At 38.2% G+C, this 58,756-nt stretch overlaps 3 protein-coding genes and 1 long non-coding RNA gene across 9 annotated transcripts; 1 reads left to right on the forward strand and 3 right to left on the reverse strand.

The window, feature by feature from the left end:
- Positions 1-2,097: 2,097 nt before the first annotated feature.
- Positions 2,098-10,279, reverse strand: LOC113098073 (43 kDa receptor-associated protein of the synapse-like). The gene is made up of 8 exons (XM_026263056.1): positions 9,105-10,279; positions 7,915-8,253; positions 6,291-6,449; positions 5,331-5,429; positions 4,767-4,889; positions 4,362-4,415; positions 3,995-4,194; positions 2,098-3,917 (listed from the first exon to the last, which is right to left on the reverse strand). The coding sequence occupies exons 1-8, from the start codon at positions 9,327-9,329 to the stop codon at positions 3,845-3,847; spliced, it is 1,272 nt and encodes a 423-aa protein (XP_026118841.1). The 5' UTR covers positions 9,330-10,279; the 3' UTR covers positions 2,098-3,844.
- A 268-nt stretch (positions 10,280-10,547) lies between these two features.
- Positions 10,548-14,945, reverse strand: LOC113098072 (kelch repeat and BTB domain-containing protein 4-like). Of its 2 annotated transcripts, XM_026263055.1 has the most exons (5): positions 14,867-14,945; positions 13,878-14,540; positions 13,641-13,782; positions 13,430-13,536; positions 10,548-12,622 (listed from the first exon to the last, which is right to left on the reverse strand). In XM_026263055.1, the coding sequence occupies exons 2-5, from the start codon at positions 14,337-14,339 to the stop codon at positions 11,762-11,764; spliced, it is 1,572 nt and encodes a 523-aa protein (XP_026118840.1). In that variant the 5' UTR covers positions 14,340-14,540; positions 14,867-14,945; the 3' UTR covers positions 10,548-11,761. The 2 variants fall into 2 exon arrangements, with proteins under 2 accessions (XP_026118840.1, XP_026118839.1); XM_026263054.1 differs by having other exon boundaries at positions 13,878-14,928.
- Positions 14,946-16,663: 1,718 nt separating this feature from the next.
- Positions 16,664-17,813, reverse strand: LOC113098071 (uncharacterized). The gene is made up of 3 exons (XR_003288952.1): positions 17,651-17,813; positions 17,366-17,554; positions 16,664-17,032 (listed from the first exon to the last, which is right to left on the reverse strand). It is a non-coding gene; the product is annotated as an uncharacterized LOC113098071 (long non-coding RNA).
- Positions 17,814-17,937: 124 nt separating this feature from the next.
- LOC113098069 (kinesin-like protein KIF23) lies at positions 17,938-27,609 on the forward strand. 5 transcript variants are annotated; one of them, XM_026263048.1, is made up of 24 exons: positions 17,938-18,041; positions 18,477-18,543; positions 18,620-18,748; positions 19,597-19,702; positions 19,808-19,944; positions 20,029-20,141; positions 20,227-20,394; positions 20,699-20,743; positions 20,996-21,108; positions 21,214-21,335; positions 21,988-22,090; positions 22,182-22,261; positions 22,346-22,465; positions 22,556-22,715; positions 22,869-23,030; positions 23,119-23,285; positions 24,691-24,864; positions 24,965-25,147; positions 25,396-25,695; positions 26,197-26,430; positions 26,512-26,600; positions 26,699-26,774; positions 26,920-26,990; positions 27,086-27,609. In XM_026263048.1, the coding sequence occupies exons 1-24, from the start codon at positions 18,028-18,030 to the stop codon at positions 27,099-27,101; spliced, it is 2,949 nt and encodes a 982-aa protein (XP_026118833.1). In that variant the 5' UTR covers positions 17,938-18,027; the 3' UTR covers positions 27,102-27,609. The 5 variants fall into 5 exon arrangements, with proteins under 5 accessions (XP_026118833.1, XP_026118834.1, XP_026118836.1 ...); XM_026263049.1 differs by having other exon boundaries at positions 25,396-25,668; XM_026263051.1 differs by lacking the exon at positions 25,396-25,695.
- Positions 27,610-58,756: the final 31,147 nt, after the last annotated feature.

The following is a 58,756-nucleotide window of genomic DNA, read 5'->3' on the forward strand; positions in this document are numbered from 1 at the left end:
AAAGTGGACATCACAGGATATTCAGCCATGATTCCACTTCGAAGCAAACGTTTATGTTCCATTCAAAGTGCATTGATGTGTGCGAGACGTGAATTTAAATTATATTTATTTACAGAGGTATATGATATCATACTTGTCCGTGTGTGAAGATGTTGTGCAGCGAAAATCTGTGAATGAATGTTCTGAAGTGAAGTAAATTGGATGCAACAACTGGCTAGTTTGTAATGGGTTTTATTGTTTTTGTCATGTCATGTCAGTGTTCTGACTGGGACACGCATCACAGTATGGCAAGGGACATAACATTTCCGTCAAACACTTGAGGTATTCGGCCAATCACAAAGCACTGGATAGTTGGCCAATCAGAGCACACCTCGCTTTTCAGTCCGATGAGGTTTGTAAAAAGCAAGGAGTTTCAGGAAGGCGGGGCATAGAGGAGAAACAATCATTTATAATTAAATGAATATCTTGTTTAATGGTATACTGAAGAATAGTATACTAATGTGAGTGTAGTTGAGGCGATAAAAACTTGTTTTTTTTTGCACTAAGATTACAATCTGTTATGCCTTTAGCAAGCATTTAGCTAATCAGCCACCCTTTACACAAACATTAGATAAAAGTCCAATGACCACAAATATAGTAAATGATTAGTCATAGTTTATAAACATTTACAAATTATGAATAGTTTCAACTTTAGATTGGCTTCTGCAAAAACAAATGATTAAGAAATGATAAGTAAAGAAGTGTGATTAGGGAAAATTCAGGTCTTTTAGGACAATTTTTACCATTGAGATGACTGCTCATGAAGGTATTAATGATTAGTATACATTTATAACATTTGCAAATAGTTTTCACTTTAGATTAGCTACTGCAAAAACATAATAAATTATACATTTACTTTGCAATTAATAGATTTGTTAAGATCCTGAGCTTGCAAAAAAAAAAAAAAAAAAAAAAAAAAACACCTACCAAAAAGCACCCCCCAAAAAAGTAGAAAATCCAAAAAAAATAAAAAAAATTAGAAAATCAGATAGGATTTTAAATGTCAATCAGAAATATTTTCAGTACTCATCAACAAATATGAAGGAAATAATTTAATTTGAAAAAAAAAAGTAAGGCAATATATGACCCATTTTAAGAGCTGCACAAGTAAAATGAACACAGTATGAGTGGGGCTGGACAATATTTGTGGTGACATAGTACTGAGCCATAAAATTACATGATTTACAGTTCAGATACAGGTTTTCACAAAAACGAAAATGTTATACTACAGCATTTTTATGAGAAGGGATAAATCAAGCATATAAATTGGTAATTTAAAATGTCTTAGTTCATTAGATTTTTAGAAGGCACATTAACTTCTCATTTACATGTGTAAAACAGGCAGACGAAGCATGTGTTCATGCTTGGGGTCATGCATTCTGTAATGAGTAGTCCACTGAACAGCAAGTTGAAGAACCCAAGTGCAGTTTTATTTAACAGAGTGAAATCCAAAATCCAAACATAATCCACACAGACTTTACTTGAACAGACTAAACTCACCAACAAGAGGTTAGATACATTAAATATACAACAAGAGACAATGGCAACATGAGGGCTATTTGTATCAAACACTATGGGTCACGTGACAAGAATCAACCAATGATCAAACAGTAACAAGGAACAAGACACAAGACTATAACAACCAATCAGAACATGACACATACAAAGGGGAAAAATACATGAGGGCAAGGGAAGCATGAAACCTATACAGCATTAATCAAATTATAAAAATAAAAGACGTTAAAGACAGAACATGAAACAAAACCCAAAACAGACCTTTCAATGGGAAATTATACTTGGGTGTTTCGTTCATGAAGAGTTTTTAATTAAAAAGACGCTTAATCAGAAAACAAGCTGCAAAAAACCAAAACATTTTTATTACATTTTTATTAAATATAATAGAAAAAGTCTATTGAACATATATATATATATATATATATATATATATATATATATATATATATATATATATATATATATATATATATATATATATATATATATATATATATATATATATATATATATATATATATATATATATATATATGACTTCTCTCAATTCAACAATGTGTTCAGTCTCATTTTCAGAAGATTCCACGGCGTAAACATGCAAGTATTGTGAGTGACAAATGTGGAGAGGTAGTTATGAAGTGTTGACAACCAGGATGTGAAACCGCTTTACACAGCATGCAGTTAGTAAACAAGGAGATTAGCTACAATAGGGTACTATAAAAAATAAAAGTATGGTAAAAGAGAAATAAATAAGCAGCATTTTTGCATATTGCTCCCATATATTAATAAATTCAACAAGAAATCTCCATCATGTTTTTTTATTATTTATTTCATAGAATATGCCTGATCACATCCAACATTAAACATTGTGAATGTTTCTGTTGCAAATGCCTATGCTTGGGGCGAGAGTTATAGCAAAATGTCTTTGGATGTGTTTTATTTTTCTTTTATTATTTAGATATGAAATAATTAAAGTGGCAAAAAAGAAGGGCCACTTCTAAAAGTAGGAGTCAGAAGAAACATGCACAAGACCTTAGATTCTATCTGAAGTCCTTACAAAGTAAAATAGTGAGAAATCAATGTAGCCTTTATGAAAGGTTAGAGAATTGTTAGCTATAGCCATTAACAAAATAATATGAGTATTTATCAGATGATCAAAGAATCTATCATCATATATGTTGGTGATATGTTAAAATTAATCATACATATGGCAAATTGCCTACATTTATTTCGGATTGAAAAATTAAATGAAAGTGCCCACAAAGAAATAAAGATCAAAACCAACTTTGGGCCATTCTGATTAAACATATTCACATAGTTTAGTGCTATACAGGTTGGGAAAAATGTATAAACAGTTCATTGCATATGCACTTTTGTAATAAAGGAGATTATTTATAAGGTTTTAAAGCTGATTTCAGCAAACTTCTACCTGCACATACTATAAATGTATTGAATAAAGCTTTTCACATTTTGTTGATTTAAGGTAAAATAAATTAATTCAGCTGTTATCAGAAACATATCAATGCTGTGTGTACTGTATAAGATCCTTATTAAAATTCATAAATAACTGTTATAAATAATTAACAAAATTCATAATTGGTCAAGTTAATAAGTTGAACACATGCCCCTGTTACTTCAGAATATTACAATTCACCAACAGGAGGCCGTTAGAGACATTTGAGTTTACTACAATCTCAAAACAAACCTCAAACAAACTCAAACAGAACAGCATCTCTCAGCATAACTTACAGCGCTGACAGAGAACACCTTTACCTTTTAAAATGACATTGATGGTAGCATTTAGTAATTATTTACACAATCTAGTAGAAAATGACTGGAGCTTGAAACTTGCATGAAAATAACTTAGAAAGTTATTGTTACAAATATACATTTTGTTTTGTTCAGCTGTGATAATAGAGTAATAATGTCCATTAGGAAAACATGTGATATGTAAAGCTCTCACCTCTCTGATGAATGTCCTCACTGACAGGACAGCAATGCTGCATGGTCCAAAATGCTGTTTTTAATGTTTCTGTCTTACACCAATGCAGGATTATAAGATCAGTTCAGAGAAATATCTGTAGTCTTTCATGACGTCTCTGTGTAGAACTGTTCCCATATCCTTTCATTTCCACATTATTCCCTGTTACCATAAAGACAGGAGGGAAATAACGGAAACTCTCAGTTTGTCCAGTTAGAAAGCTTCCTGAAAGAAGGCCCTTGAACATTTGCTTCCAGATGGGTCACTGCGATGGGATTCTGCCGTTTTCTCCAAGGCAGGAGTGTAATCTCATACAAAACCCAGCTTAACTGAGGAACGATGACATTTTGGACAGCCCTTTGTGCCGTTCGTCTGCAGACACCTGCATGTGAGAAAAGAAGAGTAAGTGACATGATGGAGCTGATGGCCACAGAGAGTAATAAACAAAAAAATACATACTTGAGGTGGAAAATGTGAGAGCAGGGCAATGCCTGCAGCTGCTGGTTCTTCTCTCCAATAGACTCCCCACACATGCCACAGTAGAGCTCTAGCTCTTCCACGCACTGCAGGAACTTCACCACCTGCTCTCTCAACTCCTCCTGCTGCTCCTTACAGCGGTAGATGCCTTCACACAGACTGTGCACCTTCAGGATACACAGCTGGAAGAGAAGTGCACAGAGATAGTCAAATACAACGCTAACGCTAAAATTATTAGAGAGCGTGTCTTTATCTTCCGGGTTTAACGTTATGTCATCAAAGCGCCACTGCTTCAGAAACAGTGTTGAAAACGAAATGTTCCTCTCTTATTCTAAAATAAATGAATCACCTTGTTTCCAATCGCCTCGGCCAGATCATGTGCTCTTTGCAATGAGTCCAAAGCCTGTGACAGTATTTAAAAAAAAAATAATCATAAACTGATGACATTTAATATATATAAAGCATTGATCACAAATGTTCATCTATACAATAAAGGAAATAAAAGTTTCAAAAGTGTCTCATGCAATAGAAGAATAATTGTAGGTTCCCAAAAGAACCTTTCTGTGAATAGTTCTTAAAAGAGCCTTTTTTTTCTTAGCGTGTAGAATATTTTAATAATCTGAAGAACCTTTTCCATTTTAAGGAAACTGTTTAATGAAAAGGTTCTATGGGTGTTAAAGCTTCGTGGAACTATAGCTGCCAATATAGAATCTTTACATTAAGGGAAACTACACAATCAAATCAGTTTCCTGACCTTATCATTTTCCTTCTGCAGAATCCAGCACTTCCCCACACCAACGTAGATGGATGCTTGTCCAAGGCGGTTGCAAGTCTCTGACATTATGCACATGGAGGACTCATAGCGAGGGAATGCTTTCTTTATTGAAGGTAACCACACAAAGAAAAGCTTTATTGCTATAAACAACACTCATGGCACTTTTGGTTGACTATTTTGCAATAGAACTCTCAAGAGTAATTGAACTGAAGCTTCTGCAATTAATTCTGAATAGTGTCAGTTACATAGTGCATATTTAGTTTCTGCATCATTGAAAATTCTAGCTATTTATAAGCAACTTGTTTCGAATTTGAAACCTTCAATAATGTTGTATAATAATGTAAATATTATCATTGAAAATATACTAGACACATTCAATGCTAAAAGAAAAAAAAATATGATTATGATTTTTGTCATAACTGTAAAGCACTATTCTGCAATAAAGTGGGACAGTGAATTTTTTTTTTTTTTTTTTTTGTATAACAGTTATGTGCTAAATGCACTAGTTATAGCAATACACTGAAAAAAAGCAGTAGAACTTACATCAACATCTTTCTGACAGCGATGAATATCAGCAAAGTTAAGCAGACACAATGCCTGAAGGGGCCGATCTCCATGCTGCAATGCAATCTTCATTGATTCCTGAAAGACATAAGATCATTTCCAATATTTTAAGGAATCGTGTGAGTGTGTGTTGTCCTCCACAGTTTCACAACTACTTTCAAACAAGGACTACGTATACGATCAGTCAAAAGTATGGAATAACTACGATTTTTTTAAAGTCTGTTATTCTCACATGTATTTATTTGATCAAACATACAGTAAGAACGGCACTATTGTGAAACATTGCAATTTAAACAACTCTTTTGTATTTTAATATATTTTAAAATGCAATTTATTCCTATGATGGCAAATGTGAATTTTCAGCACTCCAATGATTATCGTCCTTCAGAAATCATTTTAATATTCAGTTATCAATTATTTTTTCAATTCAAAAAGTTAGGACGTCTGTAGGATGTCTGTAAATCAATCTTGCAGACAGGACATTGTGAAGCTCACAGTCCAAAGCAATGACTGAGTGTGATATTTCTCTCCTCGTCATTAGGGAGAGGCTAAGGGAAAGCTCTGCTCTTCATTAACACTCCTCTCAGACAGCACCTCAGCAGGATGGACTGGCGTATTTTTATCAGCCATAGTAAAGGGGGCTGGTTGAGGGGGCTGGCACAGCTAGTCCTACAAATAACTGCACCTGTCAGTTGTGCCGTGGCTCGAGCAGCAGACAGCCAGAGGCCAGGGTTACACCAAAGGGACTGATAAATATGATCAACATGCAACATCCTGGGGGATTTAAATGATGGTGCCTTAAATTCCTCCAGGTGACCATTGACACAAGCTGTTTCCAAATTAAGATTGGCTTTTTTGTTTTTGGCGGACAGTACAACATATATGCACCTTCATTAGTCATTTAAAAATGGTTGACGTATCATAATTAGATGTTTGTACCTCACAGCATTCCATTGCATCTGCTAAGCGCATCAGCTTCCTGTAGGCCACTGACATATGATACTGGCTCATGGCACGGTACTTGAGACTCCATCCCTTACCATAGTCGTTCACCAGTTCAGCTGCTTTGCAAGGAAAGAAGAGAGCTTTCTCATAATCCTGCAAAAGCACAAAATACGCAGATATGGACACTTATTAGAAGCATAAAACAAGCTGAACATAGGAAATCTAATGTATCATGTATGGTATTTATAGAACGTTGATACAAAACAGCTACCAAATATTAGTGAAAATTTCCAGAAATTACTCAACAATTCTAGAAGAAGTCTGACTGATATATATGATATTTAAGGTCAATGCATAAATGCTTAATTTAAAATACATAATAATAATATGAAATACATATGAATATAAGAGTATGTAAATCAGAGTGCTCAGAGTAACCAACCACTCAAAGTTGTCATTTCCCTTGTGGCAGGGAGATATATCTCTGCTACTGCTAAAAGAGGCTTTCTTATTATTGCTCCTAGTAGTTCTGACATTCTCTGCATGCCTCTCCATCACATACTTATTACAGAAGGCATTACTGGGAATCCAGCGAATTTGCTCTCTTCAAATCTCTGGTGTCAAGGTGAGTACAAATGCCTACATCTAAACATTGGATATATTGTACGTAACATGTAGGCAGTTTGTTAGTCATGTAAAAACTGCTTTACTCTGTCACTAATAGACTTTAAATGACTGGAGGCCAAAGGGGCATTAAACAAATACTTAATATACAGTACAGTCTTTGAAAGACAATGGGGATACTTTGGGTTTGCTTTAGTAAATATATACAGTTCAAAAGTTTGGGGTCAGTAAAATGTTTTTTCAAAGAAATTAATCATTCTATTCAGCAAGGAATCATTTTTGATCAAATTGATCCAAAGTCACAGTAAAGACTTGTAAATGATTTCTATTTCAAATAAATGCTGTTCTTTTGAAATTTCCATTCGTTAATATCTTTTTAAAAAGAATCACGGTTTCCACAAGAATATTAACCAGCACAGCTGTTTTCAACATTGATAACCCAATCAGAATATTAGAGGGATTTCTTAAGGATCATGTGAAACTGAAGACTGGAGAAATGGCTGCTGAAAATGCAACTTTGCAACACAGGGATAAAAGTCTCTTTAGAAAGAAACTTCTTTCTAAAACATAAATAAATCTCACCAACCTCAGACTTTTGAACAGTAGTACCAGTAGATCTCAAGCCTGATCTAAAGGCTAAAGGCTAGTCCCTAGTGCAAATGATTTCCATTCAAAACTATTTAATTATATCAATTTAGTTCTAATTTTGAGTTAAGAATAAAGAAAAAGTAGCCAACGGGTATCCTGTTGTAACATCCTAGAACGCACCTATTGAAGTTGGTTTAGAGAACGTGTGTACAAAGCTTTAATCTACACAGAGTTGTGACAGATTTAAAAGAAGCTTAAGTATAAGATTTTTTATGTTATTTCTTAGGTCTGATGACTTCACTATTATTGTAAAATGTGTAATAGTAATTAATAGGTTTGTCACAAGCGAAACAAGAGTGGTGGCAAGGTTTTTTCTCTAAACTTAAGTTGGTTTTAGTTTTGATACCTTAAGCTGGATGTAGAAGTTGCCCAAACTACAGCAGACCCGGCACTCCAGCATCTTGTCATCGTTGTTGTGAGCATATCGCAGGGCCTTCTCATAGCTCACTAAAGCCTTTTGGAAAACGCTCAGGCCCAGGTAGGCATTGCCCATGCTCAAACACACTTGCCCGTTGAGCTGTAGGCTAACAGTGGTGCCCTGCATGTTTAAGCAGGTCTCACAATATGAGACCGTCTTCTGGAATTCACAAAGCTTCTCATTGCTGCGCGCCAGATTCAAGTAGCCCTCCGTCAGGTAGTCCGGGTCCTCCATCTCTCTGGCTGTGTTTATCTGAGCTAGGGAGTACTAATGGATGATTGCATGTACATGGGGACATAAAACAACAAGAATGATTTCATTGATAAAACTATTTCACAGATATCAAAAACTACACATAGTAAGCATTTAAAATAAAAAAAAAGTTCTGGTGTTCACCATCCTGTTGCAACCTGATATAATGCTAGACAAGACAACATTTTTTAATTAAAATGGTCTTCATACCACAACAGATATCAAGCCAGCTTTATTATTATTATGCGAGAGCTACAGTTGTTTAAACACAGCATAGTGCAAATGAAGTCTTTGCTGAACTCGGGAAAGCAGGTCCCTCTGCAAAGAGGTTTATGTCAACAAGATGCTCGGTGCTGAGGATCATATTGCATGCGTCTCTCCTTACCCTCCATTTAACTATGGAAGTTACATATTATATGCATGTTCCACATTATTCGAATTGGTATACATTTCAGTACATCAGAAATCTTCGTCACGGAGGTTACAGACAAATTAGTGCAAATCATATGAATATTATATAGCAGATATCAATCTTTAAAAGAATAGTTCATTTACTCAACCTCATTTTGTGTCAAACCTGTTTCTTCTGTGGAACATAAAAAAGTCAGCCGGGTCCAATGTTGTTTTCAACCCAACTGACTTTCATTATACAGACACAACAGTTTTTTAGTTTTCAAAATTGTCCTCGTTTTTGTTTTCCGCAGAAGAAATCAAGTCATACGAGTTTGGAACAACATAAAAACAACCCTTTAGGTTCACTCCACTCCATTTCTGTTAATTGAATACATATAAATCAACTTTTTTACAAAAAGTGAAACAATATTAATGTAAGGAAGCAGGAGGATGACTGCTTAATTGGCTCTTACCTGTAGCATCTCCTTGTATTTTCCCATTTCCGAATGTGCTGTGATCAGACAACCTAAAACTCGAAATTTCCCCCCAGGATCAGTTGTCTTCCTTAAAACTTTCATCCAGACATATAAAGCCTTTTCTGTGTCATTTGCCTGATAAAGCTTCAGTCCCTTCTCAATCTGCTGTTTGGTTTGGTCCTGACCCATTTCTGCTACAAAATCCCTCATAAAAATAACCATCTGCTTGGCTCTTCGGCCCTCTGGGGAAGCACAAGCGTACCGTTTTTTGTCTTTCACCGTCAACTCACCAAAACAAAAGACGTGTTAGCAAAAATCCACCCACTTCCGTCAAGATCCACAACTCTCAGCTTAGAGGGCAAAGAAATGTTAAAGAAACTGGATCCACTGCTTTCAACGTCTTCAGAGTCCAGATTTCCATTGCTCATCACTTTGAAAACATAAGAATCACAAAACCATTATCTCTTGATATTAAAGACCCAACCTCAGTCGCTCCAGAAAGCCTAGAAAGAAGGCTGAAGTAAAAAATAAAAAGAGACACTAAAGAAATAAGTCTCAATCCAAGGTGCTGGCAATGATCTCCCAGAATATCTACTCCCTCTGCACCCAAGGGGGAGGAATTCTCTGTACACTCACCCCCCACCCCAAAACAGCCCTTCATCTTTCCCCTGCCTCCCTCTCACTGCAGTGCTGGCGCTACAGCAGATGGCCTTGTCACTCTGGACCACGTGTCTCTGCTGGAATCCAGCTTCAGCCTCTGAAAAGATCCAAGGTCATAAAAGACGGTTATCCGTCGATCTTCAAACCATGAGCAGTGCTGTTCACCTCTACATCCACACACCGTCAAGAGGCTCAAGCACCAAACTTTAGGAAGTATTCAGTCCCGAGCTACAGAGGTTTGGACATCATGTGAACAAGTCTAAAAACAGCCAGAAATTTCACAACGGTGAAGCAGAGGGAGTCAACGGTCCACAAAGAGGGTGGCAGTTCCTGTGGGTGGGCTTTGTTAAGCCGCTTGGTGTGCCACCTCCCAGCCCCCCAGCCTCGGTGTCAGCAACTGATGCTTAGAATAGTTCACAAACTCTGACATGGTATTTGTCTTGAGTTACAGTACCGCTGCTTCTTGAAACACATCAATGGGATCGAATTGTCGGGTTCTTTACTGAACCTGGCTTTCTTCAGCCCTTCCTGCCCCCTTTAAACCCAGCTTCATGGATACAAATAGGGAGTATTTACCGCCTTGCCATTCACAAGATGCCTTATCTTTCCAAAGATAAACATCTAGTGGTTGTAAGTCATGTCTTTGTTATAACACAATTCCTGAAACGCTAACACACTGCCTCAGCACATTACGGGGAAACCGAAATATATCGCTTGAAATAAATACTTGTGAAGCCTGTGCTTTTTAGCGGTCAAGTCTACTAGTGAGAAAAAGAAAAACACTTTTTTACAAATCGTTTATTGTGTTTTAGGGTGATGTCTCCTGATATAGTTCACACAAAAAATTTAATTGCCATAATTAACTCACTCATGTTTGACCAAACAAGTATGACTTTTCTTCTGCGAAACACAAAAGAACATTTTTGAAGAATGATTCAAAACAGCATTGGACTCCACTTACTTTCAGTGTATGGACAAAAACACAGACATTCTTCAAAATATGTTTGTGCTTTTTACAGAAGAAAGACAGTCATACAGGTTTGGAATGACAAGGAGGTGAGGGTGACATTATTGTAACTGTTGAACATGAAATACATAACTTATTTTTTAGCTTTCAAGAGAAAAGTTCAACCAAAAATACAGAGTAGAACAATACACGTTTCATTTCTTGGTCTATGACTTCAAAAGCAAAATCACTGACTAACAATATTCAGAACCAGCCACAAAAGTCAACAAAAATAAGCTAACTTGTGTCTCTGGCAGACAAAAAAATGGAGTGCTTCTTCATATACTGCATGATGATGTAAAATGTAAACAGTTGTCCAGTCACAAACCACTGAGAAACAGAGGTCTGAGGTGACAACAGAGAAAATACTTTGAGATAGATGCAATGAGAATATCTTGCAAACTTTCATTATGAATGTTACTTAAATGGCCCTTGACAATAGTACTAAAATATTTTTGTCAGCGGTCTTGACGATATTTTGCATTGTCAATCTGAAAACATTTCCTTACTTTCAGAATTTGCTGGCAGACATTGCACATTTTCACTCATTAGAAGGTAGTCCTTATATCCAGTTCACAACTGTATACATTGCAGATATATTCAGCTAATTCAGTAAGTGCTACGTACAGATTAGTTTTCGTGGATTTAGATTAAAGATAACATGTCGTGGAATGTTAACAGATTAAAAAGAAATTGAAATATAAATTCCTTGTTGAAATCCAAATGAAAAGCATGTTGGAAGGTTTCACCAAAGCTTGACAAACTTCAATGGTCAACTGCAAATGACAAACATCACACATTACATTTGGCCTTCATTAACACTTTACGTTGCTCTACTGTGTAACACTTCGCATGACATTATAAAGCTTGTACCACTGTACCACAGTAACAACTTCTACACGAGTGCTGTCTATTCAATCAATATCACAGACTGTAATTGATATCACCATAGTAAATTTATCATGATCCAATGCATCACGTGAACATCTCAGGCCAAAACAAACTGCCAGTTTGTGAGGAGGATTTTGATCCCCTTGATTACTGAGACGACCGATGTGGCAGGATTCAACTTCAGAGTGTTTGCATCACCTTTCTTGCATTTGTCCCTAAAAACGTAGATGCATCCGTTGCAGCTGGCCACTTTCCATAGAGATGGCACGCAGCTCCACACTTCAGGGAAGCGCAGTCGAGTGAAGCTGTCCAGCAGTGGGTTATAGCACACCAGAGAGTCGCCCTCTGCCACCACAAAGATAAGGTCCTTATGGGCAGTGGCATGCATGCATCCGGCAAAGGGCAGCATGTAGGGCTTGGTCTGACACTTCTGTGTGGCCGTGTCAAAGCACTGGATAAGTCGAGACGGTTTGGTAAAGAAGTCCATGTCATTTTCCTCCCCACCCAAAAGGTAAATGGTGCCTCCCAGATTGACTCCGGCTGCACCTGACACGGCTGTGTCTAGCTGAGTGGTCTCTTTCCATATGTTGTCCTGTACTGTGTAGTAAATGACAGCGTTGGAGAGAGTGTCCTGGAGGGTCTTGCCTCCCAATGAGTATATGGCATCCTCTGTGGACACAGACACTAACGTGTGGTGCAGACGGTCCCGGGGCAGAGGGGCGCAGCGCTCCCAGTCCATGGTGTGCATGTTGCATTTCCACATGCGTCGTGGTATGGAGCCTCCTACAACATATAGATCAGCCCCATGCTTGCAGGCAGCTGTAATCTGGTGACACAAGCTGTTTTGGCCACTGATACTGATAGCGTCATCCTCATCACAATGAAGAGACACTGCCAATGAGTGTGTGCGTGTGTCTTCCTTCCCAATTAAGTATATGTGCACCTTTTCACCAATCTCCTAAAACACAACAAAGTCATGCAAACAATATTATACTAATGCATGCATGCATGAATTATACTAATATTATACTAATACAACAGCTGTGTCAACACCTGCTTTGTCAATATTTTAAAGAGATCAGCGAGGTGAAATAATCTAGCTGGTTAACATAGATTATCTGGAAGTTTCAAGAATGATTTCTGATAGTACCACAAAGTAGGAAAAAGCAGGAAAACATTTGCAAGTAAATGACGCTTTCTGATGCAGCGTTTGAATTTTAATGCCACGTTATTTGAGATCAGTGTGGGCCAAACATTTTTCTCTCCCCGTATTGAGGAACACTGATGTATGCCATAATTTTCCAATAAAGTGTTTAGGAATTTATGGAGTTTCTTGTAAAATTATAATAACGATATAAATGTTAGCTGTAATTGTGAATTGTCTTTGCAAAAAATAAAATAAATTAATTAACAATTGATTAAAATGTATGTAAGGAAATAGAAATTCATAAATCTAAATATTATACATTATTTTAAAAATGCAAATGTTATACATTTACAATTATATGTATTTATATATCATTCAAATTCAATTCAATTTATACTTTTTTTTGTGTTAGAACCAGTAAAAATTTTCGGAGGATGAGTAAAAAACTTCAGACTACAGACCTGAATGAGCCAGTGAAAGAAAATCAATAAATAAAGAAACCTTTGTAAATATATAACTAAAGCATATGAGCCCTGAATATGTTTAAATCTAAAGAATACAGAATATCAATAGAGCATTAAAGGTAAATTATTGCTTAAAATATTGTGTAATACTGACCTTTAGGCTGTCTAGAAGCATATCAGAATATTCCTCTCGTTCGACTTTGTTGTGATTTATCCAAGAGTTAATAGCTGCAGTTGGATTTTGTGAGCTTGGCACACCATCTAAAGAAGCAGACGCAAATTACAGACACAAGTTAACATTATTTCTTGACTCTGTCTACTCAAAATTTCTCTTCTAAAGTGAAACTAATTAGCCATTCATTCACCTTTAATGATATCCACGAGAAGGCACAATGGCAAGTTCAGGAACTCTTCTGTCTGGTGCAGCTGAATCAGGTGAATCTTCGCACAGTGCTTGGCAGCTGTATGCAACTCCTGGTCACTGTGTCTGTCCGCCAACCACATCACCTGAAATAAATGTGGTCAACAGTTTTCTACGAATTCAGCTGACTATTATCAAAGCATTCTTTCTGTATTTTAGTTCATAAAACCAAAGGTTTAACCTGGAGGCAGTTCTTGATATCCACAGTTCGTGACAGGAAGCGAGAGCACTCCTCAAACAGGGCAGTGAGCTGATACATATCAGCCATCTCATAAGTGTCCTGCAGATCTTCAACCTTTAGTTTGATGGTCCCATGGTAGATGTAGTCTACCAAAGACTGGAAGACTGGTGCACTGACATCCTTCAGCTCAATATTACGATCAAACGCTTCTCTAAGGTTAGAGGTGAACATGGACCTGAAGAAGCAGCTCTGTGCCGAGAGCACCAGGCGGTGAAGCTGGAACTGTTTGCTGTCCACAGTGATGGTGACGTCTGCAAACAACCCATCCTCCAGACACAAGTCCATGATGCTCTTCACAACACGACTGGAATGGGAGCGGTCTGTGAATGTGTAGCCCTGGAAGTAGTTTTCATCCCCTGATGGACCTCCAACACTGTAACCCCCGTCTTCACCAGACTCCATGGCACCTTTAATCCAAAGCAGCTTCACCTGAATACTAGATGAACGACTTACTGGGTCAGATGTCTTTCAGATGGGTACAGTCATGTAGTCTTAATTGCTGACAGGCAGGATGGGATTTGCCTTGGGATATAACTCTCTGTCAGACTGATGTAAAGCCAGCCATATGTAGATTTATTTATAAATGAAACTGCTGCTTGCCATCTACACAAAAAAAATTCATACAGTTTAATCGGATGTTTATAATGATTTTGCAATGATACGGTTCCACCAGAAGCTTGGTACTTAAATCAGCGTAAAGAAAGGGCTAAGCAATTCGCTCAGTCAAACTATGTCCATCTATGATAAACTGTCCAGCTGTGCAGCTAATGCTAACTTAAGCCATCTAGATTAATGTCTGGGTAACTTTCACCATCCTAATGAATCTACAGTCGAACGCTGGAGAAAACAACGTGTCAGATGTAAAACTGTAGACAGCACATGCGCGTTATCGTTTATAAATGTTAGCATGTCTTAAATTTTTTCCATACCACCAGAAGAGTGCTTGTGAGCCTCAGGAAGTAAACAACGTTTTTCGAATTGACGTCACCGCGTTTACGTGACTCTCTGCTGCGCTCGAGTGTTGAAGGCCTGTCATCGCAATGCATATATATATAGGACTGAAACGGGAATTCCGTTTATGTGGGTCTGTATGCTGTCATGCAGATGTTTCAGCTGTTCTGCACGAAGGACTCGCATCCATTGTTTATCAGATCTATAAGTGCTGCTAACCTGATGTTTGAGGTAAGGAGGTATAGCCATAATATGCACTACAAGCCACAATTAATTTGACCATGTATTAATGTACATTAATCAAATTCACTAGGGAAAACACTGATTCCAAAGATCAGTTAAAATCTACAGCCTATGGTAGTGTGTCACTGGAATGATAACATTTCTCTAAAATACACTCTGACACGTTTATGACCTTTTTGATTTAAAACTTGATAGACTTTATAGATTTACATAAAATGTTATGCAGAAATTTATTCTAAATTTAATTTCAAATTTGTCCAAAATGTATAATTTGTACATAATTGTTATGCGTGCAGTTTTTATAACACTGTATTGAGAGACTACATGGGATATTTAATAATTTCTCACACTCTAGAACTATTTGAGCAAATTGCAAATAGAAAAATGCAGAGGAAACAACTCTATGAAGCCCTGAAGGGCACATGGTGACAGGAAAAATAAGATAGAATGATTTAAAAAATAATAATCATGTAATTATATTATATTTTCTGAATTTTCAAGCAAAACTTTTGGTTTCTCCAAGAAAATTTGCATTTACTCACAAAAAATGTTGTTTCCCAAAAAACTTTGCATTCACTCTCAGAAACATAGCATTTCCTAAATACATTTTTAATATGAGGTGGAAGAAAAAAATATCAGTGCTGTTGTGAGTGAAGGCAGGTTTGAACACAATATTTAAATAAATAAATAAATGTCTTGCAAGCAAACTATTGCTCATTTTTCCCATCACCACATCATTTTGACAGGATACCATACAGATCACCTCACTATTTTTAATTTTTTTTAAATCCTTGTTCTTATGGAGAGGACTGGAAATTGAAATCGACAATAATGTCATGACGAATCAAGAAATTGTATCTATGCAACGAGGGGGAGTATTCATATCTCTCATAAACGACAGTCTCCCAAAGACTGTGTCTGCAATGGAGAAGTTACTGGCTATGCTGAAAGAGCAAGACAAGTCTTTCACTCAGGCCCGCTTTGAGATCCTCCTCCTCAGGACTATATATTCAACATACCAGACATGAAATCAGAGCAACAGGCCTGGATGGATATTCTTGGTTGTTTTGCAAATGTTGCTTTCATTCAGCTATGCAAGTCTTAACTAGCAATAAACATACCATTGATTCATGAGTTCACACTTCAGAAAATCAGATGAAGAGTGTGCATATTTGGTGTACTATCCGAGGGGAGTACTCTGAGCTCAGAGTTTGGCCCGAACCCAGAGTACTCCCCGCCCATATAAGAAAAGTCAAATGAGGGATTCTGAAAAACTGTCAAGACACAGAGATTAAGTCGACTAAATATATATATATATATATATATATATATATATATATATACGGCTTCTCTCGTGCTAATTGGGTAGATCATCTGAACGTGTTCCTCCAGAACTTTGTTAAATAAACATAATTTTAAGAAACATCCTGATTATTTGTACCTGGTTTATATGACTCAAAGAACAGTTAAGAATATGAACCTCTTATTACACAAATAAATACACATAACATGAAGATGTTGCTGAAAAAAAACACAAAAGTTTATTTTGATCAGAATATACATATTTTAAGCCCTATAAAAGGTAACCAAAAACAAGTTGTTGTTCCAGGATTTACATTTTGACATGAGCCTGAGACCTTTAGTATCTAAAATCTCAGTGTATTCTCTCTCACTTTTTCTTCGCTTTTGAGGTCTTGCATTCTGTCTTGCTCTTGGTCTTTGACTTGGTCTCTTTCTTGAGCTTGGCATCATCAGCAGCTGCTCTTCTGTCTCTATTCGTATGCTGCAGAGTGCAAAGCTGGGATCTGGAGGTTCCAGGTCTGCTTTCACTGTCCTCCACTTTCTCCATTGTCTGTTTCGGATTAACACTGCTTAGCGTGTCCTCTCGGTTCCAGATCAAACTGTTATGCATTAATTTATTTATTTTTAAGTGAGGAAGCTGTGTATATCAGTAAATTATACTGCAGAGGAAAACAGTATAAATATCACAATAATTTGATATTGCTGAAATCCCAAAAGTATTTGGACACTTCATTGACACCTAAATTGTATGCATGTCATTTCATTAGATACATATTAAACTTTGATAGAGAAATTGAATCTGCAAACAAATTACGCTAAAATCTTTTGCAAAAGCAACTTCACTTTCCTGAGTCATGTTTGCAAATTCAACTAGGAAGTGTCCAATACTTTTTAAACAGTATATTCTTCACTTCAATTCAGCTTTATCTCACCCCTTATGAAAGTTATTTTATTCAGCATATCATAATCCCACAGGATGATGTTTCCACTCTTGGAGCCCACTGCAACAGTGGTGGGATGGGTTGGATGGCATTCCAGGCAAGTGACTCTCCGATCAAAGGGACTTGCTGTGCGGTGAAGCTTGTAGGTTCCAAGTGAGCTACAAAAGACTCTTGCAGACACTATAACACAAGAAAGAGCTGTTACTGTAATGTTTGTAGTTGGAGGGCTCTTGCACAAATTGAACAGTGCATAGGCAACAGGGCATATAATATTACCATATTAAAGTAAAGTAAAGTATATAATGGACTGCAGTAGGAGTGAACAAGGAATGAAATATTTGATTTGCTTTCTGACTAAAACGGGATTCATCATGACAATAATATGATGACTGAGGTATACGGGAAATAACTAGAACCAAAAGATGGCAGTAAAGCAACGTTAAGGATGCAAACGGCCGTTAAAACCGAAAGAAGAAGAATATCAGGCGGAGCTTAGGGCGGGACATCCGGTTGTCTACGGCGTGGCTGAGCTCGCTGATTGGTCAAATTTGAAAAATCAGTTTCTGACGCAGTGGAGGCAACGTTTGAACTTCGAATTTTGTTTACGGACAAGAAGGCAACGGCGTCGCGGAATTAAACCAAAACACCCTAACATGATTAGGCAAGCGTAAGTATTTAATACATATTCTACTGCCGTTATATTAACGCGATAACGAAATTTTAAAGGCCCTTTTATTAACACATAAGCGAGTCTGTTTTCAAATGGAATTCTTTGAGTGGTTTTAACAGACATTTGTTAACATTAGCGTCGCGTTTACTTACCATTAATAATCCATTGTTTGTACTTCAGGCTCAGTTCATAATCCCGTTTAATATATTTTGTTTTCTGTTTATATCAATAGTTAATTTTTTTTTAATCCATTTTATTATCAACTACCGTTTCGTTATTTTGTTAATGGTTAAAATCATTGAAGTAAAGAGCAGATTTCCTATCATAACTTCGAAAGTTTATAGATTATCAAGATTCTGTTTCAACCTTGCTCGTTTTATTTGAACAATACTTGTTAGTTGAGTGATGAATACATTTTTCCGTTTGAAACAGGAAGGGCAAGACCCCCCGCCGCCCTCCTCCAAAAAAGCCTTCCAACAGCCAGAAGGACCCTGTTGGAGTATGTTGTAACCTTTTGTTTACTTTAGGCTAATGGCGATCATGATCGGTATATTAATTCGGTACGTGTTTGGCAGGTGTATTGTCGCGTGCGGCCACTGGGTGAAGAGGATGAGGAATGCTGCATTGAGGTTATAAGTAACACCACCATTCAGCTACATGCCCCTGATGGGCTCAAAGCCAACAGAAATGGTGAATTCAAAGAGGTGAGTGCCTGTCTGCTCTCATTTAGCCAATTATGATTATTTAAATACAGATTTCTTCTAATTTTGTTAGGAATTGTCATATCTCTCCAATTCTGTTTGGCCTTTTCTTCTGTGCAACACAAAGGTGAATTTTGTAATGGTTGCACTTTTCTATATCTTGAAAGTTTAAGAGTATTAGATTTGCCCAGCTTAAAAAGTGACAAAAGCACCATAAACGTGGTCCGTATGACTTGTTTGCTGTTTTGAGTCTGTATTAATTTTTGGGTGCTGCCTGTTAATTCTGATTGGTTGTCAGTTTTTATAGTTCATCAGCTGGAAAAATCATCCTGAAAGTGATTCCAATGATATTGTTTCTCTGTGGCTTTATCATTATAGATGTGGTTTGGACTCTGATATTCTTTAATATTGAGAATTATTATTTTTTTAACTGTCTTTTATTATCTTGACCTTTATTGTCTTTGGTGTGAACAGCCCTTAAGTCTTAAATACGTAAAGTTGTGGCATTAAAATTTGCAGATGCAAAATCGAGATGAAGCCTTGTTTTCTGAGGAATTGAACATTTTGATTTAAGAATCTTTAGACATTTGTACTGGAAAGCAACACAAAATACTGAGGAAGAACATCAGTTTAATCTGTGCATGTACAGTAGAAGTTATGTTTATTTCTATATTGTTGTGGTTGGGAACAGCGGTATTAAAGACAAATTTTTTTAGTAAAATAATTCAGAGTATTGTACTTTATACTTTTGGTGTATTGCTACATAACTCATTGTTTGTTTCCAGGATGTTAATTTACATATTGATATAGTATGATCCCTTTAACTTGGATGAACTATAATTGTCTTTTAGACACAATATTCCTTCAAAAAAGTGTTTGGAATTAAAACGTCCCAGATGGAATTATTTGAAGATGTTGCCAAACCTCTAGTAGAAGACCTCATTCACTGTAAAAATGGTAAATATACTTTTCTGTTTGCTTGTTGATGATGATGATCATTGCTATTAAAAACAACAACAACAAAAAAAACTCCGACTGAGAGCAGTTTTATTTTTAAACTAGGTCTTTTGTTCACCTATGGTGTCACTGGCAGCGGTAAAACCTACACAATGACTGGCTCACCTGGTCAAGGTGGGCTGCTTCCACGTTCACTCGACATGATCTTCAACAGCATTAGCCCCTACCAGGCCAAGAGATATGTAAGCAGATTCATCAAGTACTTTTATTCCATTATGTAAAATGAATTTTCCATCTTTGAGCTTTCTTGATGTTTCCCTCATCAGGTTTTCAAGCCTGATGATAAAAATGGCATGGAGGTGCAGAATCAGATCGACGCGCTCTTGGACCGACAGAAGCGAGACAGCCAGACATCTGTACCAAAGACTCCAACAGCAAGGTTAATTCAAGTAATTAAAGTTACAAATTGCTTAATCTGTTTCAAATGAAATCTAATGAATTTATATCCTGTTGTGTTTTTGTAGGCGATTTGACCCCGAGTTTGCTGACATGATCAGTCCAGACGAGGCTTGTAAGGCGGGTGGAGTGGATGAAGATAGCAGCTACAGTGTCTTTGTCTCTTACATTGAGATTTACAACAACTACATCTATGATCTCCTGGAAGAGACTCCCTTTGACCCGATAAAGCCCAAGTAAGTTTGCTGTTTTTGTTGTATTTTTGATTCAATAAATGCAGCCTTTTTCAGCATAAGAGCCTTAAAAAAAAAAAATGTATCGACCCCAAACTTTTGAACATTAGTCTATATACAAACTTGGATCTAGTTTGATTGGTTGTGTCAGTAGAACCAATTTGTGGGTAACTAATACTTTTTACTTAAATATTTACTTTTGACAATCGACACAAAGCTGATTTAGGTTTAGGTCCATTCATATTTTTTTTTTTAGTAATATCTATGCACTTAGTTTATAGATAAATGTATTTTGTTTTTCCATTAGGTGGAATGGTGCAGGCACACCTCTGAAAAACAACACTGAGTTCATGTACGTGGCCAGTGAAATCCATTCATAGATGGACTTGCTGCCTTTTGAAAATGATATTCCTTCCTTTGTGTATCTGTTCTGTGCATCCTGTTGTGAGCTTTCAAGTGCTTCTAGGCTGTCTGTATCCGCTTTGTCTTGGCTGTCTGTCTTGTGCTTTTGTTTTACTTGCTGGTAGGCGCCCATGCAGAGATTGAGCTTTGTTGCCTACTCTGTAGTTACAGAAATGTTATCATACTGTATTTCACATTTCAGACCACCCCAATCCAAAATACTGCGTGAAGATCAAAATCACAACATGTATGTGGCCGGGTGCACTGAGGTTGAGGTCAAGTCAACAGAGGAAGCTTTTGAAGTCTTTTGGAGAGGTAAACTGATGTAGATAAAATTTTTTTAAATATATATAAAGAATGGCTTTTTGTAGGTGGTGCACAAAGCTATTGTAGTATGAGATCCTTTATTTCTGAACATAGGTCAGAAGAAGCGCAGGATTGCAAACACACAACTGAACCGTGAATCCAGCCGTTCTCACAGTGTGTTCATTATTAAATTGGCACAAGCACCTCTGGATGCAGATGGAGACAATGTGCTTCAGGTCAGAGTGAATTCTAATGACTTCAAGACTTTTTTGGAATGAAATCGTTGTAAACATTATGTAACTAAAAATATACATTTTTAGGTTAACCTTTGTTATTCAGATACATATGAAGTGTCAAAAGTTTAGTGCAAAAACTGTACCCTAGTTTGTCAAAGTTAAGTCCGATAAAGCATTGGAATGATTTCTGTTTGATTCATTTACAGTGTGTTAAATTATTTATGAGATGTTAAAGAAATAGTTATAGTACATATTTTTAATTAAACCTGAATGGTTTCTGTCTCTCCATTTTAAGTGTATTCCACTGAAACTGACTCCGTAACAGCATCATCTGTTTGCATGATGCACAAGATTGGCTTCCCTTTGCCATATTTGATGTGCTCTGTGCACTGATTAATGCTCTTATGTGAATAAATTCATAAATTAAGTCTCTTCATAGAAAGTAATTTTAACTTTGTGGAAAGCTTGGATTAAACTGCTTTATTCATATTGAGGTTTCGTAAAAAAAAAAAATGCATGAATGCTAAACTTCCGAATTTGGTCTAAAGCAAGGATGAATAACGTTTTGGCCCTGCATGTGGAGATGTTAGGCTCTCAATTATGACAGTGGAACCACTGACCAGTGCTTAACGATTTGTTGTTCCTTTTACAGGATAAAAGTCAGGTAAATGTGAGCCAGTTGTGTCTGGTGGATCTGGCTGGCAGTGAACGCACCAGCCGAACCCGAGCAGAGGGCAGCCGTCTCCGTGAAGCAGGTCAGGCAGCAGCACAAATAACTAATTTTATTACCGTCTGGATTTCTAGGTTATGTGTTATATAAAGACCATATGGGTGGTTTTCTCACAGGCAACATCAATCAATCTTTAATGACTCTGCGCACATGTATTGAGGTACTGAGGGAGAATCAGATGTGTGGCACAAACAAGGTATGTATATGAGAGATAAACTGACCATAGAACTGGTTCAAAATGAATAGAAACATTATAGGCTCTCTTGACTTTTGTCCTCAGATGGTTCCTTACAGAGACTCCAAAGTGACCCATCTATTCAAGAACTACTTTGATGGGGAAGGCAAAGTTAGGATGGTCGTGTGTGTAAATCCAAAAGCTGATGATTATGAGGAGACCTTGGTAAGCAATATTAACAGGTCAAAAGGTGAATTGTTCTACTTCAGATTTATAGTAGTTGCACTGACCTATTGGTTTCTTATCTGTGCGTAGCTGGTGATGCGCTTTGCTGAGATGACTCAGGAGGTTGAAGTGGCCCGGCCTGTTGACAGGCCCATCTGTGGCTTTGCCGCTGGTCGCCGACAGAGAAACCAGGCCTTTAAAGAGGAGCTTACCCGCAGGCTGGAAGAACGTGGTGGTCCTTTAGATGGAGGTATTTGTGTGTGTGCTTGCATGTTATTCTCTCTCATAATGTGCATTAACATTAAAAAAATGTGCATTTAAAGATGCTGAATTTCATCCGAAAGTCTCATACTGTTTGTTTATTTTTTTGTTAATGTCAATCATGTGACGTGTTCTGTTACAGATTCTCCAACAGTATTGAACCAGCTGCTTCAGTCATTCCCTCCACTTCCTCCCTGTGAGATCTCTGGCCCTAACGATGATGTTACACTTCCTAGACTCATTGAAGCCCTGGAGAAGAGACACAAGTTTCGACGGATGATGGTTGAGGAGTACAATAAAACTGGTAAAATCATCACTTTTATACAGAGCTGTTTAAGTGGTCTTTTAAATGCAATATTATTTTCAAATTTCTGGTGGTTATTCGGTTTCAGCCAACATGCTGAAGTCTGTGCTTCAAGAGCAGGACAGCAACCTTCTCTCTAAGGAGAACTTCATCCAAGAGCAACGTGGCCGGCTTGGTGAAAAGGACAAAATGATCCAAAACCAGAAGAATGAGATTGATCGTCTGGAAAAGAAATCCAAAATGTTGGAGTACAAGGTATTTGCACCATCCTGGAGTTAGGATAAAAAAAAAAAAAAAAAGGAAAGACCTACAATAGTTTTCAAATAGGTTTTTCCCCCCACTTTAACACATCACATCACACTTTTTTCACATCACATTAAATTGATCAAAAGTGACAGTAGAATACATGTGTAGTGTTTTACATTTTTCTTGTAAATCACTGCTGGGGGCGGTCGACTTTTTTTATATTAATTTATTTTTTCCCCTAGGCTTGATTGTGTTAATGGGGTTCAGTCTAACATGTTAATGTTTTGTTAAAAAAAAAACTACAACATTATTTTCCACATAATTTACCTTTATTCCACACCATTCTATGCCTTCTTAAAAGTGCGCTGATCATTTCTTGCTTTTATGAAGCCCCACCCTCAAATACACAATAGTCTCTGATTGGTTAGCTAGTCCAGTTTGTTGTGATTAGCTAAAACGCCTCTAGTCTCTACATCTCCCCCCTCACCTCAACGGCATGTTCTCTGGTTGTATTGTTAACAATGGCGTCATCTATATAATGCTTCTAAGTTTGAACCCGATTGAGAGGCAGAGGATATTAGTGAAGAGGATCATGCAGAACCTGTGCAGTTTAATTCAACCACACACACATCCATGTATAATGCTATTCATAGTTATGCAAAAATAAGTGTATAAATGGAACGGTTCATTGTTTGAGCTGAGCTTGTGATCTGAATGAGAGATTGAGGGAGAGAGATGGAGGGCGACACGAGGAACTGGATTGATAACACTGCTTAAGAACTGGATTTTGAAACATGTGAATCCATTAGAATTGACACTCCAGGCTTCTAGAGTCTTTATCATAGCTGAAGGGAATGATGGTACGATTGCGGATCAAACAAACAAGCGAACATGACACACAAGTATATTCAAGCAAAAGCCAGCATATATTAATTCTGTGAAACAATGCAAAACCAATGTTATTCATCTTGCGAAGAAAAAAGCAACCTTGGTGTCCGATCGCAGGCCTTCCCGTTTCTTGAGTTCTCTCCAGCGCTGAAAAGCTGATCTGAAATTTACACAGGCCCTACTTTTTGCCTTCTCATAAGCCTTTTGTTCCACAGATGTTTTCCATCTCTATCTTTGTCGTCCTTCGGTTCAGCTAATGTCCGCCTAAGTGCTCTCTCTCTGTTGTCCCCATCATGAGCAGACATGCCCCTTACCGCTGATTACAAGTTTGATTTCAGAATCATGAGAAGAATAAAAACCTTTATTAATCTTTCTTTGTGTGCAAAACAACACAACAACAAACTCCCCTATATATATGCCTTATAAAAAGCACTATGGTGGTGGTTAGATCAAATAATCACAATAAGTCATTTATCGCAACAGGCATATCAGTAATGCAATCTTCAATACGTTACTCTATATGCAGATTGACATTCTACAGAAGACCACCAACATCTATGAGGAGGACAAACGATCTCTACAGCAGGAACTGGAGAGCAGAGAACAGAGGCTGCAGAGGGAAATGTCTGAAAAGAGACGCATGGAATCACGCATGCAGGGCATCGTAACGGACGCCAAGCTCAAGTGGGAGAAGGAGTGTGTGAGTGTGTCTTCCCATTGACCATATATGTGAAAACCTTTTTTTTTTTCTCATTTGTCAGCGGTGTGATACATGCAAAATTTGTTTTTGTTCTCTACAGGAGAGGCGGGTAAATGCCAAGCAGCTGGAAATGCAGAATAAACTGTGGGTGAAGGATGAGAAACTCAAACAGCTCAAAGCCATTGTGACTGAGGGAAAGTCGGAGAACCGGGAGCCACAGCGGCCCTCCAGAGAAAAGGACAAAGTGCCTGCCAAGAGATCTGCTTCCCCGTCCCCTGTTCCTGTACGTTTAACTGACATGCGTTTCTAGACCGCCTGACCCTGAGATTTATGCCTAACCTAATCCACAAACCTCATCTTTAATGTCCATTCATGGCCTGCTATGCTCTGTGTCTGTGTGTATAATTACCCTGTGCACTTTTTTTAAAAATATAGATTCCCACCTGTTTTTAATACCATTAATGCTGTTTTTAATGTACTGGTGTGTGTTGCATGCAAACCATGTGTGTACTAATCTCATGTCGCTTACAGTCTCCCTACAATGGCTCTCAGTCATCCCTCTCCTCTCTGGAGCCCATATATTACTTCTCTCAGACGATCAGGCCAGATCCCCACTTCCCCAGACCAGGCAGTGTGTCTGTGGCCTCCTGCATCTCTGAGTGGGAGCAGGGTGTCCCGCACTCTCGTAGGCAGGGTAGCCAGTCACCTCCAGACAATAGGAAGAGAGCTCAGGGCCTTCCCGACAGTCTTAGAAGGAGGAGAGGCAGGTGCTGGGCCAGAGAGGTGCCTGTCCAGCCAGCAGAGGTAGATCTAGAGGAAACGGGTCACTGGGTCAGTAGAGTATCTTGCTGTTGTTATAGGTAAAGCTTCAACAAGACACTAATATAGATTAATTGTAGCCTAATGTAGACATTTTGATCTTTCTGAGCTGCACTAATTATTACCAAGAAGATCTATGTGTAAAATAAGGAATTATGTGCTGCTCATTTTAACCATGTAATGGCTTTGTTTTGCACTTTTACACAATTAAATTTGAGTTTTCATCTTCTCAATGTCATCTCTTACTCCTGCGCCTAATTTAACTTGTCTAAAGTGTATGAAAAACAGCTGAATGATGTCATAGGTTTTGTAAGAGTTGAAAGTGTCAACATTTACCGCATACTGAAAAGAGCTTGTTTGAATGGGAACATCTCTTCAGCTTTTTTCTTTCCTCTCAACAGCTTGGTATGTTTAGTTTGTGCTTCTTTAGTGCTTGACTAACACACTAACACTTCAGCACGTTTAAGGACCGCCTTCTATTTGTCATACTGTGCTTGTGTTTTAATTGAATAGACCGGGCCGCCGGTTCGGCCTCTACACAGGCGCTCACACTCCGCAGGTGGGGAGAGGTGGGTTGATCATAAACCCAACACTAATGTGGACCTGGATACAGTCCTGCAGCCAAACATCCCCAATTCCATCAAAGTGAACGCTCCCAATGAGAAAGCTCTGTCCAAGTGTGACAAGTATGTTCTGACACACCAGGAGGTTGCATCAGATGGAGAAATTCAGACCAAGCTAATCAAGGTAGTTTACTTTTTCTAGTGGTCTGGGTGGTTTCAGTTGTCAGCTGAAACTAAAGATGTTGTTTTTTTGGCTCAATATCAGGGTGAAGTGTTCAAAACTAGAGGTGGAGGACAGTCTGTTCAGTTCACGGATATTGAAACGCTCAAGCAGGAAAACCCTATTGCATCGAGGTAATTGTATGACCACCAATACAATTCAAACTTGTTAGCATGTATTATTTCTAATTCTCATAGTGAATGCTGTGTATTGTTGTGTTTTTTTATTGTAGCCGTAAGAGACGATCATCAGAGAGTGGCCCGGATGGTGAGCCTACGGAAGGAAGCTGGACTGATGTGGAGACACGGGTAAAATACTGATATCCTCTCTGCACACTTTAAATGCCCATATTAAAAGGTCGACAACTACTTTATTTGGTATTTTGAATGGGGGTGCGTTTTTATATATTTTATGATATAAATGTTTGTTTCCTAACTTGTCTTTATTCTCTAGTGCTCTGTGGCTGTGGAGATGAGAGCTGGCTCAAACCTAGGACCTGGATACCAACATCACGGATATCCAAAGTAAGCTTTTTATTTCCGTACAGTTTCACTTGTCTCCAGTCATACTGGTGAAAAACTAGCTTTTAAAAAAATGTGCCTCCCATTTTATTTTGTAGACGCAGAAAGCCTTGAGATTGCTCTTGTATTGCCGTCACAGCAGAGTCCTTTCCTCTCGAAGCCTCTTCATCACTGTGTGCAATAGCAAATTCACTTTATTTAACTTTTTAAAATGCTTTTATGGAAATTATTTTTATAGAAGACTACACAAGTTCACCAAAGCTGTTTTTGTACTGCATTTTCTATAAGGGTGTTGCCATGTAAAATTCACATCCGGTGTAAGTGTGGGTCTGTGTGGGTTTCAAAAACAAAGTGTTACAAATGTTTTGTTTTCTAACTGTCTCAAGCACATTAGGTATTTATGTGTATTTTTTTATTCTTTTTTTTTATATTAATGTATACTCTCTTTCATTTGGGCAGTTAGGACTGTCAAAGCATTTGCTGGTGTTTCTTTAAAAATCCTTTAGTAAAAGTCATTTTCATGACTTTAGTAGGCAGCACCTTGGAAAAGCACTCTTTCCATGTAGTTTCACTTGAGTGATATTGCTGCAGACAAAACTGTTAATAAACAGCATTTGATATACTTGTTTGTTTTATATAGTGCATTATTTTTAGTTTTTCATTTTTGTCCATTTGTAATGTAGTCCTCTGAGCATCAATGTGGTTCTATAAGAAAGCAGTAGATGGCAGCAGTGTTTAAAATATAGCGCTCAGGTTTTTTATTATTTTATCCTCCAAGCCGCCCATGGGGTAGTATTATTGTTTTGTCTAGACAATGTATACTTTAAGATGAAGTATGAGACTTGTGAAGTAAACATAAAAAAAAAAGAAAGAAAAAATCAGAATGGGAATTTTTTTTTTTTTTGGTCAGCAAGCTGTAATTGTTGTAAAAGGTGTGACTTAATTTCTTAACAGTTACTTCACTCTTATTAAAGTGTTAATCTTATATGCATAAAATACTGGCCAAAAAGTTAGGTTGAGCAATTTTTATTTTATCTTTTTGTTTAAATGTTATTTCCATTACAAAATATTTTCATCTGAGATGTGGTGGAAAGTCACTATTAGTAGACAGTGTTTTAAGAGCTGTTTAGTCCACAGCCAGTAGTTGAAGAAACTCTTGGTACCCTAATGACTTTACTCTGACCTACAAGGACCCATGTAAGACTCATTAAGAACAGAAACGCAAAAAAGTGCATTAAAATTACTTATGTCAATGAGTGAATGTTTGATTAAATAGTTTTTGAGTTATTAGCTTGTAATTCTGCTCACAAATTACCTTTTAGTTGCCACTTCCTTAAAGGGACAGTAAGTAGGAATTACTCCCATCTAGTGGTGAAATTGTATTTTGCATTTAAACTAATTTTGCTCTCCAGCGCCTCCCTTTTTCAAATGCGCGTTGCATCTACGGTAGGCGATATGTACCAAAAAGCTTTGACGGGATGTCTTCTAATAGCACTTCGTCGAGTTTTCCTTCAGGTGAACAGGTGTGTTATTTCAAACAAACTGCAACATGACAACTAACAAACGAATGTTACAGTATGAATTACTGACTGTGGAAAACATGAAATATTGTAATTAGAAGTTATGTCTTCTTTATTCGTTATATTTTCTGAATTATATGCATTGTTAGATATAAAGAAAAATATTATAATATAGATTGTAACACTGACTTACCTGTCGAGAAGAAAACTGGCCACTTCAGCGTCTCTTTTGAAATCTTTATCAAGCATTAGCCCTTTCCACCTAGAAAAAGCTTCCCCGACATTAACTCTTGTTTTCTGTAATCTATCTGTCACGTTTCCTTTTACATTCTATTTTTGACTGTTTTGGCGACGATGTTTTCTTCTCCTGTGGAGCGCATATGTATGGTCCATAATAAGAATGCAATCCAGACTTTTAAACTTGCCGGTGCAGTTTCAAGCGCCTCTCACTGCTCTGCACCTGCGTTTCTGGCTCTGACCGAAAATGCGCTGTGGAAACGCGTTGGCTTAGTACTTTTTGTCCCTCTCTGCTATTATAATTTTGCAAGATGGCGGAACTACATGGAAGCCTCCGTCGACCTACCCGTCCCATGTATATAAAGATAATAAATTCTTCATTTACGAGGATTAGTTTAAACATTGGAATAGGTATTTGTACACCATTGAGGGCATATTTATGAATAAAAATATTGATTTTAGATAATAAAATACCTAAAAAGTTACTTATTGTCCCTCAACATCCACGTCATTATAATAAGTCTAAATCCAGTCCAAAAGAATTAAGTTGATTTAAATGACAAAGTTGTATTTATTATATAATGCGTCACTGAAATACATTAAAATCCTTAATTCACACAGACCTGATGTGAATGTGCCCTAGAATACCCCAGAATGTCACCGGTTACTGAAATCTTGCAACTTTTCATGAGTATATTTTAAAACCGATTCCTAAAGCTTAGCGGTGTTAGTACTTGATTTGGCCTTTTTTTTTTTTTTTTTTTTACCCCATTTGGCGCTAACAAAGTAAAACCTTAGAAGTGTTTTCTTTGTTGGAATTTGAGTCGTTGAGCTCTTTGTGTTTGGATGGTGCCATGTTTAATTTTTTAGATGAAATATTTAATACAGCATTAGTTTCACAAAGACACTGGATCAAAATGAGAATCGTCTAACGTGAAACTGCGCACATCCCATATATAATGTGAACAAACATTTATGTACGTGATGATGTATGAATGAGTCATTCAGTTGTTGGATCAGTTACAGAATACACACACTGTAAAACCACCAATTTTTGAGGAAAATTAAGCTCCCCTATGAGTGTTCAACAGTACTTCACACACTAAAATTGTTGCATTATATTGCAAAAATGGCCTTCGTGCTTAGCATAATAACTAAAAGGTAAAAAGGTGGTAAATGGTCATTGGCTCAGGTTTCCTTCCATCAAGCTTTCCAAGATGTAAGACTACAGTCATACTGCATGTTATTGTGTTCTTTGTTGGGTTTGGTTAGGAGTAAGATGTTAGAGGGTGATTGAGTGTTTGCTGCTTTGAGCAGAAGCAATTTTGTATCGGGATAAAAAGTGTGCCTCTGTGTGCAGGTCAAGGGGTTCGGAGCAGCAGCAATTCTGCTGAAGTACCTGAAGTGGACCATGTCTAAAGAGTTTGAAGCCCAGACATTCCATTTCAAATGAGGCAAACTTCCTACAAAATATTTCCCCAATATCTTAACTTCCTTCCTAGATTTACCTTTCATTAAAAAGATTGCTTACAAGGCCTGAACTGCAAATTTAATTTAGAAAGAATTTTTACCATTCATTCCCACAGCAAGCTAGTGGAAGTCATGCAAAGGTTTTTCTACTGACTCGAGGGTGTTTTTGTATCTAAGTCTGCTCCCATATCTTTCTGCAGTGTTTGGGATTTCTTTTAATCAGCTGAGAATAAAATTGTCTTATTTCAGAAGATTAAACTATCTGCCCATGGATTGTACAATAACTGTCCTCTGTGACATGTCTCAGTTCGGTAAAGAGAGCAGTTCATGGGCCCTGTTTCTCTCTCTATTAGCTCCAAAGCCAAATCCTGATGGTGGATATCTCATCTGCTCCACTGACTCTATTTCAATTTGGAGGTACTAGAGATTGACCAGTATGGAGCGCCTCCAAGAGAGAGTCAAGGGCCCCGAGCAACGTGCTGACATTAAACTCACTTGTGCTCTGCCTTTTGACCATACGCAGTTTGATGAGCCACACTACAATATATTCATTTGGCTCGGCTGGCAATGGCTCAGGAACCATAATGTTATGCTACGATAGAGCTTTAGATTACTGCATTAGGATGATGATCCAATGAAGTGAGAGAAAGAATAAGAGAGATGCATGGGCAAGACGAAGGGACAACCACTCAGAGAGCACCTCGCTTGGAAATACAGCAATTTGAAGCAAGTAAGCAATGAATGCTCACTTATGCTCGGTGTGAAAGGTAACTCACACTGTAAAAAAACCTTCACTATTAAGCTTATTCATTTATACATATTGTAAGGTAGCTTTGAAAAGCAATTTTATGATAGCTGCATGTAATGTTTCCTTCATTAAAAAAAATACTCATTAGTAAATTGATCATTTTAAATGAAGGGGATTGTCTAATGGCTGATGTGTCATGATTACATGAGTCTACTATACTCGCTTTATCTCAACAATCTCCTGTTACTGTAACTTTCAATACTAAAATAAAAGAATCAAGGCTGACAGCAAATATCTAATATTGCAAACAATCAAAAAAAAAAATAAAATCCATGGGAAACATGGTGAAAAACTCATTAAATAAATAAAATAAGTGCACCTTTAAGGTAAATAATCAATTTGATACTCAAAATGTTGTTACAAATTTAACTTCGTTTATTTGGTCTGATAGGTTTCTCACTTCGAAAACAAAATGTCGAATTTTATATTTTGTCTAATTCTTGTGTTGTGATGCATTCTTAATTTTATTCATCACAAATTGATCGGCTGGTTAAAAATGGCCTTTACGTACAAGGATAGAGTAAGACCTGAATGTGTGTTTCCTAAATGCAGAAATAACAAATGACTTAAGTGGAAGAGAACAATGATTTCAGCAGAAGAGCTCTTTTTCTTATATTTTGATATAAGAAGGTTACAAGGACAAAAAAAAGTTGTTTGTGATCATGAGCACAAATGAATCGCAAAGTAAATGATTTTGTGTTGACAAAAGAAATGAAAGTCCTTGAGAAATTACATTTCCTATGAACGGACCATGCCAGAGGAGAACTACTCTCCAGAATGCAACAGTAGTCATTTGACTCATTTCTAAATTCATTCGTTCTTTAAACAAAGTGAAAGCGATTCTCTGTTTAAGTGCTTAACCTGCAGAATACACAATAAAGAAGTACTGGAGAACTGCCTGCTTGAATTCACACTAATTAGTCAGCTTGGCTTATAAAAATAAATGACTGCATGGTTTATCTGCTATATTTGGATGATTAATTCCTGCAAAGAGTCTTTTTTTGTCCTCTCTGAGTCTATCGCTTGCCGCGGGAGAAACGGCCAGAATAATTTGGAGTATGGCAGACCGTCTAATGAGCTTCAGATGCAAATTTCTTCATGTTTATTCTGTGCGTATATGTAATCAGCCTGGGTACTCTGTTTATTTTCTCATTAATGCGATTTAAATATTCAGTTTGCCCTTAATCACTCCTCTCCCATTTCAACCAATGCCACAGATGCAGGTCAAATCATGGCCTGTTGACTTGATCGGCCTTTGGTCTGACATGTGAACTAGATGTCTTGTGATGACTGTGAATGATCTCTGGTGCACTGGCTGTTGCTGTTTTCCCATTTGTTTCTGATGTTATGTATTATGTAGACGGAAACCTTCCTTCACATGATATAAACAAGGCTGCCATGCAGACTTTATTAATTATTTAACCACCGGCACTAAGGCCAATTATGGTGGTCAGCTGATGAGGCTTTCTAGCAGCCTTTTAGCCGAATTTAATGAGGAGGGCTGGTTTTTCCTCTCTCAGATCATGTTGGCAGCTTCCTCTCAGGGGCGATGAGGTTTAGAAAGGAATGTTGTGGTTGGTGGCGGCTGAACCAAAGATGAGTCTTTAAAACACCATATACCTATCTGATGTGTCCTCGGGAGCCGTCACTGACATTAAAACTCAATTAGTGGACGACTCGTGTAAATACTGCATGAGCCCGGCGCTTTGCTAATAAAGGCCTCAAGCAGGGTTCCCGCTCTACATCTGGATATGTCAGGACCGTGGCTGTGTGTGAGCCAGCGTGTCAGTCTAAAGGGAGGTTAAAATGCAGATGAGTGTTGGCAGTCGGGTGCAATTGTCATTCAGCACGTCTCGTGCCCTCCTTGGGGTCTCATCTCGCTTTACTGTGGTGCTTCACTCCTCTTTGGCTCCTGCTCGTCATCACACATCCCAATAAGCGATTGAGATATGAGTTGCACCGGGTCGGTCTATTTTGCCTTGTCCTGAGGTGCATTCAGAGCGCTGACTGAAAATGTATATCGCCTGAACTGCTTCTGCTGCATGTGACCATCTAAAAATGCTCTATTTTAACTCATTGTTAAATGGATAATTAGTCCAGAATTTAAATTGTCATTATTTACTAAAGCCGTAGACAGTACTAACTTTCTTCCATAGAACAAGTTCAGCAAAGTGTTAGCTACGCTCTTTTTGTCATTACAGTTAAACTATTACCGGAGTATGTTTTGCAAAAAAAAACTTTCTTCTTCAAATTTTATGTTTTATTTAACATGTTACTTGTCGATTCTTTGTAATTATAATTGAATAAAAAAAAAAACTTCATTATTTCTACTTCAAAAACTCCCGTAATTCAGTGTGTTCTGATCCTTTGAAATTATTTGTAAAAAATATTCTAGAAATTTCTGATAACACCATAAAATAGGGCCATATGCATTATATTCTAAGAATTTGGAAGTCATATGATAGCTTTGTTTGAGAAACAGGATCAAATTCATCTGTCCTGATAGCCGTGGTCATCATTCACTTTCACAGCGAAAAAAAGCAGCTTGGATATTCTGCTTTAAATAATTAATGACATGGTGAATAAATTCATTTTTGGTTGAACTAACCCTTTAACAGATACTGGTAAATATTATTTTAATGGAGTTAATGGGTGCCCGCCAGACATCTGTTTGGAACTTTTCATTATATTTTGAAATGGAGTTATCTTTGTAAAAATGAGACAACGATTCTCTTACAATGAAGGTTATTTGTTCAACAAGAAGAATGTTACAATCAACAGATCGGGTGCAAATGCCAAAAACTCATAATAAAAACATAGATGTCTTCCAGCATAAGCAACATACAAAACGTAGTTTCCACAGAATTAATATCCTTTCATGTGTATCACAATATGAGGATGAATGAACGGTTCATTATTTTCCCCTCAGGGTCTTTGTTTCTGACAGTGCTTTAACTCTCTGCAGCTGTCCGTTGTTTTGGTTCTTGAAGTCTAGTGCATGTGCAGCCCACTCTCTAACAGGCTGTGACCTCGCAACACTGACAGTCTGCCAGAACTGATTTCCGTTGACTCACTTTTGCTGTGACCACTGCGAGCCCTTCACAGAGTTGCATGTTTACATGGCTTGTTGGTTTGATCCAGTTACTGTTTTGCAGGTGGGCAATAGACATGTTTAAAAGGTAGCATGCAAGCTATCTTCAACACATAAATGATTCTACTATTAGATTTAAAATCATTATGTGGCAAAATTTTATTCAGAATCTCGAAGTGATGGCAACAAACTTGAATGCATTTACACAAAAAAAGAAAAAGATTTAAAAATCAGCATGAAATGAAGTTTACCTTATCTCTTTCTCTGGATCTGGCTCCATCCAATCAACAGCTGATGGATTTGAAATGTTTCACGTGGATGCACATTGCAATAAGAAAGAAAAAAACTTGCCACATTTGTTACATTGTAACCTCAACCCAACATGTATTCCAAACATGTATACCACATAGAACTTAACTTTTGATCGATGCCAAATAAGTGAATCCTGGTTTTAACTGGTTCATCAGTTTTCAAAATGAATCAAAAAATGAATCAGACTTTCCAATGCTACTATAGAGCAAGAATGTTATATAGCCTAAAAGCTTATATAGCCCCCGTCTTTCCACAGGATACTGATCAAAATCAGTTTAGTACTGGTGTAATATATGCCTAAACATTTCTAGAGTTTCCTGAGAAATCATAAACATCCTACTCACCTTATTTTTAACATAAGGCCGGATTTGTAATTTGAATGTATGATTTAATTTTTTATTTTTTTTTGTTATCACATTTTAATATATTTGTAGCACAAAGAGTTTTACTGTTATTCTTGTTATTCCTCATCTGTAGTGAGTCGGAAGTCTCACATACTTACAGGAAATGGCTTACTTTCGCATTGCAAAATAAGGTGGATAATGTACTATAAATGTTATGCACTACTTCTAGTATGTATACTAAGTAGCGTGCACTACCAAATAGTATTGGGAGGTATTTAATTCCTCAAAATTAGACTGTGAGTGTCTGGCATGCTTGTTTATTGCATCCCTTGCTTTTTATGCCTGTTGAAATCGGTTTGATTTTATAGAAATTATACAGAAAACAGAAACATCTATGCGGTGGCGAGCTGCAGCATGCACTGTGTATTTTCCCCCGGGAGCATTTATCAATAAAAATATTCTTTCCATGAAATGTCGTAAGCTGCCGCTGCTTAGATACCCAACTTGTGTCTTTCAAAGAGGATTTTCATCTCTTCCGTTCTTTCATGTAGTCGTGAAGAGCCGTTCTGTAAACACAGACTTTGAAGAGAGCTGTCACGCTGGCTGTCAGCTACAGGTGTGAGCAAACTGTTCCAAGACGGGCCACTCCAACTGTCTGTGGTGGCAGAGAAACAACAATCACAATGTCATTCTAACTTAACTTAGCTGAAGAGAGACGGGAAACAAGGTATAAAAGACATCTGCAGTAGGGAGACGAGTGCTGCTGTCCAAGCATGACTGCATGGCACCAGAGGAGTTACATCACTGGGTCTTTACGCTTCAAGAGCTCTATATTCATGATAGTCTCTGAGAATATGAAGCACTTTGGAGTGGACCAGCAAAATAGTATGGAGTAAGACCATTACAATAATCAGACTCAAGCCATTCTGAAGTTACTTTAGACCAAATTACGACATCTTATCCACCAATGCATGTCTGTTTTAATTAAAAGAGAGCACCCATTACTATAGAGCTGCATGGTCAGAGGACAGGGCAGCTGGCCAAGCCCCAGAGACCAAGCTGCTCTTGAGGAACATTTGAGCTTGGCCTGGCCTCCACTAATCCCTCTTAGGGTATCCATTGCATCACTCTTTCTTTGCTCTCCTCGTGATCAATACACAATAGATCAAAGGTCCGGTGGAGATGGGCCTATTCTTTGAAGCCGTGTGTGTAGAGCTGGATTTGCTGAGCTAACATTGTCCAGTGAAGCCACCTTTTGATTGAGCTTGTTTGGCCGGAGCTACTTCTGTTTGCTGAGGGGCAGAGGAGAATCTAATGAAGAACAGCCAATGTCTCTCTGTTATCGCTCATCTCTGTCAAAGCCAATACACAGGGGCACTGCCAGAATTTTTGGGGGTCCACTCAACACATTTCAGGCTATTTGCCAAGTATATAAACACTACAAAATATATATTAAATATAAAATCAGTTTTACAATGTTGGCATGAACAAATACAATATAGATAATTACTATTTTTGAGGTTCTGGAGAGAAGTCTCTTATATGCTTGCCAAGGCTGCATTTATTTGATCCTAAAACAAAAAATAAAATATATTGTGACTGATAAGTTAATGCATGCTTGCTGATAAATTTCTTCTTATTTTTAATCATATAAAATATTAAGCAAAACCAGTTTTCAACATTGAAAATAATAAGTGTTTCTTGAGCACCAAATCGGGATATTAGAATGATTTCTAAAGGATCTTGTGATGCTGAAGACTGTTAATGGATGCTGAAAATTTATCTTGGCCTTCACAGAAATAAATGATATTTTAAAATGTATTCAGAACAGTTATTTTAATTTTAATTTAATGCAGACTTGTTGAGCCTAAGCAACTTCAAAACATTTATATATATATATATATATATATATATATATATATATATATATATATATATATATATATATATATATATATATATATATATGTATATATATATATATATTCCAAATTTGACTGGTGCTGTGTATATATCCAAAAATAACAGCAATAAAACGTACATTGATAATATTTAAAATTAATAATTATTGCCTATTGTATTTCTGGTTTAAATCTGGTTTTATTTAATTTGATTTATTTATTATAAAATATATGCTTTTTTATAATATATAATTTGTATTATTGCATGGTGTGCATGGGGCTATATTAAAATCTTGTAGTCAGTTCTTAAATCTCAGAAACTGGCAAACTTGGTTGTTGACAAGGCCAAATCTGCATTGTTATGCAAGTTACTGTCCAATCCACGCATATGGTCTGCCAACACTGCTGAAAGACGTTTAGAATAATTCATTTTAGATATCACAGAGGCAGTCTTGCCAAGTCAAGTTAAAAAAAAAAATCACCTGCGCCGACACGCAGCCATTCCAGATTATTCCCATGTTTTCAAGCTGTCTATTCAGATATAAAACTCCCTGTGCCACACTGCATCAAGAAATCTCAAACCATCACATCAGAACTGAAATTAATCAAATGCTTTAGATAATAGATAAATCTTCTATGCTCATATTAATGTCATATTTATTTATTTTTTTCTTCCCCTAAACAATGACATATTTTCACACAAAAAGATACCGACATCTCCCTCTGTTGCCTCAACCAGCTACAACACACACAGCTGTTGTGCTATCACTCTCCTTCACACCTCCCCTCTTTCCCTCTCTCATCTGCATTATATATGCTTCATTTAGCTTACATGGCTGAGTGGAAATATAACCTGAAGCCATTCAAACAAGGCATGAACTGGAGCCCAGCAGCAGTCAGGAAAAGGGCAGTATGTGGCCATGAGATGGCAGCACTCTCCTCCAGTCTCACCGCACCTCCTCCATCTCCTCTCTTCATTTCAGCTCTGATGGGTAGAAACTTTGGAAGGGGGAGGAGATGGACCTGTATGAAAATGATTGGGAGGCATTTAGAATAGCATACTACCATATTGCAGAAATAGTAAGAGTAGTATGCTATTAGAGAGCTAGTACGTTCCTATGCTTGCTAGTCTGAATTGAGTCAGGAAATTATGATGCTCATTATAACTGAAAGCAACAGAAATCCCGCTTTTCAGTTAAAACATTCAATAATCTTTCATTGCTTTTCTTTTCTTTTTTTTTTTAGAAGAATCAGAAGAATTAACTTTACCCACCTCGGATAGGGTTTGGGTTAAAATGTTTAAAAATATTATTATTATTAATTCAGTGTCCTTCTTTTCCTAATAATAATTTTTTTTTTTACTAAAACGGACATTAAAATGAAAACTGAACATATTTAAATAAAAGCTCATTCAAAATATCAATAAATTCTATAACAGCATATAAATAATACTAAAATAACACGTATTCAATGAAACAGATGCTTGTAAATAATAACAAGGTAGCTTCCAAGTGAACTGAATAGCCTTAAAGTGACTTGTACCAAGTGAATCATCCTATTTGGGATTCTTAGAACACAAACAAACATGACATGATGAAGCAATATTACAGATAAGGGCAATGGAAGCATACTGTGTGTGACCTGGAACGAGTTAAAATGCTGAAATGTGAATACGGAACTAGAAATGACATGAAATGGGATGGAAAAGCTACTGTTAAACTGTTTGTATATTATTATTGTTCAATGAAATGCCACAGTACGCAACACTGCAAATATGGTACGGTTTTGAAGCCATATTCATCTGGAGTGTTTTTCCCCCAGTCCCCCAGTCATTTACTCCTCTTTTGGTTTTCATTAGCCGTGTAACCGTAGCGAGGCCTGGTCCTCGCCTCCCCTGTTATCTCAATGATGTTCTAATGCTGGTCAAACATTATTGTGAATGGTTCAGCTCAATAGAGGCAGTGTTAGCCAGGAGAGTCAATATTAGCTGAACACACAGGGCGGGAGGAAGGTGGGGGAGGGGAGCGCACTGTCTGTGTGTTTGTGTGAGGGGGCCTAGTGTGGGCTCTTGGTGAACCTTGACCGTTCACAACAGGGGCAACAAAGCATGGGATAAAGAGATGACAGGAATTTAGCAAAGCATTCTTCTCCTTCTTTTGCTCCTGGCTCTCGCTGAAGGAGACTGGTCAAAGATTCCCGTTGTTCTGTCTAGATCGCACTTATTTACAACCTATTATAAGCGTGTTGTGGGATTAATGAAGGCTGTGTCTTCTCAGGGTTGCAGGGGAAGGTCAATTTGTCAAAGGACACCACATAACAGACCCAAGGTCAGCTCTTTGTCTGTCTTTACAAAGGTAACTGAATCATCAGCTCCATGCACACCACACCTACGGCCGTATCAACACGTCTGCTCAGTAATCACAGACACTTTTATGCCCTGAGAGCTGTGCAAACAGTTGGTTTGGTAGAATCAACAGTGGCTGTCATGTGACCCTAAACACACCGAAAGCTTTCAGCACGAATCATAATATAACATAGAAGTGATTGTGCAGGTGAAAGCGCCAATAACAACAAGTGGCCAACTAATGTTTGACTTGCGTCTCGTTAGAGAATACGAATAAGGAGAAAAGATTAACTTCTCAAATGACATTGTCTCACTGTTTAGATGAGGCTTGCTAACCTGTCCCATTTAATCTATGGGCCTTGCTGGCAAACAAACAGACAAATATTGACCGTCTGGGAATAGGCCTCACTCAGCAATACATACACCCAAAGCAATTTCCTCAAGGCGCTGGAAAACTGTCAACATGACGGCAAAAGAAAATATATTGCGAATGGTTTGCTCTGATATGCATACGTCAGACGGGGCTAGGTGTGGAATATTACAGGTACCCCAAAGTCTTGCTTTCATTTTTCCTGTATGTATGTTTGATTTGGGTCATTTGATATGGATAAGCAGGTGTAACGTTTAAGTTTGGGGTCAAACCTAAACCTCCAGTTAAGCTTGAGTTGCATACGAAGCTTTAAAACCAGACAAACAAAGGCAGAGCATTGTTTGGGATAACCGCGCAAACACCCCATCCCCCCATCCCCCAACCCCCGCAGCAACCTCGAGAGTGTAACGCAAATACCTTCCGATGTAGCAACACAGTCCCAATTCAGATCTGCTGACATGTGAAAAAGCAACATTAGCTAATGCATTTCTTGAAGACCATAATCGCTCTTTCCCCTATAGTTAATGAATGCTAATTAGAACTAGTTTCATGTTTGCTGGCTGCCTCTCTAATGTGCCGTATTGTTCCTCTTTTTGCTTCAGCTCGGCTCTAATGCTGCTGTGCCAGCTATTAAAGTTAGCTAATCCATCTATCTCCACAACTGCCAGCTTTGAAATCCACTAATAGCTCAGCCACAAAACAGCGCATTTCCGATTTCATTTGATTCGTTGTCTTTGCGCTGGTAAAGCGAGTGGGTGGCATTACGGTTAAAGTTGAATTCCATGCCATACCTGGCCTCGGATGCTTAAGGGCTTTTTGACTGAGTGCTTTGTTTTGATAGGACTGGTAGATCAGCTCCACTTCCTCAGATGTACAGGCTTGTCTCAAACCGAGACCGAATGTTTGAGACTCCCAAAGGCTTGTACGGGCAAGATGATTTCTGATCCTGTGAAATTACAAGCATTATTTTATATACAATCTAAGCTAACTAACTTACTAACTTTAACTAACTAAAAACAAACAATAGTTTGGAGCTGGAAAGATTTTTTAATTTTCGGGAAATTCATGTTTTTTTTTTTTTTTACAGAATTCTTTAATGAATAGAAAATGAAAAAAACTGCATTTATTTGAAATTTTGAAAATTTTTTTTTACCAATTTAAAGTCTTTAATGTCACTTCTAATCAACTTAATGCATCCGTGCTAAAAAAAATGATTAACTACTTAAATATCTTTCAACATTTCTTACTAACCTCTAATTTTAGAACGGTATAAATACAATACATTATTGTAAATAATGTCTAATTTAGAAAGTGTTTAATGAAATGCCTTTTTGCTCTTTAAATACATCTTAATAATTTGATTTATACCAAACCTCCTCTTTTTTTTTGGATGGGTGCTATTTTGGATCAATTATTCACCCACATACAGTAATAGCCACTATGGTTTTTGGCTGCGGTTGTCAGATGTTTACAGTATTTTCCAGCCTGGTAAACTGGTTGGCTTTGGCCTCTTCTCAGACCTCTCTCAGACGTTTCTCATCCTGAAACGCTAATAACTAGCTCTCTGTGACAGACGAAAGGTCCCTTTGTGTTCTAAAATGCCTTTCTTGCATGGCAGCGCACCAAGAATCACAGGCTCGCAAACAGGTGGTGAAGCATCTGAATAACAGATTAAGCTACACTTTTGCATGAGCCAACTCAACAAATTATTACAATAAATTATGACAGTACAATAATGTCCAAAGGACTAATTTAAGTGCGAGGAGACTGTAGTGGGGTAAGCAAACTGATTTTCTCTATGAAGAGGTGTAAGATGCAGGATGTGGGCTGGCAGATGGTGTGGTTGGGCACTGTGAATAATATGCTTCTCTACCCCTTCAAAGCAATGGAACTTCGCTAAGAAGGAAAAACAGGGTTGGATTTACCCTGACCATGAGCCAACATGCCTTTCCACAAGTTATTCTCTAATGTTAAGCTACACGGTGGAATTCAAATGTTTTTTAATCTAATCTTCAACACATTCTTCAACGCCTACTGCCCTGTTCTCTCACGCCTGCTGGTTTCAAAGTTTGATGTGATTAATCGGGAAAGTCTGTATGTCTCACCAAGATAAAATAATTACAGTGCCATCTGATTCCTAAGTGTCGTGGTGTGAGAAACGAAAGAGCCAATGATTATGTTTCGTTGAAAATTTTAATCAGTCAGACTGTTACTTTTGATCTTGGAGTGGACGCATCAAATGCTTTTGGTTCTGTAACTGAATGTTTTTAAAATGCCAAGATCATACTTCTGTTTGACTTAAAGAAATATTCCAGCAGAACAAATTCAATTAACTATAACTATAGCTGAGCAATTAAAAGTATATTTCAGGTTAAATGTAATCTACTGAAAAAATTAACTCTTTCTAAATAAATTGTACTCCAGTTTATAAAAACAAACAACAACGTGTGTACAGAAATACTCTTATCAAGTGACGTCTATCAAGTCTTGCTTGCCCCATAGACTTCCATTGTAACTGTGTATCTCATATTTTTTGGTTTCCATGCTACAACAGTATGCTACAGAATTTGTAGGCCACTATTTAATCTGTCCTGGTAAATAACTGAAATTGTTATCATTGTGAAAGGTGGTTTATTTAAAGAGCCACTGTGAAATAAAGAGGCATTGTGGGAAAAATTGCACTTTACCTGAGCAAAGCAAAATACGATTTGGCAAAAGTGTTTGTGAAATTAAATCTGTTGGCTACAAACAAGTGTTGAAAATGTCTCCTCCAATAAAATATGATTCTTGTGAAATATTTGTGTGTGAAATAACAGCGTGCTTGGTGTGTATGTGTGCATCATCGTCCTCACCACAGATGGATGACAAATGACTATAAGAGGAAGTGACATTTATTTCTTCCAAATAAGAAATAATGCTTGTGGCCTAAATGAAAACAAACCACTTTGGTTGTAAGTTGCAAACTTAAAAGTGTAAAGCAGGATGACACAGAGCATTAATTTCACTGAACTAACAGGAACTCAGGATGCTTCGGCATAGTTTCCAAACAAAAACACAACTGTGCTCTGGAATGAGGATTTGATTAAATCACTGCTCCTCCATTCAGGCATAAAAAATCCCACAGCATTGCGAAAACAAGTCTGGTTGAGAAACAATCTTCTCACCTGACAATAACAGCCACACTTCCATCCAAACGATTGCCATATAGCTCTTCCATTGCTGAAGGACAACATAACCAAGTCATGCTGAAACGTGTGTATACTAACTTTAACTAACATTATGACAGCCACTGGCTTAGCCAGAAGCAAACAGCAACATTTAAAGTCCTGAACAAATGAAAGCCTTTAGAAAGTGATTTACAGGCCTGCGCGCTCAGTGTGTCCTGGGAAAACAGGTGTGAAAGGCACACAGTTTTGGTGAGGTAGACAATGCGATCTGATGAAATCTAAGATTACATACCTCCCTAATGATGCGGTGGCACAGCTGGGTCGCTGTGTTCTGTTCAGTCATGTAGCTCACCAGTCACTAAATACAGGTTTCTTGGGGCCAACAGATCAACGCCCAACCATTATTCCTGTTCTCTGTCCCTCTGGCCCTATTATTCCTCTATATTAAAGGATGGTTATACACTCAAAGGCTTCTGTTTTGAAACTACAATAAAGGACTATACATTTCTTAAAAATGACTCTTTTCACTAAAATCAAACTCCTTTTTTTTATAATGATAGTGTAACATTTTACAATATGGTCTCACAGTTAACATTAATGGATTAACTAAAAATGAGTAATATATTTGTTAAAGCATTTGTTAATTTCTCTTAACAATAGTTAACAACACAAATTTTCCTTATTAGTTAATGTCAGCTCAGTTCCATTAAATTATATAAACATTTTAATATTGTATTAAAATTAACAATGGTTAATAATTGTTTCAGGAGTTATACATTCATATAATTATATATTTATATAACTAATAATACCTACATCTGAGACAAAAACATATATATATATATATATATATATATATATATATATATATATATATATATATATATATATATATATACACATATACAAACACACACACATAAATATATATATTCAAAACTGTAATCTTAAACAGAAGAGGTATATTCAAGTCACTGTATGTATAATTTTTACAAAAAAATTAACAGACAGAGAAAACAAAAATCAAAACTAGTATACATCAGTTCAACAGAGCCAAATTCTTTAATATTCTACATGCAATTCCATAGTAGACCTTTGGTTCAACCAAGTACCGAGGCTTAATGCTCTCTCACACACCTGATACCTCAGGCGAGTACCAAATATCTTCACAACAATCCTTTGGCGCGTAACTCCCCTTGCACAATCAGTGCTGCTACACACATACCTTTTATAAACAAATGCATGCACCACAACAAGTAGACAAAGTTTGCTAAATATAGTGCCAGGGATGGGCTCGGACACGCTCAAGTACACTCTTGAAGGAAGAGTTGACCTGAGGCAAGGGCAGTCAGCACTCTCTTTTGTGACCACCTGAATACTCAGACAAACTCATTACTCGGTGCTGCCCATCTCCAGGTGTGATGGAATGAATCTCCTCGCCGTCTCATATGTGGGCTGGTTCTTAATGAGCCGTTTCAGACAGACAGACAGATACACACACAAACACAAGAGGCTGTCGGAAGCAGATGCCAAAACACTATGCTAAGATTTATCATTATGAAAAGTCTCTTTGTGAGCCGTTGTCTGTTATCAAGTGTGTCCTCTTTGCGTTTCTTATTTGGCTGTTGCCAAAATAACCAACAATTCTATGATGAGAGATTTGTCCAGGCCCACATTCGGTGTATCTTTGTGTGTGTGTGTGTGTGTGTGCGTGCGAATGTGCAGTTACATGAAGTGCTTGTCTGACAGGGTTGGGTGTGTGTACTCTTGGGTTGTAGAGAGAGGGCGCAGGAAGCCTCCAGGCTGACTGGCTTCTCCTCTCTACCCTTCATTTAATCCTGTAAGTAATTCACCTCGCCTGCTTTACCACATTTCAGTAGCTCTCATAAACACCTGTTTCTATCTGTCTCCCCATCTCTATATCTGTGCCAAGAAAAAGTTTCTTCTATATCTCCTATTACCGGGCATGCAAATAGTGACATGCGTCATGCGGGTTTATCAGCTCTTGCGCTGGTTAGACGTTTTGGGAAGCAGATCTACAGATATTTGCTTGAGGCTTTTTCGTGTGTATCATATAACAACCTTTTGTTCCTCTTGATTAAAGTTTAACCTGATTTAATTTTCACTGTGTGAGGATATCTCCTGTCTGTCTATCTTTTAAGCATTATCACATGAGCAAAAGTGTCGTTGTTCCCATTCTAACGTGATAGAATGCACCGACAAAAATAGTTTCAAACAAAATCGGAAAAATCGAGTGAATAATTCAGTGACTATCGGAATAATTCAAGACTATCCCTTGTTTCTATCCTGAACAAATTATAGACACTCCCATGAGCCCACGGATTTGTGAATGGCAGTGAAACAATGCAACACCGTAAATCACATGACAATGACATCATGATGAGTGTAGTATGTGTAATATGATTATATTCATACTATTTTATACACACATTTATACTATATAGAACATTCTTTTTGTTAACAGTCACAAAGTAATTATTTATTCAAAAGAAGTACCTACTAATGAAAAATTGAGTAGGACGATTCAATGACTCACTTATAAAGCAGGCTATTATTGATATCTGCAGAAAGAGCCACTAAGGGTTCCTACCACTAACACACAAACTGATGGCCTGATAATATTCAATACTCTACAGCATGCTTGCTTTTATAAAAAGCTCTATAAAAATATAAATTTAAAATAAAATTCTGTGTAAAACTGTATAAAAGCAAGCATGGTGCAGTGCTGAATTACCTATGGCCAAATCCAAGCCTTGTTGTGTACAACAGCTCTTGTTTGTGTGCTATTGCTTAAACAAGACACTAAAAGCTAAGATTACCTGCAAATGCAGCTTAAATTTTACACATTTGGCTTGCTTTCAGTCTGAGGAAAGTGAAAGACATCTTCTGGCATTTCCCCCAGAGTGAGACTGGGATATAAATCTTAAGACAACGGTTTGTTACACCTCTTAAGTGTATAATAAGTGGCTGTCACAGGTCAGGAATGTGTAATGGCCACTGGCATTAGTCTTAATTGCACCGCGAGCACTCAGATGAGTGACGGCTGACAGACTAGAGATGAAAGATGAAGGAGAACAAAGCTGAACAGCACGCAGCAGATCAGTGGATAAAATATAACTGAAATCTCATATGAAAACAGTGTTAAAAGGAGATTGTATAAAAATCAAAACAGAGATTCTATGGCATGACAAAACAGGTTTGCATTTTGATGCAAACTATAGCTTTCCTTTGTGGTCCCAAGAGATAATTTACGGTTTCACCTTGACATTACCGATGACTGAAATGACATAGCTTAACACAGTAGTTCCTTGTAATTGTTCCAAACCAGTTCCAAACAGGAAGTGACTGGGACAGAGGGGATATCTGCTCGTCATCAGTAGATTCTCACGTGTCCTATCACATGCTCCCAGCCATTTTTTCCCACACGCTGGGGCCAACCAAGTGAAAGAGCCGTGGCCTCTGCCCACCCTTGCCCTTCTGGCCTGAAGGATTTATTGGTCAGCTGCTCCCCAAAGTCTCTTTAAAAGCAAATGCGCTCCATGTTCTCCAGTCAGCCCATACATGCTCTCTTCGTCAGGCACACATTTATTGCCTTGCCTGAACATTTCTATTAGTTCAACCTCCTACGTCCCAGTCAGCCGAGCTTTATTTATGATCATTACCCAATTATAGCTATTACATACTATGTCAAACATGACAATTAATGAGGGCAGAATTATGGGGGCAACAAACCTCACCTGTAAATACCCGCTAAATGGCACTTTAGCCTTCAGTGGCAGTGCTAATCCTTCAGAAAGAGCGAGACTGTGGCTGGCTAGAGATTTTAGAGCTTGTGTCTCTGGTGCAGTGAGATATCTGAGCCCTCTCCATTAGTCTACTGCAGCGTACTGAGAAAGCACAAACCTATTTCATGCCAGCTCCCAAATAGTGTGGAGAATTTGCGAGGCAGTTAGTGGCCGTCATTAATATCCACCCGGGCCCAGGCTGACAGCTGCTGATTGGAATGGAGAGCCCCTGTAAAGCAGACAGCTACAAATTTCCCTGACATCTCGGCGTCCATTACCCACAGTCAGCTGCCAAAACAGCAGTAATAAGAGACGCAGAGAGAGAGAGAGAGAGAGAGAGAGAGAATGAGAGAGAGCGCCGAACATGCCCTCTCTCGCAAACTCTCTATCACACAACATACCACACGCACAGACAGAATAGCAGCAACCTATTCATTTCTATGCACTCATGACAGAAGAAATACTGTATTATATATTTGTTGGTTAGTGTAAGATGAGAACACAGAGAAAAATTATTTGAAGGTTACCCAGCAAAGTGGGACTTCATATTAATTTTCTTCCAGTTATGTTATATTTTCTTCCTTGGTTCTGAAAGTTTTTTTTTTCTTTAAAAGTCATGAACCAAACCAACCAGGTATAAGGTGAATCACAATATTACAAATATTTATTCAAAGCAAAAAGGTATGTATATTTAATGGCTTCAATGTGGGACACAACTACAGTCGCACGCAGCATTGCAAATGACAAATGACAAATCAAAACTGTTGGGGAATGTACAGTTAAAACCGAAGGACCAGATATGATGAATGAAGACCAGGAGTCTGAGATGCATTCGATTAAAGAACATTTTCTGAAGAATATGGTTTGCAGTTTCATCAGCAGAAGTCAGCTTCAGTACTCTCGATGGAGTTCGTAGGCCGCTCTGCGTACAATTCAAAATCAACAACAATTATACCCTGACAGAGGATACTAATTGCGTCAATGCAGAAGTCAACAAAATTCTGATTGGTTCCAAAACCTAGATACACTTAAGACAGTTTCCATCAGTTTCCATAAACGATTCAAACAAATCTTCTGACAACTATTTTGGTGACAAGTGATCCAAGGTCAGATGCAATACGTCTCTCCAAAGACGTATATCTGATACGCTGGACACTGGCAGTTGAACGTTTGTCTTGGGACTGTCTGAGCTTCTCCCTGTACAGACAAATACTAACACACATACACAGAAAACTCATCAGAACTTCAAGGCCGCCTACCCCTAGCTAGAATTTTATCAGTATGGTTCGTTATACACACACTTTGAAGTCATCACCTTAGAGAGTAGAAGTACAGCATATCACTCTTGCCATAACTTGATTAATAGTCAAACAAGAAATAATGTAATAATATAATTAATATCAATATGAAGGATATGGCAAATCGGCATCCAGTCCTTCAAAACAAATATGCAAATTTTTACTTCCAGAATCCCACTGTTCCACTGTATTAAATAATCTTCCTAGCTAATCCAATAACTTTCCCTAGTTAATATTCATTAAGTTCCAAGTTCCATGCACACAGCCCCCCACCCAACACACACAAACAAACAATAGTGTGATGGGCAGTGATTAGCCTGAACTAACCAGCAAGCAAATGTGTCACTATTATTTTGATGTACTCAGTCATAGCACTTCAATATACTTATTATAACAATCATAAAACTGATTTATTGCTCTCTCACACATGAGTCAACTAACACCCCTACACTGCGGATTGATGGGAGATATTTGGGTCACTTAATTATAGCCAGACCTGTTTAAGTCCTAAAACAGAGGCGATAGGATGTTAAAACTCCATGCCATTTCGCCTCGCTGGAAAACCCAGCTTCGGATGGTAGCTGTGTTTTGGAACATGGCAATTTCTAGGTGGTCTAAGCAGGTCTTTAGCTGGTCAGCCATCCACAAACATGCAACAATGTACTCAAAAACTGAAGTACTAACACTATGAGGTAAAGAAGTAACTATTTTCCAGCAGGGCTCTGTATCTTTCACACATACAGTGAGGAATATTGTGTGTGTGTCTAAGGTGAAACCGAAATTAGATTTAGGTCATTGTTGCATATCTCGCAACGATATCGCAAGATATTTCAGGATTGTTTTTATATTCCAGAGGCCTAACTCCAATATTAACAACTACTTCGGCTTTCTGCCTGACACCCAGCGCACACACACACACATACACATATAGTCCCACTTGTTTGTATATGCATATTAAACTCATAGACAAGATACATCCCTTCCTTCACCCCCCCCCCCCCCTTGAACCCCCAACACACACACACACACACACACAACTGCACTGTAATTCTTCCACCAAGTGACAGGACAACTGGAAGCTCAGGGCGCAATATTTTACAGCTCCCTTTTATTGCATCTCCTCCCCTGCCAGTCTTACCCCCGTCAGCAATAAAACACTCCATAATAAAAGCTCCTCTCCCTTAGCGCCTGCCACACCACCACCGCAGATAATCCTGCCGGATCACGGCACTCTGCCCGTGCATAGCTGCCAGTGCTGTCGCACAGCTAACCTGACGTCTCTTTCAGCTGGGTTATCATAATATTCGCTCTTTTATTGCAGCAAGCGTCATTTGAAAAAAGCAGTGCCGCTTGGAAAATCTAGGCGTACAAGACGTTAACATAAGCCAGGCCCCAAATGGACTCTGAGTTATTCATCATCTGCTCTCTCAGACAAAGGCATGACTTACCTTCATATTTCTGAACAAAGGCGATATGCACTCAATAAAGGGAATATTACAGCGTTGCAGTGGAAGAGATAAAATATGCCCATACAAAGAAAAGCGGCTGCTGTGCTGGGATGTGGCTAGATACCTGAACCCGAAGCTACTTAATTAACCATGTTAAACCACGGATTTGAAACCAAGATATGGCACAAACCTCAAGTCTTCTGCATAAGCCCCACAGTTTAATGTGTCTAGAGCATGCACTATATATATATATATATATATATATATATATATATATATATATATATATATATATATATATATATATATATATTGTAAGGGAAACAGGTCAATTTAGCTCAAAGGGAATCATTTAAGATTTTAAAGGGAATTTGAACAGAATCACTGTTTCACGGCTGTTCACGGAGACGCGCCTGCGGTTCAGTGAACAAGCCGTTTAACATCAAATCTGCGCTGGATACTAATATCCAAACTATAGTGAAAACACTATCAATTAGCACAGTAACAAGATCGGCAGTTTAAGACATTAACTTGTAAGCACAAAACACAAGATACTTCTCTTTTCAATATGAATAAGGCTTTATTAGATAAATCTAAGACATATAAACTAATCTAACACATAAACGCACGCACACACACATTCACACAAGTTGCAGGAAGGTCGAAAGTTAGGGAAAGATGAGTTTAAGAGAATGGAAATATGGAATCCCAAGTTAACAGCAATACGTTAAATTGCATAAACATGAACAACCATCAATCACGTAATTAGCGCTCGCATTGAGTTCCTCAATGAGGTTAAAATTATATTAGATACACCAGTAAAGGTCACAGTCTGGAGGTAAAGTTACTTGCATCTCCTGTGAAGAAGGAGCCTCGGTGAAAGGGCTATCCCGAGGTCGTTGATTGGCTGGAAGTTCAGTCTCTGAAGTGACGTCTTGGGAAGCCCGTGGTTGTTGGGCGTTGGCTGAAAGTGCAGAGTCGTGTTCGCTGGTTGAAGTTGAATGGACGTTACAAAACTTAACTCAGAACACGAAACTCTCAAACGGAAAAGAAAAGAAATAAAGTTTGACGAGACTAGGTTGTTTTCTTTCTCATCGTGGCATAGTAGCAGCAGGCAGGCACGCTGGAACCGCGCTCAAAGAACCATGATGATTAACCACATGGCTAGATGCTACAAGCTAAAGCTAGGTAGCAAAGCTACAAGCTAAGAGCAGGCATGACTGATAGCACGAGCAAGGCTGGAACTAAAAGCCGACATGGCTAATAGCAGCAGCTAGACTAGAACTAAAAGCAGACTAAAAGCCGACATGGCTAATAGCAGCAGGCAGACTAGAACTAAAAGCAGACTAAAAGCGAAATTACATCGTGTCCAAAGTATTTAAAACTTCCTGTTGGCCACCCCTCAAATGTTGCCTTGACCAATCAGATATGTTCTTGAGTCTTGGGTATCATAAATCATTTGTTTATCTTACCAAGCATGTGGTTCTTGCCTCACAGGGTCTAATTTTGGACATGATTCCTATAACATGATTATGATATATTTTACAAATAAATGATTGTCAGGACAATATCAAGCAAGAAAATGCGATTATTTCAATACTAGACATGACTAGGTATCCTATAGTTATCAAAAGACATACACAATAAGTGATTATACATGATAGTCAAATGTGTGGGTTACACGTAAATGAATATGGAGTTAAGCAATGGAATGATTCATTCATGAGTCTTTTTTGAGTTCATTCTGGTCCATATATAATGTATAAAAAGGGTTTCTTTGCCATTCTCTGGCAAAGGACTTTTCTGTGAAGACAAAGGTTTAAAGCCCTTCCCCCTTAGGAATTTCAGTCTGGTTTCACTGGCTGGGGGGGGGAAGTCAATGCAAGTATTTAACTTGATCTCCTGGGTTTACATGTGATGTCCAGCGTTGCATTCCAATCACGAACAATAAATTTGACAATCTCTTCTTTGAATTAAAATTGTCAATAATTGTTCTATTGGTGTTAATGTTGAAAGCTGTTGTGTGAACAAGTTGGTTGGTTGGTTATCTTGTTTGGTTCCTGTGGCACTAGAACTGATTTATGACTTCCTGAGGAATTCAGCTCATGTTTCAATGCACACAGCTCTGATAGACTCTTTGATTTGTCTGATTTGACTCATTTCTGCTACATATATCCCCCTTTCGATCGGCGAGGTGTTTAGGTGAAGACATCGTCGATCGCTGGAGAAACAAAGGCAGAAGAAGCAGACAAACACAGCAAACAGCAAGACAACACCTCCATGACAGTTACTGTACTGGTGCAGGCATCAGGTTATTTAGGTACACGTGGTTAAGTTCAATTAGTCAATGTAGTTTAGCACATTGAGGATAGTTTAGATCGTCTTGGAAATTGTTTTTATTTTGATTCATCAATCAAATTTGTGGTTAACTTTGTTTGGTTCTTCTAGGTCGTCTTACTTTACATGTTTACCATTAGTTTTCTAGTAATTTCATTTTCAATTCAATGGATTGACCTATCATGCATGGAGCTCTCTGGCTTCCATTCAGTTTAGAGTGGCTGGCGGATATTAGGTGTTGCGAGTCAATCCTAATATCAGACCTTCAACCCTCGCAGGGTGTCTAGGCATTTCACCTACTCAGGAAAGAGGGGAAGGAGAAGGATAGGTAAAAGAAGAACAAAACAAAACAAGGCTGCTGTGGGTTTTCCTAGCATGTGTTACAACTACTATTGAGCTAGGATGTCAGGTGCAGCTAGTGTGTCGTGAACCTTAACTTAGTGTCAGGTGTTCTACCTATTGTGAGGATGGCTGCACGTTTCTTCATGGTGGGTATGTGTAACTTTGTTACGCTAAAAGTTGGATATTCTACCTGTGGGAAGAATATGTTTGTTGACTGTGTTATCAGTAGATGTGTTTACCTCTGGGTGTAGGTAATGTTGTGTATTACTGGTGTAGTGCATGTGTGGTCAGATCTGTTCAAGTCTGTGTTGTCTCCCCCTTTTTCTAGCATGTCACTGAAGACTGGCTCTCTGCATCCTTGGCTTGGATGAGGGCGTGTCCATGGTCTAATGAGGGGTCAGTCCAGCAAGGCAGGAGGTTCTTTGGCAGACAGTCGGAGGCAGTTTGGCATGGCTGTGTGAAGCTGAGTTGCAAAACTTGTCTCCTATGTTGCATTCTTCTTGTGATGCCTTCTGGCTGTAGCAGACTTTCTGACCTTCTGTGCTCTGGTGGTTGCTGTTGCACAGACAGGGAATTTGGAACTTGGAGTTGGAGTTCATTTGACAGTTTGTTAGTGACTGAGGTGATGTCCTTTAGTACCTCAGATTTTTCATCAACAGTTGGCCGTGAAAGACTTGTTCATTCTGGGTTGTTGTTGAACAGGTGCTTGTCATCTCTGATGTGGTGCACCAGGTGATCACCGGCCTTCCGTTCTGTCGCTGGTCACAGCGAGCATGACTCAAATTTGTGGTCACCTGCATATAAATTGTCTTGAAGGAACTCTCTTAGTTGTTCCATGACTTGTTCCGTGTCTTCTAATGGTAAGCGGTTATGTTCTTGTGAGTACTCAGCACTGTGCATGTCTGAGTGGTGCTGAGGTGGGTTTTCTTGTCGCTTACCCACACGAGTTGCTCTTGGATGAGTCAGGTGATTACCTTTGGATCTCTGGTTAGGTTTCCAGATGTTATCCTTTTGGTTTCTTGAGAAGCGTGGCTGGTCCCATGGATTTTTCCAGCAGTTGGGCTGAAAGCGGTCGTGGATATGGGCGTCACGTTCTCTGTGCTCTTGATGGAAGACTCTGGTGTTGGGATGCCACTGGGTGTCGTCCAGTGCAAGGCTTGAGTCTTTGTTGACAGAGTTCAAGAGTGTGGATGTTTTGTTACCTTTCTTTGAGGCCAACTTCTGCTTGTTATAGGCCTTCTGTGTTAGGTCACGCAACTGTTGGATGGTCATGGAGTTTGGACAGGCCATGACACCTAGATGGTGACTGACTCCAGGGTGCAGATTTCTTAGGAAGAGGCTTTTGAAGTTCACATCCTCTTCAAGGTCAGAGTTGTTGTGTGCACCAAAGTAGGATTGTCGGAGTCGGTTGTAGTAAGCTTGTGGAGTCTCTTGACGACCTTGTTTGGTTTCCAAGGCAGTTAACAGTCCATGTTCAGACTCTGGGTCTGTAAACTCTTTAATCAGGACCTCACGAAGTCGCTGGTAGTTTGACTTGGTTTGACTGGGCTGTCGATCTAGAAAGTTTCGTACCTCGGAACTGGACGTGGCTCTAAGGAGGTATAACCAGTCTCTGTCAGTCACATGAGGTCTCACTTCCAGATGGAATTCGATATCTCGCAGGTAAGCTTGGATGTCGGGGCTCTCTGTGGAGTTCGGGTTGAACCTGCTGATGTTTTTAGACAGCTTGTTGAGGTCTTTGATGGTCATCCCGTGTGCAGCTTCAAGGCCTTGGACGGGAGGTTTTCTTTCGTTGGCAGGAAAGGGTTGTGTGGCGAAGGCAGGTGAGGTTTTGGGTTGTGGCCCTTCGCTCCTTTCGTCATATGCCAGTTCTTGGACGTGGTACTCTGCTCTGCTCAGCAGTGATGAGGCTAAGAGAGGTTTCTCTTTCCTTGGCTCTGGTTTGTGCTTGTAAGCATTTTGGAGTTCTTTTCTGACCATGTAGAGCTCATCGTTGGTATCGTCTAGTTGTTGGGTCAGATTGTCCGTTTCAGTTCTGTACCTTTCAAGGTGGTCTTTCAAAGCACTATTTTCAGAATTCTTGTTTCTGATGTCTATCTTGGCTTTCTCTAGTAGCTGTTCGGCATACTGGAGTCTGTTTACCAGGTCTTTCTGAGCAGCCGTTGCATGTTGCTGGTCGAGCTGAGCTGCTGCCAGGGCTGCTTGGAGCTTCATTACTTGTTCTGCTGTATCCTGCTCCCTCTCGCTGGGTGCTTTGAGTTGATCTTGAACTTTCACTTCCAGCTTGTCTATGCGATGTTGAGCACGTGTCAGCTCCTCTTGAAGGTGGGTGATGTGCTTGTCGCTCAGTTTCAGCTGGGTTGTGAAGGCATAGCTTAGTGAGCTCGTGATCTTGACTAGCTCCTCGTGGTTGTTGTTCTGGCTTGAATCTTGTGTCAGGAATCTTCTCAGGATTAGGATTATTATTAAAAATAATAACAGTTCAAATGTCTTTGGAGTGAGGCTGTCTGTTATGCCTCTCAGCCAAATGTTCACATCTTCCCCATGGGAAATGGGGTCTGCAGTCTGCGGCATGTTGGCACGCTGGGAAGAAGAGAGACTGACACAGATCTGTGTGGAGTAAAAGCCTATGTGTGGTGGGACAACTAAGTGTTGTATCAGTGATTGTGAACCACTAGTGAAATGTGGTGATGACTGTGTTGGTCTCAGGGTGTCTAAGTAGACTAGAGATGCGAAGACTTTGTCACTCTAATGAGGAAGAGGAAAAGAGAGACAGAGGTGAAAAACAAATTCAACTGACAAGCAAAATTTCTGTTTTTCAAATGAGGAAAATTATTTTTTTTCCAATTAAATGTTATCAAAAACGTAAATAATATTATTATATTTCTTGCTTTGGACAAAAGAATACAATAATAATTCTGATATCTCTTTTCTTAGTCTGACAGGATTGACACCGTACACCTTTCAGTTGGACCGCTCACCAGGGAGTCAGCGAAGGCGACAGTTGCTCAACACGTATCTCTATTAAATTGATCTCAACGATGGATGAGATGCTAAAACTTGGAATGCGTTTCCAAATGTAGGGAGGTTAGGAAGAACAAATGAGAGGATGATTACAATCAAATTCATAAGGATGATTCGTCGTCTTTGGCACGATTGTGTATTTACTTCACTTAGAATTGATTGATGGTTCTTACATGTCCTACAAATGTAAAAAGAGAAGAGGAAAGTAAAGGAGAGAGAGGACGGAGATGGTAAGTCTCAGAAGCGGTTACCTCAACTACAAGGAGAGCGTTGTGTTAGTTGCTGCACAACTAATCAAACAAAATAAACTTTAAATGAAAGAGAGTTGTCTTTCTAATTTATTTGAACTCGTAGTGAGGGATAACAATGTCTCCTTTTAGGGCTCAGGTTTGTCGTTCCCAGGCTAGGATACACAAAAGAAATGGTAAGAAATAGGAAAATTAAAAAAAAAATTAATAAATGGGCAAAATATGCAAAAATGAAATTAAAAAGAGGAAATCAATACGTAAAACAATAGTGGTTAAGTGTATAACCAAAACAGGAAGAGGGGTAAAACGCATTCAAATAAGTAAAGGTCTGAATAGCATATATTCAGATGGGTAATAAATAAATTAGGAAGAATAAGTTTACTTTAACTTCCAAAGTTCAAGGCTTATTCATTCCTAAAATAATTAGACCCAAAAGAGAATACTAGAAATAAAAGATCATATGAAATGATCTGAGAGGGAAATTTTAAATGCTTCCAAATAAATTTAATGTTTCAATTAAATTTCAATTTGACATTGAATAATTGTGAGTCAGTATTTCCCTTTCTAGTAAAATGAAAATAAGTGGTCTAGTGAGAAGAGAGAGCGATAAAAAGAAAGAGACTAACAAGTGTTAGTTAAGATGTTTAAAATGGTTAAATCACGTCAGCGTTGACCAAACACACATTATTTTACCACTGGATGGTAATGCTAACGGCTAACCTTTGAGGCTAGTGGCTTTAGTATAGACTTCAATGTAAATGCAATGGTTTCGTTAGCTTAGCGACACCGCAGAGTTTGTGCGCTGCGCGTGCACAGTTCAGAGTTGCTCCGGAAGTACGTTAGGCTTCCGGGTCACGGTCGTCACTATGGCAACCAAAACACATTCTAGTGGATCAGCACATGAATCGTTGCATTGTTGCAAATACAGTTAAGCATGTTACATGAAATGTCGGCTCATTTCAACACTGTACAAATAACAACACCGCCTTTCAGTTGGTTTTGCGATGTGGCACTTAAACTCTCAGTTTGTATAGAGTTAAATTTATCTTAATTCAAATAGCAGCTTCCTGCTGTAGTTATTATATCAATCTCAGCAATTTGATTCTCCGTGCCAGTTTTTCTGGACACAAACATAAAAGTTTTCCTTCGCTGTTGGTACACAGTTAAAATTTACTTGATCAAGCTTTTAAAACACTCCCATTCAAATTACTCTCGGACACACGCAGTGTTACGCGAGATTGCATTCACTTTGTGAACGGATACAAATGGGCAAACATTGTTCTCTAATGTTTAACGTTTACTTAGGGGAGTCGAATATCAAATTTGATTCGGCAGTGGAACACGCACTGGCAATCAAACTATATGAAATATGAATACGGGGACTTTGATAAATAGATTGAGGAACCCGCTCAAAACTATTCTTTATTCACCGATTTATATCCCTTTTTAAACACTAACAGTTTAGCTCCGTTCAGCAAACAGTGACTGAGATAGCGTTTGAGACACTGGAACACGCAGTGAAATCAAATCAGCTATAAAACAAGGCATTACACAAATGAGGAACACGCTCAATTTCTACCTTATTGTACGATCTCAGATGTTTACTTTTAAGTTCACTTACTGCTGATAATAAAGGGGAGACGGACTCGAGTTAAAGTCTCCTCTAGCTCCTTTCATTCAAGCGGGAGGGCGCGCGCTGCTTACGTCACACAAACACAAACACACACTCCAGTCTCGCAAGCTTCTCACCTTTCATTCCTTTAGCAAAATCAAAGATTAAATAACTTGGTTTATGCTCACAATTTAGATTAAACTGCCCGCATTCTCCACCATAATAAATGTAAGGGAAACAGGTCAATTTAGCTCAAAGGGAATCATTTAAGATTTTAAAGGGAATTTGAACAGAATCACTGTTTCACGGCTGTTCACGGAGACGCGCACTGCGGTTCAGTGAACAAAGCCGTTTAACATCAAATCTGCGCTGGATACTAATATCCAAACTATAGTGAAAACACTATCAATTAGCACAGTAACAAGATCGGCAGTTTAAGACATTAACTTGTAAGCACAAAACACAAGATACTTCTCTTTTCAATATGAATAAGGCTTTATTAGATAAATCTAAGACATATAAACTAATCTAACACATAAAACGCACGCACACACACATTCACACAAGTTGCAGGAAGGTCGAAAGTTAGGGAAAGATGAGTTTAAGAGAATGGAAATATGGAATCCCAAGTTAACAGGCAATACGTTAAATTGCATAAACATGAACAACCATCAATCACGTAATTAGCGCTCGCATTGAGTTCCTCAATGAGGTTAAAATTATATTAGATACACCAGTAAAGGTCACAGTCTGGAGGTAAAGTTACTTGCATCTCCTGTGAAGAAGGAGCCTCGGTGAAAGGGGCTATCCCGAGGTCGTTGATTGGCTGGAAGTTCAGTCTCTGAAGTGACGTCTTGGGAAGCCCGTGGTTGTTGGGCGTTGGCTGAAAGTGCAGAGTCGTGTTCGCTGGTTGAAGTTGAATGGACGTTACAAAACTTAACTCAGAACACGAAAACTCTCAAACGGAAAAGAAAAGAATAAAGTTTGACGAGACTAGGTTGTTTTCTTTCTCATCGTGGCATAGTAAGCAGCAGGCAGGCACGCTGGAACCGCGCTCAAAGAACCATGATGATTAACCACATGGCTAGATGCTACAAGCTAAAGCTAGGTAGCAAAGCTACAAGCTAAGAGCAGGCATGACTGATAGCACGAGCAAGGCTGGAACTAAAAGCCGACATGGCTAATAGCAGCAGCTAGACTAGAACTAAAAGCAGACTAAAAGCCGACATGGCTAATAGCAGCAGGCAGACTAGAACTAAAAGCAGACTAAAAGCGAAATTACATCGTGTCCAAAGTATTTAAAACTTCCTGTTGGCCACCCCTCAAATGTTGCCTTGACCAATCAGATATGTTCTTGAGTCTTGGGTATCATAAATCATTTGTTTATCTTTACCAAGCATGTGGTTCTTGCCTCACAGGGTCTAATTTTGGACATGATTCCTATAACATGATTATGATATATTTTACAAATAAATGATTGTCAGGACAATATCAAGCAAGAAAATGCGATTATTTCAATACTAGACATGACTAGGTATCCTATAGTTATCAAAAGACATACACAATAAGTGATTATACATGATAGTCAAATGTGTGGGTTACACGTAAATGAATATGGAGTTAAGCAATGGAATGATTCATTCATAAGTCTTTTTTGAGTTCATTCTGGTCCATATATAATGTATAAAAAGGGTTTCTTTGCCATTCTCTGGCAAAGGACTTTTCTGTGAAGACAAAGGTTTAAAGCCCTTCCCCCTTAGGAATTTCAGTCTGGTTTCACTGGCTGGGGGGGGAAGTCAATGCAAGTATTTAACTTGATCTCCTGGGTTTACATGTGATGTCCAGCGTTGCATTCCAATCACGAACAATAAATTTGACAATCTCTTCTTCGAATTAAAATTGTCAATAATTGTTCTATTGGTGTTAATGTTGAAAGCTGTTGTGTGAACAAGTTGGTTGGTTGGTTATCTTGTTTGGTTCCTGTGGCACTAGAACTGATTTATGACTTCCTGAGGAATTCAGCTCATGTTTCAATGCACACAGCTCTGATAGACTCTTTGATTTGTCTGATTTGACTCATTTCTGCTACA

The sequence above is a fragment of the Carassius auratus genome, unplaced genomic scaffold, assembly GCF_003368295.1.
Source record: "Carassius auratus strain Wakin unplaced genomic scaffold, ASM336829v1 scaf_tig00216410, whole genome shotgun sequence".
Classification (NCBI taxonomy): Eukaryota; Metazoa; Chordata; class Actinopteri; order Cypriniformes; family Cyprinidae; genus Carassius; species Carassius auratus.

Excerpts from the sequence above, each read along its gene's own strand:
- LOC113098073 (XM_026263056.1), bottom strand. The coding sequence starts at position 9,329 with ATGGTTATTTTTATGAGGGATTTTGTAGCAGAAATGGGTCAGGACCAA. Across the intron at positions 6,450-7,914 it reads ACTTCTACATCCAGCTTAAG|GATTATGAGAAAGCTCTCTT; the intron begins GTATCAAAACTA and ends GTGCTTTTGCAG. Across the intron at positions 4,416-4,766 it reads TGCAGAAGGAAAATGATAAG|GCTTTGGACTCATTGCAAAG; the intron begins GTCAGGAAACTG and ends ATACTGTCACAG.
- LOC113098072 (XM_026263055.1), bottom strand. The coding sequence starts at position 14,339 with ATGGAGTCTGGTGAAGACGGGGGTTACAGTGTTGGAGGTCCATCAGGG. Across the intron at positions 13,783-13,877 it reads ATATCAAGAACTGCCTCCAG|GTGATGTGGTTGGCGGACAG; the intron begins GTTAAACCTTTG and ends CATTTATTTCAG. Across the intron at positions 13,537-13,640 it reads TCTCGTGGATATCATTAAAG|ATGGTGTGCCAAGCTCACAA; the intron begins GTGAATGAATGG and ends CTGCTTCTTTAG.
- LOC113098069 (XM_026263048.1), top strand. Across the intron at positions 20,744-20,995 it reads AAAAACAACACTGAGTTCAT|ACCACCCCAATCCAAAATAC; the intron begins GTACGTGGCCAG and ends TTCACATTTCAG. Across the intron at positions 21,336-21,987 it reads ATGGAGACAATGTGCTTCAG|GATAAAAGTCAGGTAAATGT; the intron begins GTCAGAGTGAAT and ends TTCCTTTTACAG.